At 36.4% G+C, this 72,089-nt stretch overlaps 1 protein-coding gene across 12 annotated transcripts; it reads right to left on the bottom strand.

Annotated features, from left to right (window-relative positions):
* Positions 1-2,416: 2,416 nt before the first annotated feature.
* Positions 2,417-58,902, bottom strand: C3H2orf88 (chromosome 3 C2orf88 homolog). 12 transcript variants are annotated; one of them, XR_004233067.1, is made up of 5 exons: positions 58,513-58,902; positions 54,344-54,410; positions 9,101-11,018; positions 5,605-5,648; positions 2,417-4,791 (listed from the first exon to the last, which is right to left on the bottom strand). XR_004233067.1 is itself a non-coding variant. In XM_031960311.1 (5 exons), the coding sequence occupies exon 5, from the start codon at positions 10,855-10,857 to the stop codon at positions 10,585-10,587; it is 273 nt and encodes a 90-aa protein (XP_031816171.1). In that variant the 5' UTR covers positions 10,858-11,018; positions 50,329-50,391; positions 51,876-51,919; positions 54,344-54,410; positions 58,513-58,902; the 3' UTR covers positions 5,745-10,584. The 12 variants fall into 12 exon arrangements, 11 of the variants coding, with proteins under 11 accessions (XP_031816171.1, XP_031816169.1, XP_031816168.1 ...); XM_031960311.1 differs by lacking the exons at positions 2,417-4,791; positions 5,605-5,648 and adding exons at positions 50,329-50,391; positions 51,876-51,919 and having other exon boundaries at positions 5,745-11,018; XM_031960309.1 differs by lacking the exons at positions 2,417-4,791; positions 5,605-5,648 and adding an exon at positions 50,329-50,391 and having other exon boundaries at positions 5,745-11,018.
* Between the last annotated feature and the right edge of the window lie 13,187 nt (positions 58,903-72,089).

The following is a 72,089-nucleotide window of genomic DNA, read 5'->3' on the forward strand; positions in this document are numbered from 1 at the left end:
GTCTAGTGGATACTTCTAAATGGTATCATGCAGGATTTCAAACCCAGCCCTCTTCCTAATTTTCCCTGTTCTATTGAGGAATATCATCATCAAGATTTCAACCTCAGCATCATCTTTGATTCCTTACTTTTCAACACTTACATCTGATCAGTTGCTGAGTCTTGTGCATTCTTCCTCCTTAGCATCTGTTCTCCTCCCCACCTCCCTGTCTAGATCCCATTCACTTTTTACCTGGACTCTTAAAATAACCTCCTAATTGTTGTCTCCCAAGTCTCTTCTCTTCCCCAGTCCATTTTCCATATAGCTATCAGTCATATTCAGGAGCCAAGATCCCAGCATGTAGTTTTGTGCTCCAGATTGCTCCCTGCAGGAGAAAATGCAAATGTATCTTCCATTTAAAGACCTTAAATCTCTAGATAGATATTTTTGAATTCTAAGTATTTTAAAGGATTTCATTTGTGATTTTCCTTTCATAGAATCACTAAAAATAGGCCACCTAGTCAAATCCACAGAAAGGATTCTATTTTTTAGTTATGCTGTCCTTCACTTGAGGATCACACTCACATATATGGAAATGAAGAATTTAGGCTTAAATCCCAAGTCTCTGCTTATCAGTCATGTGACACTGGAAAAGGGTCCTCATCTCTCGATGAGGGTCTTCTGCAAAAAGAAGGGATTGAACTAGATGACCCCAGAGGCCCTTCACACCCTATATCTATGATTCTGAGATTTCTCAAGGTATCTCCTTCTTTTGTATTGGTCATATTATTAGGAAGCATTTCCTTTCATCAAGTCTAAATCTCTTGTTCTATAACTTCTCTCAATCCCATTGCTCTGTATTTTGTTCTTTGGAGTTAAACACAGGTACTCAAATCCATTTTCTACATAGTGGCCCTTCTTTTAAAGAAAGAAAATTATCATATTCCTCCATAAGTATCCAGATGAAACAGCCCTGTTTTCTTTAATCAGTCCATATGATGAGATCTCAAGGTCCTTTGCCAGCTTGATTAATTTTAAACATTATTATCAGTGAATTCCCTAAAATATAATTTTTCTCTTGATTGAAATTGTTTCTCTTTGCCAAGAATTTCTTTCTTGAGAATTTCTATTTCTCCTCAGCTGATTTCATGGGATTCTGTCATTTCTCTGAACCCTTTGAAATGTGCTGTGGCCCCAAATTCAGAATTCATACTTGGGCCCTGATAACTTTCTTCTGCTAAGATGGAGTAGTTACTTTTCCCCAAAGTACCCATGATTCATACCTCAGCAATCAGTTCCTCTCTGCTGCTGAGAATCAGATTCAGGAAGATGTTCTGCCTTGTTACTACCTCTACTTTTTATATGAGTGTGTACATGCATGCATGCATGTATGTATGTATTTATGATGTATTTAGACAAATCTCCTCAAGTCTCCTGCCGGGTAGCCAGCCTCTAGTGGGAGTGGAAGAGGGATCATGATCATTATGTCCAATATGTCACTCCCCTGATCCTCTGGCCACCTTAAAAGAAGGTGGTCCTATGCATCATTCCCTGTACATCCTCTGCTTTATCTCCATTAGTCTCCTACCTGGTTTCCAGCTTCAGTTAAGAATGGAAGTGGGGGAAAAGGAGGGCGTATTACGATCATGCCCCATGAATCTGCTGCCTGATCTCCAGCCTCTGGAGGGAGGAAGGGAAATGCTATTCCATCATACCAGTCTCTCACCATTGAGACTACAGGAGAGGGTGACATTTCATCTAGTCCTCAGCTTGATCTCCTGCCTGGGAGGGGGTAAAGGAGGAATATCACCATTCTTTCTCAACTGTCTGAGACTCTGAAAGGATTCTTCCAAGAATTGACTTTGAAATCTCTATAAAATATTCACACAAATGATTAACAGATTTCTCCCCCTAGTCATACCTTCCCCATCTCAATCATTCTGAAACCTCTTAGGTCATCATTCAAACGTCATTCTGCATCCTCCACTATTCAATTTATTATTATTCTCCTCAACCTCAACCAAACTCCCAACAAAAAGCTACCCACTTCTTTCACTGTGTCCTCTGGAATGCCTGCTCCATAAATAACAAAGTTGCTTTCATCTTAAATCTTTTCTCTCCGGAGCCCAGGGCTTGGCCAACCTTTTCCAGCAGACACCTGCATTTTCACTTTTTCCTCCAATTGAGATGGGGAGAGTGGAATATTATTTGCTTCCTATAGCCATGCATGCCAAAGTTTTTTGCCTATCATCATTCAGTAATACTTCCTCCTTTGACTTTTACATGATTTACAACTACAGACATACAGGACACTCCCTTTCTCAATGAATTCAATTCCTGGATCACACTCTCTGTCTGCCCTCCAAATCCTGCCCGCATACTAGGGAACTTCAACATTACACATTGATGTGAACAACATATACCTTTTCAAACACACTCACCCTCCACCAGCTTACTCATTTTCCATGACCAGTTCCTTGCCTCCATCTCACCTCAGCTACACACAAAGCTCTTGCTATTTGATCTTACCATTAACTGAAATTTCCTCATCTGATCACAATCTCTGGCCATTCTGTCTTTTCCTTTTGCCTTCTATCACTTGCTCTTATAGTCTCTGATTCCTCAGTTTTCTCCTAGGTCATTATCCCTGCACGATCTATCTTTCTCTCCTTTTGATATAAACTGTGCCCCCTTTAATCTTTGGGGGGATAAGGGTTGGAAAGGAATCTTTGGGGGAAGGGTAGTTTTGGGTCTCAAACCCTCCTACCCTCTGGGAGAAGTCTCACCTTTCTATAGGGGAGACTCCCAGATAAGTAATCTCATTCAATTAGAAATTGAGTTGAAGATTAGTCCCTCCAACTGCTCCCCAGCTCAGGGCCAGGGCAAACCCAATAGAACCAGGGACCTGTCAATCCATCACTGCTAATTCCTCAGTGTAAACCCATCTTAGCATATTTAGCAAAAATATCCTAACAGGATTTTGCCCACTAAGAAAGCTTTCTTCCTAATGTATTAAAACCACTTGGCACAAACTTCAGGTCTTCCACAAAGACCAGGAGGATCTCTCAACCCTCAATTCTCATTCCTCAACACTTTACCTTAGTGAACCAGTTCAATTCTCTCCTGTCCTTGAATCCTTTACTCTCTAATTGTATTTCTGCTTATGCCCAAAACTTCAGCCTTAGATCATTCTCACTATCTGTTGCCTTTGCTCTTAACATGTGTGACCATCCTGACATGATTCACAACAAACTTCTGTTACCTAGTTTCAAATGCAGTATGTCATAAGAGTCCTGGGAAATAAAGTCAGGGAAATCTAAAGTCAGATTTCAACCTGTGACATTAAATGCATGATCTTGGGTAAATCACCTTACCATTTTCTTCCCCTGACAACTCCCTAGAACTTAATCACTGAGACAAAGATGATTTGTCATGCTGACAAAATCCCTGATCCTACATATATCATTCCAATATCATATGTCTATATGATTGTGGTATTTCTCTAATTCCTCATTTATTTCCTCATTCTGTCCAGGCAGTCTCTAGCCTAATAGTAACATTAAGATGCTCCCAGATTGCTTCTCTGGTTCTTCTATTTCCTCATGTAAACATATCTTTTAAATGTATAAAACTCTTCTGTCCAACATCTTTTTACCTTTTTCCTTGTAAATAAGGCATACCTTTGCAGCATCATATTCCAGTCACAGACTGTATTTTACCAAACCTTAGTGACACCTAATGAAATCAACTTGCCTTGTTCTTATACTTTCTGAATTTGTATATAACATTTGAGGCCATTGATATCTATTACTGGCTTTCCCTAGATTTTGTGACTGACTGTGTTAATTTATACACGATATATTTTGAAGTTATCTTAAAAGTCATTGTACATATCAATTCTCCCTTTGCACCTGAAGTTATATTTTTTTGGAATTTCCTTTATTTTATCCTCCTCCCATTACTCCTGTAGAATTCTCTCTTTAATTAAGTAAATGTGACAAAGTTCTATCTACCTATAGTGAGTCTATTTACATATTCTTTATAGAAAGCCAAGCCTTGCAGGTAGGATGAAATGTTTGAAAAACTTCTCATTTATCACATGCTACTTTTGATTTTGATTTTTTGAGGTCACAACCATTTTGATGAAATCAAAAAAGATTTGATACTTTTGATTTTTTTTCTTGGTCACTTTTTTCTAAGAGCAGCATTCAGAAGTACAGTGATTTCAGGGGGAACACTCAGTGACAGGTTCTCAGGATGGATTTCATATCAAATCAATGACCCAGAAAAATGCCTGAGAGCTCAGCTAACACCTGAAAGAAAGCCTTTGTTCTAGACATCATAATCTAAGGAGGTGGCCTAGCTTTGGTTAGCCAGACATAAGGAGAAAGTACAATAGTTGACATGACTGTATTTTCCCCAAATCTAGTTCTCTAAAACAAATTATGGCAAATTTTGTGCTGTCATTGTAATCCAAAATTGGGGTCTGTCTAATACAAGAGTACTTGGAGAGTCTGGAAATTCTGTGGCAAGTGATTTCTCCTGATCTCAGGGTCTGAGGTTGAGGGTCCCTGACCTGGTTTTGAGACCTGGACCCTTTTAGTTGTTCACAGTTTGACATCAAGGCTGACTCTGGCTGGTGTTTCTGGCTGTTCCCAGGAACATGGGCTGATGTCACATGCAGCCTTTGTCCCCATAGAAGGATCAAATCCAGAAGATGAAGTCAGATGAAAACAAGAGAGCTTTTTGTTCAAAAAGTCCTTGGTGTGACTGGCATTGACGGAAGAGAAACTAAAACTGTAAAAGCCATTTCTGAAGGTGAGAAAAGATATAAAAGAATGAATGGTAAGTCCCACTGCCAGACAGAAAGGCTTAATTCAGAGGACTACAATCTTATGATCAGAGGTCAGTTCTGCTGGGGAGCCCAGAGGACAGAGCATGACCTGGAGTCAGGAAAACCTGAATTTAAATCTAGCCTCAGACACTTAACTATAGCTGTATGATCTTGGGCAGGCCACTTACCTTTTATTTACCTCAATTTCCTCATCTGTAAAATGGGGATCATAACACCACCTTCTCTCCTAGGATTTTTGTTAGGATCAAATGAGATAATATATGTTATATAAATGTTAGCTAATTTTCTTCATTTTGTCAGCAGGTACACTATTCCCCCCCTTCATAGTAAATTTCAAATTTCAAGAAAGCATCAGGGATGAGATTCAGAGAATGATGGAAAAAGAAGGGACTGTGGGGATCATCTATTCCAAGGCTTCTTAAACTTTTTCCCATTCTGACCCCTTTTTGCCCAAGGAATTTTTACTTTACACTGAATATATACACATATAAAACAGATATACAAATCAAACATTTACTGATTATTAAATAATAATTTTGTGACCCCAGTTTAAGAAGCTTTGATTTACTCCAGCTCCTTTTATTTTAGTTTGTAGTTGATAGCATTTTTCCTCCAAAGATCTCATATCAGTGCTGAGGAAAATAGGCTCAAATATCACAATAATGAATACATTTATTTGCATGTTTAAATTTTACTTAGAAGTTCTTATAGTGGTCTTTCAGATGATCTTAGAAATTATTTTCAGAACAGCTAAGCTGATTTATACTCACTTTTTTGTGTGTGTGTGTGTAGAGATGGGGTCATTTCTGCATTCCTGAAAAAGATGTGAAGTCCTCTTATGTTAAGAACAAATGCCAAGCACACAACTAAGTTGATTGCTTATTTTAATTGAATAAAAACTTGCAACTAATTAATGGCAACTGAATTTTATTGTACAGTTTCAAAGAAAATGTTTTCACAAAAATATTTGTAAAAATATACTATCATATATATGCTTCAGTCAAGGGGACGTGAAGGAACTCGCCAATGTTTAACAAATCAACAACTAGTTTAACAAATCAAAAAGCAGTCAATGCTTGTGAGCCAAAATTCAGGCCTTAGTAAATGTAGACCCTACTCAGGCACATGATTATAGCCTAGGACAATGTCATTGCTTCTGTTTAATTAAGAGAAAGAAGTTGTATAGGAGGTGATTTTGGGGGGTACTGAATCTCATTTATAAAGTGTCGCTGGCATTTCTAACGACAACAAAAAAAAATTATTGTTTCAAATCTAATCACTGTAAAATGATAGCCAGTATCATGTGATATCATGCTACTTCATTTATTTTTCATGCTACTTTAAAAATGACAATAATTCCATTTTATGACTAATTAGTCTTATAGTATTCCTTTGGGAGAGATATAATATTCTCCCTTTCACTTCTCCTCCCTTCCAAAATTGTGCTTTTGATACTAATAAACCAGGGGCAGTTTGTAAAGAGATGCTAAGGCAGTTGGCAATCAAGGACCTTGTAAGGATCTGAAGGATCTGAAAGGAGGGAAAATAAGCATGTTGAATTTGTGGACACATAGTGGATTGGATAAGTGAGGAATTACCATATTTCCCCGGGCACTGTACTGTTCCTAGGACTGTCAGTCACTTATTTTTATCAGTCTGTTATGCCTCTACCTTCACTTGACGTACACTTCCATGTCTAGATTTTTCTGAGTGAATGAGTTCATTCTAAATCCAATATATATAAAATAGAACTTTTTAAATGACAAAAGCTTGGGAATGGAAGAAAAGAAATGGTATTCTACACTCTAAATGTATTGCCTTCATTTATAGTATAGAAAGTTGCCTTATCTTCTGCAACACTGTGGCCCATCTTCTTCCTCCTTTTCTACATCCTCCTTCCCACTCCTGTCCCACCCCATCCCTTCCAATTTTATCCCAAGGCTGAATTAAGTATCTTCCTTTTTAAATAGCCAGTAACTCATATGGCCTCCTTCTTCTGTAGATCTGTTTCCTTCTCAAAGGATATCTGAACCTAACTTCTTGGATGCTTTGCTGTTGATTTATTTCATGTTTCTGGCTGATCTCATGGGATCTAGGAGTGGAAGGAGCCTTAGAAAGAAGACAATCTAGTCCGAAGTATTTGTTTCACAGATGAAGGAACAACAGTCTAGAGAGATGAAGACTCTTGCCTGAAGTCACATGGGAGTGAGCCAGGATTAACATGAGCCTGGGAGAATCAATGAAGGACAGGGGTCCAACATGAAAATATGAAAGAAACCAGAGTGAAAAGACTTCTGCAGAGATAATTGATCCATCTTATAACTAATTCACATGATCCATGTTATATACCATGGGATATGGCCTAGAGAAGCTTCTATGACAGAGTATCCTTGATAACCCTAAGAGCCAGAGTAGGATCTAAGGTGCATAAATGAGGTTGCACTGTTATTTAGCTCTGTGTGCATATTATGCACACACATGCTGACCAACAGTAGCTGACTGTAGCTTACATAGTAGCATACATCCTGTATGTGTGAGTTCATATATGTGTTGCACATATTTATATAAGCAATAACTCAGCAACAGACAATACAATCTTATTTAGGCACCTCAGATTCTTTTGGCTCTTAGGTTTCCCAAAGCTACTTTGTCAAAAAAAAGTTTCTCTAACTCTTCTCCCATGAAATGTAACATTCAGATAATATTGGAGAGGCAACATGGTCAAATGCAGAGAGCTGAATTTAGTCAAAACACTTAGATACGAATCCTGGCTCTCTTCCTTTCCACCTGTGTGTTCTTGGGAAAATTATTTCATCTCCTCAGGTTTTAATTTCTTCATCTATAAAAATGAAAGGGAGTCTAGAATAAACTCTAAGATCTTGCAGCTTGTGGAATTACTTATGAAGAGCTTTTCTGGATCAGTTTATGCCTACAGTATTGTATTGTGCAAAACACATGGGAAGACTTCTCACGTTGTGCTGAAGTACATATGGTTCAGGGCTAAGGATAGAGATTGGATTTTTTAATAACTTTTGTCTTGGAAAGGCCTCCCTGATAGATGCTCACTTATTTATCATCCCAGTTGCTAATTTTTTTTCTTCACCCACCAAAAACTAGGGAACTGAAACAAGTGTGACAGTTTTGGAACTATGAGATCACATAGATGGACCCAAAGTCCAGATAGATAGATATACTGTAGGGAGAAGTTATATTGTGGAAATGAGGTGAGAAAAGCTATTAAATAACCTTATCTAGTTGTCACAACCCTAACTCTGTCTCTCCCTGTCTCTGTCTCTCTCTGTCTCTCTTTGTGTCTCTGTCTCTCTCTCTCTCTATATATATACACACATACATGTATGTATGCATATGTAGGGCATACATATATATACACGTGTGTATATTTGTATTTTTTAAAATTTTTGCTCATTTCTCCAAATTTTATCAATTCCTTGACATTCTTAAACTTTCAAGGGCACTATGGAAAAATGAAATGGTAATATACAAAAACTAAATGTGTTATGTATTTTAGATATAACATGTTAATTAAAAGCAGCTACTCTGAGGCTTTGGTTCTAACTTTAAGCATGTGTAAACTTTTTAAAAACTTTTTCACCAGGAATTTACCACTCTTGGAAATATTGTTATCAGTTGGAGCTGACACACATTCTATTTAGCATCAGATCCACAAACCTCAATCCCTTCCGTGAACAGGAATCATCTACATTTCCCTTGATTGCAGCTGTAATAGTAGGGAAAATGGAATGTTAAGAATCATACACTCCTAAAAAAAGGACCTAGGTGGAGTATTTTTTATTGATCACGGGTCCAAAATGCAACTGGACTTAATGTGCAAGATAACATCAATAATAAAGGTGACTAAGCACTCATTTTTAAAGAAATCCATTTTGTAGGATTCTCTTGTGTTTCAAAGTAATATTTTTAAGTGAGTAGAGGTATCTTTTTTTTTCTGGCTGCTTTGCCATGTAGGATACACATAATCTTGATTTATATGCTATATCCTCGTCTTTTCCTTCTCTTTAAACTTGGATGAGGGAAATGGAAGTGGCTCATATTTTGGTGCTAGATTGCAACAAAGCATGGCCCTTATCTATTCCTCTATGGTTAGTCCTATAATTAATACCCGATTTTTATTACAGTGCTTTAAACAAATGACCTGGAAAATGTGTGCTTAATAAAGAGACCATCCATGCCCTCCCCCATCCCCATTAAACCGGACGGGGAATAAACTTGCTAAAAAGCTAGTACTTGGAACACTGGAGTTGGCTCATGACCATACAAATAAATGATTCATTTGGAAGTTTTCTTGTTAAGATTTTGGTAGCTGCTTCCTTGGAAAAGTCTTCGAGTGTTTTGCCATAAGATGCTCACTCATCAGCATTTTAGTTTTCCAAAACAGGTCTGTGAAAGTGACAGAAGGAAACAGTTGCAAGGCACCCAAACATATCACATCAGCTTAGGCGAATAGTACTATAGCTTATGTCTATAAGTCCCTCACAATCTATTCTTTTGTATAAATAGGGAAACATGTTCATTTATGCTGATAGTATAATCCAATATACCCAATAAGATAAACTCATACCTTCACTAAAACAAGTGCCCACTTGGCACATGGCCAGGCTAGCTTGGTAGGTAAGATTAGTAAGGAGGAAACAGAACTTAATGGGTTTTTAAGTTTGTTTTTTAAAGATTTAAGCTCTTGAGGCTTACCATCATCTCATTTATTACACTAGCCAACCATAATCCCTTTGGGAACTTTCTTGATTTTTAGACTCGATAGAAGCTTTTAGAACAGCAATTAGGTAAGGTTCTAGAGGGAAGGTGAAAGAAGTCATGCCTGCTCCAGCCCTCTGAAATCAAGCTATGAAAACTCAACGCAAATTCAGCATCAAGCCTGATGTTCTCCACCTGGGGGTGCTATAACCACTTGCTCATTCAGTTTTAGCATTTCCTGTCACCTTAAGATCTGGTGTTTTCCATCATTTTAGGATTTGAAATAAGTGATTTATACATAGGAATTTGATCATGTATGTGGTTTGTGTGTGCATCCTAAGGAACACTCAAAAATTGTTAAGTGCTTTTCTTTAATGCATTTGAGAAGTTTTGTTAAGGGAAATCCTTAAGAGCCTCTTCAAAAATGAACTTTTTCATGATAAAAAGCACATAGATTCTTTTTAGCTGTCTATTTCTGGAGCAAGCAAAGGCTACCCATGAATGGAAAAAGGAACCCAAAATGTGGTGTTATGGGAACATTCCCTTTCATATTGATGATCTTTGCTTGGAGAACAGTTAAGCATTATGAGATAGTGGAGCTAAAAGCATTCTTAAAAAAACAACTGCCATGAACACTGGTGTTTTTCATTCTTTGGTGATCTGCAGGGAATGACAAGATTGTCTCAGGATTGTAGGAGAGCAGCCGGTTAAATGCGTCAGGGCTGCGGGAAGCCATTTGGCCATTTAAACTCCACCCAACTACAATCCAAGGCAAACAAGGCAGAAAACAAACATCCTTGACCTAGTGCTGATCATAACAGATGTTCCATTTTTAAAGTACCCTACTCTCTCATCAAAGCAACCGTGGTACCAACATAAAAAACCATTTTACATGGAGTTGGAGTTCTATATATACTTAATCACCCCAATTTTTGCTTTCTTCTGTTCGTGAACTAGCACCAGTGCACACCGTTTAAACCTAGTTTCACAGTCATCGTTCTTGAGTGAGTCAGGGAGACTCAGGGCACCGTCTCATTCTCAATGTATGGGATGTCCCCATACCTGCTGTCATTGGCTGCCCACTGCTTCACTGCTTCATCCATGATTTCCTGGGACAGACGATGGGCGTACTCCAACACCACCAACCTGGTGGAAGAATCCTTCACAACCTCTGATCTGACAGAAACCATTGAAGACTTTTCGGTTGGAAATCTCTCCTCACTGTCCGGTCTCTTCACGGTTGAGATCGTGTTTGGAAAAGGGAAAGTTTGCTTTGACTTTATGCAGCCCATAGCCTCAGGAATCAGAAAAGGAAGGAGGAAGATGTCCACAGCTACTTTAGCAGCATCTTTGCAATATCTCTGATAGCTAATGTGATTGCTTAACCAGCGTTTTTCCTTCTAGGAGCAGGAATCGATAACTCCTTTCTCCACTCTTCTCATTTATAGTTTATCTGTCAAAAGAACAAGGGTTCAATTTGAGGTTATAGAATGTTTGAGGACTGAACATTGTCTGATGCTCTAACACCTCTGTTACTTTTATGATGAAGAGGTGATACAAGGCAGAAATGATGTTTTACAGGTAGAAGGAAAGTAGAATTATTCACTCTGTAAGAGTTGGAATTAAATTTTTAAAATTATCTGTCAAAATGGTAAAGATATTAAGCCTTGATTATGGGCTAATTATTGTTGTTTTTCCCTTTTTCCATTAAGCAAAACGGCAAGATTTTTAGTTGGTGAGGAGATGTGGATACTATTGGGGGGGAAAGGAAGAATGTTCTTAATATATAGACCCAAAAATCTAACCATTCATCCTTGACTACAACTAGTATTGGACTTGAAAGGGGCCTTAACTGGCCACCTGATCTAATTCAAGCCTAAAGAATTCCTAAATCTTAGGAAGTTTTTCCCTATACTAAGCTTAAATTTGCACTTCTGCTCTTTGCTCCTAATTCTGTACTTTGAGATCTGTCCCTTCTTCCTTCCAAGTCTAATCTCTCTTCCTGGAGAAGGGCCCTTCAAATATTTGAAGATCTGTCATGTCTTCGACTTCCCAACTCCTTCCTCAATTTAAGCTTTCTTTTTAGGTTATATATCCTCTATTGTTTCAGTGAATCCTTATATGGTTAGATCATAAAATCTTCATTTACCTTCTTTATATATCCAGAGCCTGGCCCAGAAGAGGCACTTAATAAAGGATAGTTTGATTGCTACAGCATAAATTCAAAGCTCTTTACCATATGGACCTGGGTGTTCTCTAGCTCATCGATGTCTTTAACAAATGTGCTGCCCAAGAACCAAACACTCTCAGTGTGGTCTGACCAGGGCAGAGTAAGGGAGTTTTCAGTGATGACCCCTTCTCCTCTCTCAGGGTTATCCTTTTCCTTCTCTCCCTTTCAACTCAGATTCTGATCAGTAAATTAATTTCTCTCATTTGACAATGTTCTTAACTTCTCAGTATTCTCCTGAATAGCTAAATCTTGGGCAAAAGATTCAAGGAAAAGAAACTTAAGGATAATCTATTGCCTAGAATGTGAATCATGACTCAAATCCACCTGATAGCTCCAAAAATATATGTCGGGAAAAACTCAGCTGTCTTCCCAGTTCCCATCTATCCCTTCTCTCCCCTCAAACTACAAAGGTAGAAGCTAACTGAGAATCTATGACAATATACAGGTTTGTGTGTGTCTGTCTCATGACTGAGCCCTACCAGGGCCCCACTTTGTGTAATGCTCTAAATTCAGATTTTTCAAGTGAACCACAGGAGTTGCTAAATTCTCCTTATCATTTTATTAAACATTTAAGCTAAACATTTAACCGTATTCAATTATAGTAAATTATTTCCTTTGGGGTTTATTTCCTACATGAGGATTCTGAAAGAAACAGATAATTTTTTCACAGACTTAAAATGAAGTCATTTTTAAAACCCAAAGTGTCACTTATCTTCAAATATTATCAAGGATGTATTAAAAAGCTGTCATCCTGGGCTACTGAAGGAATGTGAAATTTTTAGCTTGAAAAAGGAAAAAGAATACTTGGCATGTATATGAAAGAGTAACAATCCAAAGTGGAGGCTAACTGCATAACCCCAAATTGAAGATGAGTGACATCCCATAACAGGCAATTGTGTGCTTATTTCCAAGATCCCTTCCAGCTCTATGATCAGCAAATCTTACCTCCTTAATAAAAGGTAAATATGAAGGAAAAGTTTCAGTTGGAAAAAAAATGAATGAGCTTCCTCCCATTGGAAGCATTCAGCAGTTAACTAATTATTTACCTGTCAGACTTCTGCACTGGAAGATTGGACACTAAACCTATCTCTAAGGTCCCTTGCAATCAGATGTATGCTGGAGCCAGCTCATACACACTCAAGAGAGCTGAATGTTAAATTTTCAATATAAGAACTTACATTTCAAAATTGGCAAACTCTTGAAATTAGAATATGATTTAATTTGTTGATTGTCTAAATTTAAGAAAGTCCAATGTTAGTCATATCAATAAGTCAAGCTAATCTTAGGAGTCTGTGTCTTTTCTTTTTGGAGAACCAATTATTAAAGATCCACCAGAATACCACTGCTTTCAGTATTGCAAAATTATTTCATGGGATCTATGCCAGAACTTGGAGGAAGAAATCCAAGTTAGAGAACAAAGTATCATTCTGACTCACTTAACATTATCAAATAAAAGAGTAAATAATGTCCTTTCCATATGCTTTGTTAACTAAACAGGTGGCTCTCTTCCACAGGGAATTCAAGATCTTTTCCTGAAAGGAAATGATTGGTAGTTACAAGGAAGCTGATTTCAGCTCAACCTAGGAAAAAACCTTCCAGTCACCAGAGTTATCCAAAAAATGGATCACTGGACCAGTTACATACAGGAGAGAATTAATTATACCAAAGGAGGATTGGTAACAGGATGCTTATAGCCTGGACAAGCAGAGACTTGGGGGGAATTGAGACCTTAGAAGATCACATAACCTCACCCAACCACTTTATATTTTACAGCATGCTTCAGATACTCCAAAGGCTGTCAGTTGGAAAGAAGGATTAGACTTATTTTGTGTAGCTTCTTGAATGTGTGAAGTTCAATAACAGATAAAAAATCATAGTCACTATATCTGGGGGATTAGAGGGAGGCCACTGGAAGAAAGCTGACTAAGTTCTAGGGCAACATTTTGTGATTTTACAAGGCAAAAGTAGACACATGAAAGCTTCCAACTCTAAAGAGATTTCTATGGCTTTTACAAATTGCTTGGCAGTATATTCCTACCAGCAAGAACTATACAAAGCTTTTTTGTTTGTTTCTGTTTTTCTTTAAACTTTGCGGCTTTCATCTAGAGCCATATTAAAAATATGAAGCATTAAAAATGAAGATAAAACTATTACAAATATTTGCATAATACCTTTTCAAGCTACTTGTAATTTGAGGTTAGAAGAAATATGCAATAGGATCACTTTGTTAATCAGGTAAATCTTAAAGGAGTGTAAGAGATATAAGGACATGCAATCCAACAGAAATCTGGAGCCCAGTGTTGTAGATGGTGAAGTAGTTTTATCTGGCTAATTCTAGAGGGCAGGGCCAGGGCCAGTAGATGGAGCTGACAGGGAAGCCTGATACAAAACACAGGCACACAGGTCTTGAGAGCAATAAGGGATACCTGGCTACAATTTCATGGAGCATCTTGAGAATTAAAATAGAATTCTTGCTCTGAGGTATTAAAGTCCAAAATGACCAATGTGATATCATTGTTTAAAAGGCACACATGAAGTTAATGGATGATGCCATCTCAGGAGAAGCAAAGTATAATTACTTTCTGTACTGACTAACTAGTGCTAAGTCTTATCTTTGTTACCAACATGGTACCTAAAAGGAGTCACTAAAAAAAAAAAAGCGGAATTTTCCTTGTAGCCACTGAGAACCAAGATGCCTTACAAATGGTAGACAGACAAGTTTTTTGTTTATCTTTTTAATTTACCAATAATGTGGAAGAACTCAGACTAAAAAGCATGAACACCATCTTAATTATCTCAATTACCACATCCTGAAGACCTTTCTATGATTATGTTGTGCGCACCTTGCATACTACAGCTCATTACTGAGCTCTTTTCAGTTTAAAAGTCCTGTTTTTTTATATAGCTTGAATTTTCTACTTGTCAACTTTTAGGGAAACTATATTAAGGTTTCTTATTTCATATTATTTTATATTTCTATTATCATTCTTCTATCTACTTGTAGATTCAGTAGTCTCTAAAAGGACTACTGTCTGATGGCAAAGCCTAAATGGTCAGAGGTCCCTTCCCCCCATACATGACTGTGCTGGTCAGCAGTCCTTGGGACACTGAGCTCCATATGCTTCACTGAGCATACCTTTGGTATTACATAAATGCCAAGTACCATTGAGAGTATCCTATGAAAATTTTATACACAGACACTATCACAACTTCTTTTTTAATGAGCAAACAAATGTCTGTAGGTCACATTTCCCCTGATGAGTCCTTAGCCAAACCTTACTCCAAAAGGGAATCCACATCCATGGGAATATTGATGGCTTTGAGGCTATGTATACAGGTGGCACCAAATATGCAGATTAAAACCTCAGTAATCAAGCCTCCTTCAGAGTTATCTCCATGATCTGGGATCTGAACCACACAATACAATAAAAAAGAGCCACAGCAAAGCAGTACGGATGCTACATACCCACAGAATGAGCTTCCTTCTTCACCTTCCGTGTCACTCTGATATTACTGTTTACAGACTATCTACACAAACAGAAGGAAATTCAAAGAAACAAAAAGAGGGGTGGGAAGAGTTTCCACATGCCTGGTATTTCTCATGTCAACACAGAAAGCCAATCCTATCACTCTTAGTATACTTGTAAGCACAAGCTATAAATAAATGTTCTAGTTTCAGTTAAGGGCCCTTCCCCTTAACCAGCTGTGAATCTCATGTTTGTCAATGGAAGGGAAAGCTCTGTCTTCACTAGCACCTAAATTCAGGGGTCCCCAAACTTTTTAAATAGGAGGCCAGTTCACTTTCCTTCAGACTGTGAGAAGTTGGAGGGCCAGACTATAGTAAAAACAAAAACTTTGTTTTGTGGGCCTTTAAATAAAGAAATTTCATAGCCCTGGGTGAGGGGGATAAACATCCTCAGCTGCTGCATCTGGCCCGCGGGCTGTAGTTTGAGGACCCCTGCGCCTAGATTGTAGGGGCAGTGCTGGATGCTTCCCCAAATGTTTACTACTCCCCCCACCAAAAAAAAAATCCAGGCCCTAGACTCATCACATTTGTATGCTCTTGTCACATCCCTGCTTTGTAGTAGCTTGGGCAGAGGTCACCCCTGTATATTAACAATAGCAAAAGACCAGATCTGACTAGTAATTGCCTAATAATCCAGTTGAAAACGGTCATTGATATGCCACAGGTTATCAAAGCAGTTCTGAGACAAGGGGGCTACTATAGAACCGAAAAACATTTTGATTGACAAGCTGCTCAAAAATTTTAAGTGAAAGCAGGTAGTTCAAATCTTGCCTTAACCAAAAGTGCCCCTGGCAAGTCACATCACTCTGCCTCCATTCCTCACGTGGAAAATGTAGGTAAGAATAGCATACATCTCCCAGGGTTATTGTGAAGACCAAATGAGACAAGTTAGTACTCTGTAAACCTTTAAAAAGTATTTAAATGCTATTTATTGTTGCTATTTTTATTATAGAGATCAACAGTCTCTAAGCACAGACTCCTTTGGATTTTCATAATTAATGAGAAATTTAAAATTCTTAAAACATAGTTAAGAGTCTAACTTTTAATTTTAAATATCTCAATGAAAACCAGCTGTATTTCATAATCATTAATCCATTGACAAGTCCTCAACAAGAGGCTGGTTTATTATACATGAAGGGGTTTGTTGTTGCTGTTATTTTTTATAGTATTTCATACTGCAGGAGGATTAACCATTAATATACGTCAACAATCCAACAGGTTATTTGGTTGCTTCCTAGCACAGATACAGGTCTCAGTATTTGAGATGTTTCAGTTTCCAGTGGGCATTTTGTATTCATCTTGTTAAAATGGGACAAACTGGTTGATTGCATCATATTTCAATTTCTAATATACTAAATTCTGAGTTCATTTCCCATGGCCTTTTAGTTTACTTGACTTGACAAAAGAGAATAAAACTGGCATGTATGTAATAATTAACAACAAAAAAATAGAAATCCACTTTTTCTTAACTTCATATAACTTTAGGACTATTCTTCAGGCTCTTTGATTCTCCCTTTAAAGAACTAAAAGTTAAAATATCAGTTTACCACTAAAAGTGAACATTTAGATAGCACATTGAATGTAATGAAAAATCATGCTGCATTTGAGTTATGATAAACTGCAAAATGATGTTATTCTACTAACTAGTTCACATGCCTACAAAAGACTCATACTTTGTTTTTCTTGAGATCAAGTGTCCTTTGCACTTGCCAAAATACTAAAAGTGACTCCCTCTCAGCGTGTGAAGTGGAATGGTAAAAGAATTCTTTTTTCCAAAGATTTTTTAAGGTGCTCTATGAAGATATTGAACACTCTTTAACAGTAAGAACATTAAGTACTAAGCCACAAACAAGCATCTTAAGTTGTAAGAGAGGGAGCACAAGGGGAATATAGGCTATAGGGCTAGCAAACTAATCTGCCTTCATCAGGTCCTTAGAGGAAGCAATAAACTCCTTTTGGAGATATGACCCTGCTAAAACTTCCTTAGGCTCACAGCTAGGTTTGAGTGGAAAGCTGGCCTCAGGTCCCAAAAAAGTACCTGGATGTAAACTGGGCCTAAACTATACCATACTCCAACAAGAAAAGGGGATTCTAGACATGTTGTAGAAGTAACTATTTCAAACTTTTTAAATAGGGGGTCAGTTCATTGTCCCTCCGACTGTTGGAGTGCTGGACTATAGTAAAAACAAAAACTTTGTTTTGTGGGTCTTTAAATAAAGAAACTTCACAGCCCTGGGTGAGGGGGATAAATGTCCTCAGTTGCTGCATCTGGCCGGTGGCCATAGTTTGAGGACCCCTGAATAGACTAATGAAAGTTCTTATTCAAATATATTTTGTAGACTGGTACCTATCTCTTAACCTTCATCCTTTACTCCACAGTCTGAAAAATAAAAGCAGGTCTGCAAAGCTAGACTGAACAATAAGTGCATAGCATGGCTAAGGATGTAGGGAGTTGGTCAATAGAATTTCACTGATTTACTGAAAGTTCTATAAAAACATACCGGGTCTTCTACTCAGGTAAGACTTTCAAGAAAATGTAATGGGGGCCTGACTCATGCAGAGACTAACTTCATGGGAGACTATCACATGTGTGGACTCCCTCAAATAAGAAGAAACTCATGCTTTCTGCAGCTAGGAAAAAAAAATTTATTTTCCCCAGCTTTCTGGAAAAAAAATGCACACAGCTAAAAGTGTAGTGTATATGATAATTATCTAAGAATTATAAAGGTACATCACAGCAGAGATTTATCAGCGTTTCCTTCCAAAACAAAGAGGTCTGCAATTGCTCACAGTTGGGATATAGAGATAATTATTTCCTCAAGTGCCCAGGAGAAAGCAGAGGATTTTTTTTGTCCAAATCTACAAATATTCATGGAAATATCTACTAACAATCAACAAAATCTACTAATATTCACAGTAATATCTATGAATGTAATACCTAATAGACAAAGGTGTAGACAGTTAAGTCCAAATACAATTACTATGTCCAACTACATTAATGGTCCAACTTCATTTTTTGAAAAATAAATTTTTATGCTATCTTTTGTTTCCATGTTGCCTAAAATTTTTCCTGTATCCCTTCTTTTCCCAGAGAGACAATCATATAACAAGGAATTCTACTCCATTTTACAAGGGAAGAAAATAAAAGGCTCAGAGAAGGGAATGTTTTGCCCAGTGTATTACAGATAGTACACAGAAGAGCTGGGATTTAAACCAGGGTACATTCATTCCCAAGTGATTTCATAAATGTTTTAGTTCTTATATCACTGTATTTAATCTCTTTCTCCCCTCCTCCAAACTTGCAACCTAAAAACACCTGGCATTTGAGTCCCATGTAAGCTTTACCTGATCTATGAAGGCACTGCCACAACTTACTTTCTCCTAAATTCACTGGGATTTCTAAGTAAGTGGAGCAACAACCAGACATAGCACTCAACTCTAACTCCTTCCTCTCCCAATTTCTTTTAAAGTCGTGAAGCCAGATGTTTTATTTGGGGTGTTTTTAAAAACCACTTACAATGTAGAGATCCCTGATCCAAGCTTCTATTCCCCTCCTAAGCTGGCTCAGAGATTTAATTACTCATTGATGCATATTATCTCCCCTCCACAAACAGTTTTCATTTCCAAAGGATCTGTACACTGCTTTGTTGTGGCCCTGTGTATTGTATTGTGGTTCATATCCCAGATCATGGAGATAACTCTGAAGGAGGTGTGGTTATTGAGGTTTAAATCTGCATATTTGGTGCCACCTGTATATACATTTCTCTAAAAAAAGATGTTGAATTTGGAATCAGAAAATCTAGATTCAAATCCTTTTAAGATATCTGTGTGGCCTTGGAAATGTAACTTAATAAGAACAACAACAATAATAGCATTTATATAACATCTTGTGTTTTTCAAAGCAGTTTACAAATATCCCATGCAACAACCTTGAGAGATAAGGGCTATTATTATCACCATTTTATGTATGAGAAAACGGAAGCAAACAGATTTAATGACTTATTTGCCCAGGATCACACAGCTGGTAAATGTCTAAGGCTAAATTTGAACTCAGGTCTTTGGACTTCAGGGTCCAACACTCTTTACTTCACCACCTAACTGCCTCCAAATGCTCCTCTAGAAAAAGAAGGGGTTGGGCTGAGTGATCTCTATGATTCCCTTCCCAGATTTCAATCATTGATTTAGCTCATCTCCTCTCTTCCTCCTGAATTCAGCAAATAAAAAGTATCTGCTCTTCTCCAAAAGAACTTGGGCTACTGATTTAGAACATTTCCTGGGACTATATGTTCCATATAGTGACATTATGTCTTGCTGATTGATGTTCTCGCTAAATGATGATATGGTGTCTGGTAGATGAATGAGCTGATCTTTGTTCTACATATGAGAAATGCTTTATGAAGGGCTGTGTGTTCAAGGAGCAGACGCATAGAAACAGGGTGGCAGTGTCAGAACATGATCATCATTGTTTAATGGGATACAACTGGGCCATTCTTTTAATCAGTAGCTGAGGCTAATAGTCTAGGCATGAATCAGAACTTGGACCAGAACTGGCACAAACCCTACCCCTACACCATTCATAATGCTGCCTTAAAACTATCCCCAAAACTGTCCCCAAATACTAGCAATCCAGGGAAGTGTGTTCAAAATTTCCTTGTTGTGATACAGAAAAGGTTTACTCAGTTGTCTAGTACACCAAGGTATGGTTTTATAGGCTTGGCAGTTTACCAGTACATTATTAACTCAGTTGACTTTCTTAACATTCCCTCCTAGGGATAGAGAGGTAAGGTACTACTTATTTTTATTCAGGAAACTGAGGGACAAACAGATTCTGGAAAGGTATGGGGTTATCTCTATAATCCTAAAAGCTTTTTTCTTTTGGCTTATTGTTTTCTCCTGACATCTCAGATGAGTAGATAAGTGCTGGTTGCTTAAAAGAAAGGAGGTGAAAGAGACTAACAACCTTAGGAATAAATCCTTTTTTGCTCTATAACTGGCAGGCCCACAGCATGAAATCAGCGTCCCTCATCTCTCCCCACATCGGACTGGTATCATGCTCCACATCCTATAAATGAAGGCAAATATTCTCTCAGATACAGCCATAGACAAATACAATCTTCCTATGTTAGAAAGTAATCTATCTTTCTTCACAACTGATATTTCAGCTATAAAAATCTCTATCAGCTAACTACAACCAAATCCAACAAAAGACAAATCAAACATAGAAGGCAATGGTATGTCCCAATCACTAAAGTTAAAGCAGATATCTTTCTGTTAAAGTAGAGAAACAGAAAATACTATCAACTGCAATGATTTTATGAGGTGGCTTTGACGTGATTTATAAGAAGGGAAGAAGGGTATTTGTCGAAAGGATTGTCAAAATAAAATATATCGTTTATTATAGGGGGAAAAAACCAAGCCTAATTTGTAAGGGGGTTTCTCAACAGTTCTGCAGAACAAGCCTTTAGTGATAAGGGGGCGCAGCAATCGATGAAGCTGAGATTATAGGTCTGGAAAACACCCAAGATGGGGCTCTTTTGTGTGTGTTCTGGATCTCTGTAGCTGTGGTCTAGCAAAGCCTCTAGGCCTCTTCTCAGGATAATATCTTTCAATACATAAAATAAAATGCAAAGGATTGCAAAGGAAACCAATTATACCAAAATACAAACAATAAAATATGTATATTTTAAAATTTTCAGACCTCAGATTTAAGATCTTCTTAATCAAATCTTAAAAAATTCTTCACTGGGTCAGATCAATGATACAAGTAGTTCAGTGCTTCTAGCCCTGAAATGTCAACAGCACACCCATCTAATAAGCAATCTTAGCTGGAAAGTAGTTGGGTACAGTGGACAGGAAGACCTGAGGTTCAAATGTAGACTCAGATACTTACTAGCTGTGTGATGCTGGGCAAGTCAGTTAAGCCTATTTGCCTCAGTTTCCTCATCAATAAAATGAGCTGGAGATAGAAATGTCAAACTACTCTAGTATCTTTGCCAAGAAAATCCCAAATGGGATTATGAAGTCGAACATGACTGAAAAATAACAAAAATTGTTTTATATCCCAATGTAATTTCTTTGATTAAGCTGTAAGCACCAAAAGACCATATGCCTCATTACTTTTAAGAATTTCAAATAATCAATACTTAATGCTTACTGGGTTGTTGGAATTGATTAATAAAAGCTTGTCTATACCAAGTTATAGCTATAATTGCTTGTTTCAAAACCAACAAAGTCCCCAAACAATGGCAAGCAGTAGGCTTAGTTTCTTGTATAAAACATATTTAATCTTGGATTCCTTGTCCTATCACTTGTCACATTTTAAGCAATCCCAACATTGGGTTAAACCTATTCTCCCCTCTAACTATGCTGCTGAATTCCACTGGAGGAAATCATACTGCCATGTTGCTTGGATTTACAACAGATGAAAAAGTTATTTGAACTCAACTAGGCTCCTCCCCATATATGGCAGTCCTTTCATTCTTCCCTATTAATTATCATACTTACTCCAGTGACACTTTTAAACTTTCTCTTCTCCCCTCACAAGCCTCTTATACCACTCTCATTCCCTAGCCTATCTCATTATTAGGCTTTGCCTTCTAAATCAAGACTACCAGGAGCACCCTTTTCTGTCCTACTTCAATCCCAATGCCCCACAATTCTCTACTACTGTAGTTTCTGGGGGAAGAAGTAGCCTGGTTAGGCCAAATCCCCTTTTCATGCCCATGATCCCCATCCCATCCAGGGTCATGACCACTTGATCTCATGCACACAGCTTCCTCATTCCCCTTAAAAACCTACATTTGACCCCTGGCATCCTTTCAGGCTATCATACAACATCTCTTTCCCCCTTTCACAACCAAAGTCCTAGAAGAAGTCTGCTGCTTCCATTTCCTAGCACTCATTATCACTTCTCAGCCCTTTGAAGTCTGGTGTGGACCCCAATCTTCTGTTTAGGGACAGGGATCTTAACTGATAAAGCTTCCATAACCATTTCTCTGACTTCATACTGTGTAACCAGCAACTTTGTTGAAAACACCAACAGCTATTCTCCAGGTACTTGTGTTCATTCTTACCCCTTTCCTTTCCTGCCATACTCCCATAACCAATCTGTTGCTAAGTGTTGGCAATTCTGCCTCCACAGTATCTCTGGCAATCTTTCCCTTCTTTCTCCTCATATAGCCACCATCTTTTTTTTTTTTCTTACAGTGTTTTGCAAACTTAATTCTTTTTTATAAAGCTTTTTATTTTCAAAACATATGCATGGATAATTTGACAACACTGACCCTAGCATAGCCTTGTGTTTCAGATTTTCTCCTTCTTCCCACCTCCTTCCTTAGATGGCAAGCAATCCAATATATGTTAAACATGTTAAAAATATGTTAAATCCAATATGTATAAACATATTTATACAATCCTCTTGCTGCACAAAAAAAAATCAGATCAAAAAAAGAAAGTAAATGAGTAAGAAAACAACATTCAAGCAAACAATAACAAAAAGAGTGAGAATGTTTTGTTGTGATCCACACTCAGTTCCCACAGTCCTCTCTCTGGGTATAGATGGCTCTCTTCATCACAAGATCACTGGAACTGGCATCAATCATTTTATTGCTGTCAAGAGTCACATTCATCAGAACTGATCATCTTATAAATATTGATGCTTCCATGTACAATAATCTCCTAGTTCTGCTCCTTTCACTTAGCATCAGTTCATGTAAGTCTCTCTAGGCCTCTCTAAAATCATCCTCCTGATTGTTTCTTATACAACAATAATATTCCATAACATTCATATGCCATAAATTATTTAGCCATTCTCCAATTGATGGGCATCCATTCAGTTTCCAGTTTCTTGCCACTACAAAGAGGGCTGCCACAAACATTTTTCCACATGTAGGTCCCTTTCCCTCCTTTAAGATCTCTTTGGGATATAAGTCTAGTAGAAACACTGCTGGGTCAAAGGATGAACAGGTTGATAATTTTTTGATCATAGTTCCAAATTTCTCTCCAGAATGGCTGGATCCATTCACAGTTCCACCAACAATGTATCAGTGTCCCAATTTTCTCACATCCCCTCCAACATTCATCATTATCTTTTCCTGTCAGTCTAGCCAATCTGAAAGGTATGTAGTGGTATCTCAGACTTGTCTTAATTTGCATTTCTCTGATTAATAGTGATTTAGAACACCTCGCGTGATTAGAAATGGTTTTAATTTCTTCATCTGAAAATTGTCTGTTCATATCCTTTGACCATTTATCAATTGGAGAATACAGCCACCATCTTTGTTGAGTCCTTCAGTATCTCTCACTTGGATTATTACAGTAACCTCTTTATCAGTTTCCCTTTCCTTTTCCAATCTATGCTGCACATGCATCTACCAAAATATACTTCCTAGTAACAGATCTGAACACATCCATCTCCTGCTCAAAAAATTTCATGAACTCTCTAGTGCCTCTATGATAAAAGACTAATGCCTCAGCCTGGTTCCAACTTACCTTTCCAACCTTATTGTACATCATTCTCCCCTTCCTCTTCTGCCTTCTATGAGAAACTTTTTCTGATTGATTCACTAGTCTTATGTTTTCTCTACTTTCAAATTACCTTGCATTTGCTTATCTTTGTACATGTTATATCTCTCCAGGAGATATCTCTTCAAAGGGAGAGATGAGGAGCAATGATGACTAACATGTTTGTGTTTTTGTATTCTTAGCCCTTAGAACAATCCCTTGTACACAGTAGTTAATATTTATTAATGTAAATTGATTTGGTGCATTTTACTTAACATACTGGCAATATGTTTCTTTTTCTTTTTTCCTTTTCCTTTTTTTTTTTTTTTTTTTTTTTTTTTTTTACTGAAACTACTATCTTTTAAAATAAAATTTTACTTAAGGATTTCCAAATGTCATAAGTTCAGAAAATTCCTTTTATCATGGGTAGACTGGTAGTATTGATAGAAGCCAGAAAGAAAAAAGGACTCTCAAGTCCTCATCTGTAAGACAGAAAATGATGATTTAGAGAATCTTTACAATCCTTTCTAATCCAAACTATATGATCCAATGAACTATGTTTTTCATTTTCATTTTCTTCTTCTTTTTCTTCATCATCATCATCATCATCATGATCGTCATCTTCAAATAGTTGTCACTTATAGAGGTATTTTAAATTACAAAGTGTTTTGGGTACCTTTTTTCACTGGTTCCTCCCAACAAGCCTATGAGATATTATATACATTATTATCTCAATTTACAGCTGGAAAAATCATGTCTTGGAGAAGATTTAGGTGATAAGGTTCAATTTCCAGAGAACTCTCCCCTTTGGGACTGACTACCAAAATGGATACCCCATTTGTGGGATGGAGTGCTGTGGAATGAATATTAACTACTTTGAGATGTCTATAACATAGTTCAAAAGTCTCAGAGTGGGAGTTTGGATCCAAGATCTTCTAAAACAATGTGGCACAGTAGGAAAAATATTGGACCCTCAGACTATAAATAACTAAAACTACCACAGTTGAGTGAATGAGTATACAAAACAGGTGAGACAAATACAGAAGCCAATACCTAGACATTTACAATCACTTCACACCTCAGGGACCAGATAAATTATATTATTAGGTACAGAAAAAACTTACTGTTGTGATAATAGAACTATGATCAGTAATCTTTTTTTTCTTAGTCATGGAGAATGGAAAAGTTGTCAAAACCCTGGAAAAAGGCAAATCCTCCCTATTCAGCTCACCTCCCTATTTTCAAAAAAGAGTAAAAAAGAATGGATCCTCAGGAAATCACTCTTCCAAAATTCTGATTATTAAACAAATGATTTATGAGCAATTTGAAAAGAAAGATGTGATCAGTAGCAACCACTATGGGTATACCAAGAACAAACTATATTCCTTTTCTTTTTTAAAGCATGTGACTGAGTTGGTAGAACAGGAGAAATTTGTAGACATAAATTACCTTGATTTTAGCAAGAATTTTACCACATTTTGTGGTATCGCTGAAAATAAGGAGGAGGTAGATTAGACTTGGTAGTAGGTGGTGAGGTGAATAGAGTTCTAGGCGCAACTCAGGAAGATTATTCTATTTTAATTCAAAGTTGGTCTTAGACATTTATTAGCTGTGTTACCTGGGCAAGTCACTTCATTCTGTTTGCCTCAGGTTCCTCATCTGTAAAAAGGAGCTGCAGAAGGAAATGGTAAACCACTTATAGCCAAGAAAACCCAAAATAGGGGTCAAGATTCAGACATAAACATCTATTCAAAGAGTGGCTTAATGGATTTCTGTCAGTCTAGAAGAGAGGCCTAGTTAATAAGTCTTATATATTGTTCAACATTTTCATAGATGTTGTTAAAGATAAAGAAATGATCAGATTTGCAGACTGCAAGAATTAGTGCCGATAGTTAATAGGGTGAATGGAAGAATTAAGACTTCAGAAGTTGGCAAATTGGAGACAATCAGTCAAAACTAACAAGACAAAATTTAAGTGAGATAGATAAATATTTTAAGTAAATTTTTTTTTTTTTTTTTTTTTTTTTTACAATAGAGAAAAGAACAGACAATTTAAGAAAATGTTTGAGGGCTGTCCTTGAATAAAAGCTCTCAAGAGACAACAGTGAGATATAACTGCTAAAAAAGCTATGACCATATGTAGAGTAGTAAATTTAGTTCTAGGCAGCCACTTTTAAAGAGAGCCACTGACAAACTCACCCAGGGATATCATGTTGAAGAGATTGTGTAATAACTGTTAATTATTTGAAAGAGTCTAATATGGAAGAGGTCTTGAATTTATTTTGTGTTTCTCCAACTGGATCACTGCACAGGATAGGAAGACTTCAGCTTATTATATTTTTTTAAACAAGTAATGTAATTTTACTAGTAAATTAAATTCAAAAGGAAAGAGATAGGCTGCCAAAAAGAAGTGAGCTGCCCAGCATGAGAGTGGTCCAAACAAAAACTGAATGGCTGGTCCCCGGTCTGCAATGTTATAGAAAAGGATTTCTGAATCATACCCCAATTTGGATAAGAATTTTCTTGTCAGGGAAGATCAGGAAAATGAAACATTTTTTTAAAAATTGTATTTCATAGTTTTCTCCTAAATCTTAGGTCTTGGTCTTATTTATCTTCCATTTTCTCTTGATGGAAGCTTGTTGTAGAGCATCTTAAAGATGATCCAAAAGAAAGCCAAAGGAAACAGTGATGGTTATACTTCATTATTTTAAGACCCCTTTTTTTTTCACGCCTGGCAACTACTAAATCAAAACATGCACTGTGGCAAGCATCCTATCCATCAGTCTAACAAATGGCATATCAAAAGGAGCCAAACTTCCAGTGTAGGTGGGGTGCACGGGATGCTGGCACTTCGGACAGGACCACCCCCAAAGGCTGAGGAATCGGCCTCAGTTTCCCCCGCACTCGCAGCGTCCTGGATTGCTCAATGTCTGACCACCGAGCCCCCGGAACAAGCGGCTAACGGCCTCGGACCGCGTCCCACCCACGCCGCAACAGCGGCTCTGCCATGCAAATACAACGTCTAGGTATCTAAAGCTTTGCCGATCCAAGCTGCCCCCTGGCAGGATCGGTTACCGGTGGAGGGGCAGAGGGCAGAGTCTAACCCGGGGGCTCGGAGCCGCCCGGGCCCGTGCACGCGGCCCCCGCCCCACCTGCCTGGCTCTCGGCCCCGACAGATCCGCCCCGCCAAGCCGCCGCAGGCGGACGGACCGCAGCCACGGACCCCCAGACACCCGCGCGCGCGCTCCAGATGTGCACTTACTCGCCCTCGGCCGTGGCAGCTGCTGCGGGGCGTGCGGGGGCCCCTGTCCGCGGCGGGCTGCGTTCATGGCGCCCCGGCCAACCTCCCGGCCCCCGCCGGGCCAAGGTCCGTGGGCGTCGCGGGTGGAGAAAGGGGAGGGGGCCGCGGGCGGGGAAAGGGGGAGGGGGCCGCGGGCCGGGCAGGTGAGCACGGGAGCGCCGCCCCGGGCTCAGGCCGCCGGCTGCGTCTGGAGGACGGGGCGTCCTTCTGCCGGCACGGGCGCCGCCTCCAGCCGGCCGGCTCTCTCCTCCGCTTCTCGCCCGGCGGCGCAGGCTGCGGCGGCCCGGCCGCGCAGGTGGCTCCTGCTCCGTGCGCTCCAAGAGCGCCCGGGCCGGCCGGACTGTAGCGCCCCCTCGGCCAGGGACCTGCCTGGGGAGTCCGCCGCTCTCCAGGGGCGCCGCTGCCCCCGCCCCCCTCGCGGCCCGGGCCACGTCCCTCGGCTGCCTTGGAAGCTGGCCCCAGAATAGCAGAACGTCTCCGTCCCAGCCGCGGGCATCCCACACCCTCCTCCCTCCCCAGGCCCGGGCAACAAGTGTGAGCCAGCTCTCCTCCTCACCGACCCCCATCCCTTTGGAAGAGACCGTTCTGGTGACATAACCGTAATGAATAAAGCGAGAATCTCAGGAGCCCCGAGTTCGGATCCTAACTCACCCTCTCAGCCCATCTTCTCATCTGCATAGGAGGGCTAAGAATAGCCCCTGCTTCGCCGGGTAGCTGTGAGGATCAGAACACGTGGAACCCTTTATAAACACCACAGTACTATCCATAAGGGGCTAGTGATTGTATCCTTGCCAAGCCTGTCCTGGTTAAACCCGGCTGCATGCAGAGGGTGACCTCCCCAGGCTGGCCGGGCAGAAGGCTAACCTGGGGGATATGGAGGGTTTGCTGCTATTCATTCAACACATATTTATTACATACATTTCGTGCAAGGGTCTGATCGAAGACATGGTGCGGGGCGACGCCGGCATTGATTTGGAGCCGAGGGCATGGGACAAATTTTTTCAGGCTAGACTAGGACAAGTTCCGCTACCCTAGCCTCCTCCACACCCCCGTCTCTTCCCGGCACAACAAAAGACCAGAAATCTTAAACCAACTGTATCACCAAATTGTACCCCGCTTGCTCTATAACTGGAATAGTAGTTTGGAATGAGACAAAAAATGGGACAGAAATTCATGAACAGAGAAGAGTATTTTGGTTCCATTTTGCAGGTTGGGGTCCAGGTGAGGACCTCAAGTCATCCATGATGCTAAAAACCACAATCAAGACCAGACAAATATAAAGTCAACCAGTCAAGCCCAGAGGAAATCTGGAATCCCAGTTCCAGAATCGGTCTGGATGATCTGTAATAAGCCAGGGAAGGTTTTAGAACTACTGGGACAGAATCACTCCTTAGGATTTCTCCTAGGGAAGAAACATGGAATTGCATCAGAAAGATCCAACGTGAAGCTAAGCAAGTATATTAATCCCTTAGCTTCAAGTTTTGTCCTAGGTAAAATTGAGATATGGATTAGCTATCCAGTGCAGTAGATAGTGTCAGGTCCGGACTCAGGCATTCGCGTATGGCCTGAAGCACTTCCTAGCTGGGTGACCTTGGACAAATAAGAAAACCCCAAATAGGATCAGGAAGAGTCAACTCAACTAAACAAAAACACAAACTAAGATAAGCACCTTCCTTACTCTGCAAACATTTAAGTGATATTTATACCATCTATTCCCTAATTTTCCCCACCTACCTTACACGGTTTCTTTCTCTCTCCTGCCCTCCCCTTCCACTTGTCCTTTGCTCATGTGCCAGAGTTCTCCGGCACTAAGGAAAGAAGCCACACCTCTTCCACATCAAACTGTCCTGTGTAAGTCAAACAGCTAGCATTTATTAGTCACCCACTTTGACTGGCACTGAGCCAGCTGCTAGAGATACAAAAACAAAAAGGAACTAGCTTCTATTCCCAAGGAGTCCGTCCAGTAGGAACACCAACTAGTTTAGATCCTGACCTTATCTTTCTTTTTCTCCTCCTTTCTGCATGGCACCAATCCTTTATATCTAATAGCTATAGGAATGCATTATTTTTTTAAGTGGTACTCCCCAGTGAGTGTAACAGAGGTCAATAGACAAATCATTTGGCTCAAACTTTTGTACTACTACAGTGATGCAACTAGGAGGGGCTCTGTGGCTAGGGAATTGACCATATTATTTATTTCAGCTCTCACTGAAAGTAAACAAGGCATATGTGCTTTCATTTGCAGGGTTTAAACTTTAAAAAAATTAATTTATTTTGCCCTCTTCTTGTTAAAAATATTGAAATATTTTCCATTTGAAATATTTGACATTTTCATTCTCATCTTGAACCAGAAGACTCTTCTGTTCTTTTCAAACCAGAGTACCACACTTACTCTGAGGTAGCGTACATGTCCCTTCTAAGTTCCAGCTTAGCATGGTCGATGGAGCAGAGAATGGATGATTGTGATTGAGAAGACTTAGTTTCCCATCCCATTTCAAGTATTTTACAACTGTGTGACACAGCCTTTCTATATTTGTTTCCTCATCTGTAAAATGAATATACTATAGTATGCAAGACTTTCTTCATGAGGGCTGTTCTGAGAAAATCAATGTAATATTAACAAGGATGAATGGCTAAAGTCCCAAGAATGTTCTTTATAATGTTCATTCTTAATGCTCTCTAATGATTACTAGCCCGAGAATCATACAATTGTAGAACTTTAGAGCGGGAAGGAATTTTAGCAATTTGTTCCTTATTTGTTATGTATCCCAAACTTCTATAGCCACCATACTTCTTATGACTGCCTTCTGAATGAGGCTCATTTTTAAATCTTTTGTGTGTTCCACACACAATCTTCATGTAAACATCACTCCTGGTAGGGTAATTTTAAAAATTTTTAAAAATTTTTTTAAAAATTTAAAAAAATTAAAAAAAAATTAAAAAAAATTTTAAAAAATTTAAAAAAATCTATTTATATGATTGGTACAAATATACAAATGCTGATGAATGAACTCTATAAATCTGTCCATTTAACTGCATTTCCACTCTAGCTCTATGTCTCCCTAAGTAAAAATTGGGGTGGCTCCCTTCCAAGAGGGAAATTAATGAGAGGTAATATGGTGATAGCTATAGTTCCCCTAACAGGTTACATATGTTGTACTTGTCAGAGGAATGTTAGTAAACATTTAGCAGTCCTTTCTCTAAAACTAAACAAGCCAAAAATATAAGTAATCACAAACACTTTTCAAATGTAATCTGACATTTTCTCCATCACTTCCTTAGATCTAGACAATCAAAAAATAATAAATCAATCCTTAATTTGTCCAGTTTTCCAATTTTAAGGTGTATAAATGTTCACATTGAAAATTTAACAACAAAGCTGGTTCAAGCTGGCTTCAGTCCACTATGGACTTATTCTTAATATCTTTCAAACTGATCTCTAGAAAAAGTTAAAAAAAATAATATAATCATTCTGCTAAAACTCTATGGAATTCCTTCTGGTGAAGCCTTATTGTTTTAAATTTTGGAAAATAACAGTCTCCAAAAATTCAAAACTACAAATGACCTGAAGAAAGGATTTAGATAGATTGTAACATTATTAATGATTGACTTATATGCCTGAAATGACTAAAATATATCACACCCAGGAGATGTACGATCACAAAAGGTAGTAAGCCAATAATGTAGAGAGCACTAGGGATAACAGATGGACATTCTGAACAATGAATGACTACCTGTACAATGGCAAAAAAAAATCTGGAGAAAAGTCTCTAGGATATTGGGTTAGACAGTCTATAAGAATTTTTGGAAAGGATCACCAAGAATAAAAGGTCTAAGATAGATAGATCTTCTCCACTGTGATGAGATCGGAACTCACTGAAGTATTGAAATACCTGAAGCAACTGGTTGATTCAACAGATAGAACACTGAGTCTGGAGTCAGAAAGTTCAAATCTGGCTTCAGACACTAGCTGGGACACTTTTGTTTGTCCTAATCCTCTGGAGAAGGAAATGGTAAATAACTAACTCCAGTATTTCTCTCAAGAAAATCCCATGGACAATATGGTCCAAAGAATTAAGACATGACGGTACAACAAAAATTAAAATTGCAGTGTAGCATGTATGTAATAATTTAATCATATAATTAATCATAAACACATAATTAATTATATTATACAAATATATTATTAATTAATTTTATATTATATATTTAATTATATAAATAGTTTTTTAATGAATAAGTGCATAAAAAGAGTTGATGATTTTGGGAGATTTGGGACAACATACATGGTGAAATAAGAGTATGACTCTCTTAGGAGAGACATTTATTGCAAACTATATCATCTGAAGCTAGACAAGTAATAAAATTATGTGAAATGTTTACTTGGGCTGTCTCAAAGCCATATAATGTCTCATATTAAAAACATGTAATTTAGAGAGGTAAAAGACTTTAGAGGGAAATATAATATAACCATTCCATTTTACAAATGGAGAAACTGAGGCCAGATGAGTCAAGTGCCCCAGATCATGCAGCTATTGAGGAGATAAAGCAGAACTGGAACTTAGGTCCTCTAATCTCAGAAGCAATATTCTTTTCACCATGTCTATTTCCTGTCAATATTAAGATCTTTTGCATCACTCAAAAGCAAGCTAACAGGCAAACAAGAAAGAGAAGAGATGGCTTGAGTCCATATTAAAATATAATGCCCCATAACCTGTCCCTTGAAAATATACTTTAAAGGGTCAGGGTAAAGCATTTGCATGAGACAAATCACTGTTTCATTGACCTTACCTGTCTTCTTTCAAAGTTAGTACTCATATTCAGTGCCAACTTTCCCAGATTTATTCCCTGCTTTTTAAACACTCTTCTTCGACCTTAGCATTGTGAGTGCTTGCTTTATGAAGTATGGGTCCATCTGCTATGAAATCCTATTTATTTGCACAATTAATTTCCCAGATTCATTCATCTTACAGCCAGAGAACCTCCTGGTATTTGTGGACTAATGCAAATTATTTATGGAAATCTACCTTTAGGAATTCCTCATATAAGATCCAAATCAACAAATATCCTTTCGATATACTATACTAGAAATTGGGTATAAAAAGACAAAACATAAAACATCCCTGTGTTCTCAGGGAGCTTATATTCTATTGGGGGAATCTGACATGTGTACAAGTAAATTACAAGGAGATAATATCAGAGAAGGTTTCTTGGAGATGGAGCACAACTGTTCCTTGAAGGGAACACAAAAAGGTTATTGAATAGTCTAACTAAGTGATGATGAGGGCCTGAACTATAGCAGCAAATATATATGAGAGCAAGAAATGGGATACAAAAGATATGGAAGTAGAATTAACAATTCTTGGCAAATCATAATAATTGTTTATGAGGAGTTGGGAGTGAAGAAGAGGTGAGAATAAGGGATAACTCTGAGGTTACAAATCTGAGTGGTGAGGAAAATGGTGGTGGAAGAGAGAATGGTTTGGGAGAGAAAATAATGAATTTTTGGGGAAGTCAGAAGGCACCTACTTTTGTTTATACCTGTGATCCAGGATGCTGAACCTGTTTGACTGATATATAGTAAAACATTGTGAAGTGTTAAATCTGAATATTACCTTTTCCCCCTACTTCCAAGTGGTACTAGGGATCCATTTTGAATAATCCAGCCATTGTGTAGGACTCAGGCAAGGTCATGTTCCACACTGAGCACTGTCAGAAGGATTGCCAAGGGGAAGGAAAAAAAATCATGCTACAATCAGGTTTGGCCTCCTGCCAGATCCCATTTCAGAGTTCCCCCACCAGAACTGAGGTGTAAGAATGTTTTTTTTTAGCATTGTCAAGGCAGAAAAGCTTCTGTACAATGAGATGCCATTATGAGATTAGCCCAATCTTCATATCAGCAATACCAGTCAGGAATCTATTTACTGATTTCGTTTGGGATTAAGGTTCTGCATTGAGGTGATTTTTTTCTTAAAAAAGGGCAGCTAGGGGCACAGGGGATAGAACACTGGCTCTGAAGTCAGGATGACTTGAGTTCAAATCTGGCCTCAGACACTTAACACTTCCTAGCTGTATTACCCTGGACAAGTCACTTAACCCCAATTGTCTCAGAAAAAAAAAGAAAAAGAAGAAAGAAAGAAAGAAAGAAAGAAAGAAGAAAAAAAAAAGAACCAGTAGAATGGTTTATCTGGTCCTGCATCATTCAGAAGAGTGCTAGGCAGGTTTGTTATGAGAAGCAAGGAGTTCTGTCTCTTCTATGTTCAAAGAGCCTAAATGTCATTCACATTTGGAATCCTCAATACTTGACCAAGGTGGGTTAATTGTAATTAACAGTAATATTTATGAAATTATACCCCGAGGGGTATCAATATGATCCAGGCATGGAAGGCTATTTTCTAGACCTGACCTGTATGCTTTTGATAGAGTTATGCTTTTGGTTTGGGCATCACCCTCAGAATTCAGCATTTCAAAGATTTCGTAGACCACAGCACAGTAGTCTATTTCAATAGAATCCTATAATGACAAAATATGTGATAAAACTTTGAAATTTTAATTGGAGTCAATCAGATGAATATTTCAAATATTCTCATTATATGCACATATTAGAAAGTCAGTCTTTTTCTTCTCAAAATGTACCTTTATCACAGGTAGATTAGATTTCTTATATAAGAATTTATTAGCAAGTCTGCCCAAAATGCTTATCTTTAAGACTACTGGAAAATATTGCAATTTCCCTTCAATTACTAATTGTTCCAGCTTGTAAATTATTCATATTAAAGGAAAAAGTTGTATTCTGTCAGATTTTGCTGACAAATTCAAATACCACCTTCAAAACAGGATGAACAAATCTTCATGATTCATACATTCTTAAGAGTTGGAAGGCACTTTAAAAATGACCAAAAATGACTTCAAAAATTAATCTTCTGTAATATCACAAAATGGGCATTCAGAGTTTGAAGCCTAAAAGGATTAGGAACAGAAAAGATTGGGTTCTTCCCCCCTTCTTGTTCTTAAATCTATTTGTGAGACAATTTTCTTGTAGTCTGGATTACTCAACTCAACTTGGGATAAATGATTAAAAATATGGGAAATTCTACTCTTATCTATAAACTCCTCCTCCATCTTTCATTTTTCTTATCTTGGTTATTCATTAATCTCATGATTTTACTGAGGCTGAGGGAGTTAAATGATTTGCTAGAGTCACCAAGTTAGTATGTGTTTGAGGCAATATTTAAACTCCCGACTTCCAAGGCATTGTTGTCCTTATAGTCTTAGAGCTATTTCTGTGAAAAATCTGTTCTTGTATTAAACTAATTTATGTAGACTCTTTGAAGGGATCTTGAGCCATTATTTCTCCAACTGCTTACTTTCAGGCAGGGTAATGTGTATTTTCTTGGTGAAGACCTATAAACTCAGTTTAGCCCATTCTAAGATTTTATTACCAATAATAATGGATCAAGAAGATTTCTTATGCCCAAACTCATTTTTTTCTTATTGTAATTCAACTTTAAAAAAAAATAATCAGATTTCTAGTAAACATTTTTGTTACTATTGATGTTTGGTCATGTCTGACTCTTTGTGATCCCACTTAGGGTTTTCTTGGTAAAGATATTGGAATGGTTGGCCATTTCCTTCTCCAGCTCATTTTTATAGATAAGGAACCTGAGATAGATTGATAACTGAGAGTTAAGTGACTTGTCCAGAAGCACACAGCTAGTAAATATCTGAAATTGAATTTGAACTCAGATCTTTCTGATTCCAGCCCTGTTACTCAATCCACCTGCCCTTTTATAAACATGGAGAATAATTAATTGTCACAGAAAAATGTGCCTTATAAAAATGTATTATATTGAAAATAAAATCAAAGCGTTCATTAGAGTTCTGTTTCTTATAAACAACTCTCAATCCCTTTAACTTTGTCTATAAGAAAAGATGCCTCCTTTTTACTTACCTTTGTCTCGTTACTCAAATTTTTCCTTATCATTTTTAGTTTTAGCAGCATATTCGCTAATGCAAAATCTAGGAGGGGGGAGAATGACTTTCTGGATGCATGTTGTACTCAAAGAGAATATAGCACTACATAGTCTTTTTTTTATTACTGCCTATGTGATACTTCAGATGTTCCTCTTCTTCTGATTCATTTTCCATTGTTTCATTATTCTCCAGTAGATAAAACAATTTTATGAAAGTTCGTCTTATCACAAAACCCCTAAATTTCCATTTGCCTTCCCCAACTTGGATCACAATAAATATATGTTTTTAAAGTTATGTGACTAGTCATTTGGAGGAATAAATGATATCCACATCAGTTGAAGGAATTACAGATTTTAATTTAAAAAGGTAAAGACTAGCAATAGCTCCCTTCCCATAGTTTTTTTTAAAACAATTATAAAGTGAAATAGTAGTAATATTATGTTGTGTGTACCATCCCCCATTTTAGAAATGAGAAAGCTGAGGCTTTGAGGAGTTAGTTATGAGACTTGTCAGTGATTGAGCTGAGTTCAAAACACCTTTTTCTGATGTTCTTCCAATCATCCTGATATGTTAAATTACTTGGAAAATCGTTGTGAGGAAGAATTGTTTAATGTGACTACCAAAGGCAAACTCAAGCTAATTTGTGGAAATAATAGGAAAACACATTTGGACTCAATACACAGAAGAATTTAGTAATAATCAGAGCTAAGAACAGCTGGCCAATGATTCATCAAATAACAATGAGGCATGTTATAAAGGGGATTCCTGCACTGAATATGAGCTCTGATTAGAGAGATTCTGAGATCCTTGGCATCTCCACAAAAGTACTGGTTTAAAAATATAAGTACCCTTAAGATTTACCTTTAAGTGTTGAGTAATGGTCTCCATCACAATATTTGACTCATTCATTTCTCAATTTCTCATTTTGATGCCTTTGCCATATGTCAAAGCATGACAAAAACCACCTTTTTCTATGAAGTATGAATGTTATATTTTTTGAAATGAAGCATGTCAGGTGCATAGTATGATAGAATGTTCTTTCTCTGAACCTTGTTAAGATTACATTTTCTTTACCTGAACTTAGAACTACCCCTAGACACATATGAATGTTCTGTGTATTAAGTTAAAGATTCCTCTCCAATATAATGTATGCTTTCCTTATACTTCCCATAAATCATTTGAACTTCATTTAGTAGCTCAAATACAAAACTATTTTCAGGCTTATGACATTTTCATTTGGTAGAAGGGCTGTCCAACTTTGGGAGTTGCTCTTTTATAAAAATGCAAAGACTGCAATGATCTCTTCTCAGGATCATGTCCCTACTCATCATTTGAGACAGTGGGTCCTTTTTCCCAATCTGATCTTCTCTCAGAACTCAATTTCTATGATATTGTTCAGTTATAAATTCATCTTCTGCCTCTCTGACTATACTTTGTTAGGCTCTCTTTTTCTTCCTGAGAAAATGTAAACCTCAAGATTTAGTCTTGGGCCATTCTTTCTCTTAATAATTTTATTTGCTTTCATGATTTCAATTATTAGCTCTATATAAATGACTTACAAATATAAATCTCTAGATTGAATTTTCAACTTCCTGCTGAATCAATCAACAAATAAAAATTAAGTACTTCTTATATATCTGGCACTATGTAAAGAAGAGGCTACAAAGACAAAAATTGAAATAATTTTCAAGGAGCTTACACATATTGGAAGAAACAGCATGTGCACATATAAAGATACAAATAAATAAAAAGTTAAGAGGAAGTAGTTGGGAAAACAGGGCAAGTTTCATCTAAAAGACAGTACTTGAATTGCATCTTGAGGAAAGAGGAACATTCAAAGAGAAAGAGCATTTCAAGAATGGGAAATAGTAAGTGTGGAAGCATGGAGATGGGAAATAGAGAACCATGTGTGAAGAGATGACCAGTTTGACCAAATCATAGCAGGGAATACAGGAAGAGGGATAAAATATGATGAGACAAATTGTAGGGGGTTTTAAAAGTCAGAGAAGTTTCTATTTTGGCCTAGAGGCAGACAATCAGGATTCACAAGAGACTCTCAAAGAGAGTATGACATGGTCAGATTTGTGATTAAGGAAAACAAAATTGGCAGTTAAGTATAGGCTGAAACCAATGGAAGATGGAGGGCTGGGGGCATTGTCCTCTTGCTCTGACCTGTGTGGGCCTAGACCCAGGCAAAAGTCTAATTCTATAGGAGACAAGAGAAAATAGATAAAAGAATTCTGTATTCAGAACCAGCTAGTCTAGATTCAGATCCCACCTTTGTGACCTGTGTGACTGCAAGCCACATCATCTCTCATTACAATGAGTGGGTTAACCTAGAATTGAGTTTACTAGATGACCTCTAAGGTCCCTTCCAGATCCAGCTCACATAGAGCCTGCCTACCTTTTGTTTTAATTTTGTCTCATTTTGTCTTAATGATGCTCTCCAGACGGCTTTGACAAGCCCTTTTGCTCTAGGTTTATATAGGCATCTAAAGGCCAGATAGGAGGGCTCCACGTCACAATGCCCAGTGTCTCCCCCAAAACTTGTCCTCAGCCACACTACATTTGTGGTTGCTTCTCTCCCCCATCAGTTCTTCTAGTCGCTTAATGGATTGATCTCAACAAAGAGAAGAAATGCAGACAAGTAAGCTAATTAACACTAAAGTACAATAATGGCTAGTATACTTAATGTGTTACCCCTAAAAGAGATATACAGTTCATTCAAAGGAATGTGTTTCTAGAATTTAATAGTAATCATGGGGTGTGCAATGTCTGACTGGCTTCAGGGGGTGGGTTGGGGTATCTGCTAAGCCTCTCCTGGAGCTCTTTGCTTGGTTCCCATTTGCCTCTGCCCATTAGTCTGGGCAGGATTGTGTCTACATTATCCAATCCAATCTCCATCTCAGGTTCAGGTCCACTTCCTACTGGCTCCCTACCTCTTTTCCCTGTGGCATCTCATTTAAGGTCACTTACAAGAGGAAAGACTTAAATAAGAGTGGTAAAAATAAATCAAAGCAGAAGGTTTAGTGTGTACTTTCTGTTCCTCCTAACAATTCCCAAGGAAGAAGGTAGGACAAGAACCTGGAAGATAATTTTTCCATCATTCCTAGGTAAGTCTCCCCCAAATCTGTGATGAAAAGTAGCTTCCATTGTAGGAATTTGAAGCATCCTGTTGGTCATGGCAAGGCATCAGACCTTGAATAATAGAGGGAGAAGGGTGTGTGGTTTTGTTCCAGGTAAAAATGAATTTGAACTTTTGCCTCCAGGCCTCCTATTCTAGCCTCCAGGTTTGGGCATTTAATTTGGTTCCTGTACCTTTAATGTTGGGCAAGTCTGAAGGGTTTTTCTCCATGACTCCAAGGTGCCTGGATATCACATATTTCTCAAGGCAGCCAGAGATGGGAAAGGTACAGACAAACCTTAATCCAAACTCATTCCTCAACTTTAGAAACCAGTCCTTCATTTAAATCCTGACAATGGCCTCTAGATCCCCTTACTTCCCATCACCCCTAGATTTGTGGGAGAGGCAGGAAGGTCATTACTCCTAATAGCTCACATGTCTGGGGTCTTTAGCAGTGTACAAAGCCATTCTGATACAATTTCCCAATTGATCTTTCTACAGGTTCTATGAGATAGACATATTCGGTATTATCCTAATTTTCCAGATTGGGGTGTGATGGGGAAGGGAGGAAAGATCAGAAAACTGAACTAAAAAACCCAAAGTCACAAACTTCAGTTGCAAATTTGAGTCTCTCAACTTTAAGATCAGCTTCCTTTATTAGCTGATCTAGGATAGAAATTTCAGCCTGTGAGTCAAGTCTATTTGGAGTCTGCAATGGAGCATGTCCATTTAAGGACACTCCTAGCTAAGTTAAGAAAGTATGATTACCAAGCTGGCTACGGGGTAATGAGTTTTTTGATCCACAACAATTCTTGAAGAGTACCTCTTAAATTGTACAAGGGCCATAAGTGCACTCAGTGGATTCAGCAGCTGAATCAGCCAAAGGATGGATCCTTGAGGTATTTAAAGTGGGAGATTTGGGACAAGGACAGGGAAAGTGTCTTCTCTAAGCCTCCTAAATATTAGAAGTCAAAAGATTAGTAGAGAGGACAAGATAGAACATTGGATAGCACTCAGAAACATATGTACAATGATGATTGTGGGATAAGACCACACGTATATTAACAAGAGATGAAACTGAAAAAAAATGGCAGTGAAAGCAGTGATAGAGTAGTGTGAATTCAATTCAGTGGAATATTTATCAAGCACCTATTATACCAAGGCTAGAGGCTGAGTACTGGAGAAATGAAAAGATGCACACTGATCCAATATACAGGGAAACTTGAAGGAGGAAAAGGCACTTCCAACTGGGAAAACTGGGAGCCTTGAGGGAAAGAGTCACACTGAAGGAAAATAAGGATTCTGAGGAAGGAATGAATACAGCATTTATTAGGCACTCACCACATGCACAGGGCTGGGGATCTAAATAGAAAAATAAGACAGTCTCTACTCTCAAGAATCTCACATTCTAATAGAGGAAACAACACACATGGAAGGTTCCAGCTGCAAGTCAGATGGAAAAGTCCCACGATCCTTAACACATAGGGGTAAAGCCGATGTTAATGCTTCTTTAATGCCATTTCCACTGTTAAAATTATATCAAGTTTACACTGTTGAACCAATTGAGAGAAGCTAAGACTTTGATGTCTAGAACTTGATTTTCCAAGTCTTCACTAGTTGGGGTTGCAAGAGCATTGCCAGGCTTTATATCCCCTGGGGTTGCTTCCCAGTATGATGTCTGATAGCATTGGCTGAAAGCATTATTATTCTCAAGGCTCTTGGGTTCAGGGCCCCAGGACTGATCCTTTTAGAGTCAAAGAAGGGATGGGAATCTAGATGGTGGTTTGCCAAGTTCCTGGCACCTGCTGCCTCTTGGCTCTCAGGGTGCCTTGAGCCTTCCAGTGAGATAGCTTGTCTGCCCCATGTGTGGTTAATGGGAATGGCTGACCTCTCTTCCACCCGAGTTGCTTCTTGGATCTTGGCTCTAAGGATTGAATTGTGGAAGTAGAACTAGCAAAGGAGGGACTGCCACTTTGAGGGTTCTTGTGCCTCTGACTCTGAGTGGCAGATGATCAGTGGTTGTTATGAGTGATGAGGAAAAGAGGTCCTGCTCTCCATAATGATTTCTTCTTTCAAAGGGAGGTGGTATATTTCAAACTTGTATGAATGCATGGAGACAGAAGAATGTCAAGGTTAGGAAATTACTAGTAAATCATTCCTTTTGGCCAGAATAAAAAAGCATGTGAAGGGGAGTAACGTGAAATAAAACTGGGAAACAGTGTAGGAAGGGCTTTAGATACCAGTCCCAGAGGCTTCTCGAAACAATAAGGAAATTTTTGGAGCAGAAAATGAAATTAGACCTGTCCCTCAGGAAGGTTATTTTATTACCTTTGTGTAGGATAAGTTTAGAGAAAAGAGAGATTGGAATTATGGAGAACAAGTAGGAAGTTAATCCAGGAGAAGCAATGAGGCTTTCATTAAGGTGGTAGCTGTGTGAGTGGAGAGGAAACATCATGAAGGTAGAAACTTTAAGATTTAACAATAAATTGGATATGTATGTGTAAAATGTGTGAGTAGAATTGAGTATAATAATGATAGCATTTATCTAGCACTTTAAGGTTTGCACTTTACAAAATCTCTTATCCAAGAAACAGTATTGAGAAGTAGGTGCTATTATTATCTCCAATCTAAAGAAGCTGAAACTGGTAGATTAAGTTTCTCAGGGACACACACAGCTAATTAAGTGTTTAAGGTAGAATTTGAACTCAGGTCCTCCTAACTCCAAGCTTTGTGCTCCCTATTCATAGTTTTACCTAACTGATTTTGAGGTGTAAGCCTTAGTGACTATAAAAACAGTAAATATAGGTTAAATAATAATATGTAATAATAGGTTAAAGGTTACAGAGGCTTAAACTATGATGGTGGTCCTTTGAGTGGAATAATGTTGTAGAAGCAGAATTTTCAAGTCTTAATAATTAATTAGTTATGTGGGAGATAATGGAGAGAAGAGTCAAGTATGACTCCAAGATTCCAAATTGAATGACTGAGATGACTTGGGTTTCGTTTCTTCAACAGATACAGTAGAGGTTGGAGGAGGAAGGGTTATTTTGAGGAGGAAGGAGAAGATAAGTCCTATTACATACATGTTTCATTTGAGATGCTTATGGGAGATCCAAGTGAAGATACCCAGAAGACACTCGGTGATGTAAGAGAGAGGTTATAGCATTGGGAAATGATCTACATAAAGAAGGATGAAATAAAGAAGAGTATAGAAAGAGAAGAGAAAGTCCCAGGACAGAGTTTTAGGGGACACCCATATCTAGAATTCAGAAAATGACTATGGATCCATCAGAAGGAATAATAAGTTAGGTAGGAAGAGAACCAAGTTCAGTGTCATGAAAGTGAAATCTATTTGCTGTGTCACCTTTCTAGAAAAAAGTGCTTACTGGTGAGTTTAAGCTATCATACTATATGTTATCACAGAAAGGAGGAGAGGGTATTCTTTTTGAAGGGCAGTGTGGAGACTGTAGATTTCAGAAGAGAGGTAGAGGTAATAGGGAGCCACTGATTGGTCTTCATCTGATAAATAAAAATAATGTTTGAAAAAGATGCATCTAGCTATTATGTGAATAATAAATGGGAATGGAGGAGCCTAAAAGTAGAAAGACTGAGTAGTTGCATTAATAACCCAAATGCAAGATAAGAATGGCTTAGATAAAGTTAGTGAGTCTGAAAATTAAGAAGGATTGGTATAAAATATGTTTTACAGATCGTTATTCTCTTTCATAGCCTTTTTAATAGCCTATCTAAACTATTCTCTTTTTTAAGCTTTTCCTGTGTTTTCTTGGTGGTTTTCTTGTTGGCTACTCTCTCTGTCTTTTTCAGTGATTTATAACTCTTGAGATTTATAATGGCACCACCAATACATTTAGTGTGATGATTTCAAGTAAATGGAAAATTGATTTTGGTACAAAAATGATAGACAAAGTACCTATTAATTATGTATATGTAGTTCATGAAAAAGAGAGGGACAGTCAGTTTCCATTGAATATATTCCTACAAATTGTCCCATCCCCCTCCATCTCTTGCTAGTCACTTCCTCTGTTTATGATACCATTGCATTCCTACTCTCCCCCACATTCTTTCCCCAATCAATATAGCTGGCAAAAAGGACAAGAGAAAGCAGGTCAGCTATGAGGAAAGAAACTCCTGAAGCATGCTTTTAACTTTATTAGGCCTATGGTATTTACCCACTGAACCGCACTATTCCCATCTCTATGCTCCAGTTTCCCAGGCAGTCTCTCTAACATCAATCCATTAATTAATTTCCACCTTTGCCCCTTCACCTTATCTTTACCCTGCCCCCTTTCTAGTCCTTGTTTTAGTTTAACAACTCAAAGGCAATCTTCATACCATATGACCACATGTGTGTTAAGTATCAGATTATCAAAGTGAGGATGAGGTTGAAAAGGGGCATTGGGGCCAATTATATAGATCCCTGAACATAATTTAACAAATATTTATCAACTACTTACTATGTGCAAGACACTATCCTGGGTGCTGCTGATACAAAAACAAAAAAATGATGGAGTACAACAATATGGAGGCAGCTAGGTGGTACAACAAAGTGGTGGACATAGAGTCAAAAAGACTTGAATTCAAATGTAACCTCAGAGTTTTAGCTATGTAACTTTGAGCAAGTCACTTAATCCTGTTTGCCTCAGTTTCCTGTTCTATAAAATAATCTAGAGAAGGAAATGGCAAAACACTCCAGTACCTTTACCGAGGAAACCCCAAATAGGGTTGTCACAAAGAGTTGGACATGACTGAAATGACAGAATGATACCATAACCACCACTATATGTAAAAAGATATGTAAATATAGGATAAGAATATATTTTTAAAAAATTCATTCTATTTCAGTAGATAATAGACTTAACTTTGGATCATGTCTGTATTTCTGGTTCATACCTCCAATTCCAACTTCAATAAATAAATGGTTTGCCTTTTTAAAAATCCTTTAGTCTTGCATTCCAGAAATATTTTTTTAATAACAGAACACCAAGTTCTGATTTATAATTAATTTAAAGGTATTTACCAGGGAAGATTAAGTGAATAATTAACCAAAGTGATCATAGTAACATCTCATTAATTCACAGTTCAAAATTCCAGTAACATCAACCAGCCAAAACAGAGACCTGGATTCAAAAGCAAGTGAAAAAAGCCTCCAAAATATGTCACAAAGGCCCCAGTACTAAAGCTAGCTAGTCCCTTAGACTCTAACTCATATCTTTAATGATTACTAAAGAATAATTCTTAGTTTTAGCTTTTAGCCTCATAGCCCTGTTCTGTAGCTAGGAATTTTAGCAACAAATCTAGTGATCTCACAGTTGGCTCCCCATGGCACCCTGGTCTACTTTAATTAGATGTGGTTGTGCTGATACAATGATGTGTGTATGTGTATATGTGTGTGTGTGTGTGTGTGTGTGTGTGTGAAGGTAGGACTCAGGAGAGGGGTCTGATGGTGAAAATAACACTGTTGGGGCATGTATCCATGTGGGGAAGAAGTACTTCAGTGTGAGCTAAATCTTGAAGAAAGCTTTGCTATCGTATACTTAATGAACTGAGGTCTTAAGTCCCACAGACAAAATAGACTCCCAAATCTAAGCACAAATCAACAAGTTATCAGCTTTAGTGAATGATGCTCATATGAATTCATAAACCAAATGGATGGAGTTCCAATCTTCTTGGATCTTGGACCAATTTCCTTCTAGAAGCATCAGCTACTGATTCAATGAGAGAGTAAATGACTGCTAACGTCCTTTTCGGTTTTAAAAGTCTATGATTCACAATAACCTGTCCAACAATAAGATATGGGAAGAGGGGAAAGTAAAGAGAATAAGCATTTATATAATAGCTGCTATTTGGCAACTAGATGGCAGAATGGATAGCGAGAAGATTTGAGTTCAGATTCGATCTCAGACATTTACTAGCTATGTGACACTGAACCATCATTTAATCACTTTTGCCTTAGTTTCCTCATGTGGAAAATGAGCTGAAGAAGGAAATAGCAAATTATTCCAGTATCTTTGATCAGAAAACCCCAAATGGAGTCAGACATGGCTTAAATCACTGAGTAATAACAATAACCATGTGGCTGATATTACACTAAGCATTTTTTTGTAACCAGTTATTTCATTTGATTCTCATAACAACCCTACCAGTACATAGTATCCCTATTTTACAGTTGAAAAAACTGAGGTAAATGGATTTTTCCAAAGGCCAAATCAAAATTCATGTTTTCCCAAGTTCAGATTACCCACTGTTTCACTGATCTGGAGAAAGTACTTACTAATGAAGTTAAGATGTCATTCATTATGTCACAAAATTTTAGAACTTCAGACCAGAAAGGAATGTTAGTAGTATATTTAGTCAAACTCAGACCTGCAAAAAGTTTCCTTTTTTCTATAACATACCTGAAAAATGGTTATCCAGTCTGTAATTAAAGATTGCCTGTGAAGGTGACACCCCCTCCACTGCTGCCCTTAAGCTTAGAGATTCAGAGCATATATAAAAAGAGAGCAGGAAAGAGCAGAAGAGCTAGACAGGGAAGGAGTGGGGGAGCAGGGGGAGGAAAAGAGGGGAGGAGAGGAAGCTTGCTATTTTGTAAAGCTGGGCTACAGAGGAAATTACCTAGATTGTAATTTATTGTAGCTTATTTCCTTTCCTTTTCAAGTACAAAAGTGGTTCTATGATCCCAATATGAGGAAGAGACAAATGACAACAACAAAATACTGGAATAGAAATTGGGAAGAGGCAAATAACAAAATACTGGAATAGAAATTTCTAAGAAAGTTCTGTCATTAATGGTACACATCCCTATGTCTCACCAACATCTATCAGGGGTCCTCAAACTACGGCCTGCAGGCCAGATGTAGCAACTAAGTATGTTTATCCCCCTCACCCAGGGTATGAAGTTTCTTTATTTAAAGATCCATAAAACAAAGTTTTTGTTTTTACTATAGTCTGGCCCTCCAACAGTCTGAGGGACAGTGAACTGGTCCCCTATTTAAAAAGTTTGAGGACCCCTGACTACATTCTCACAGTAACTCCTGTATATCAATGATTCCAAAGCATCAAGAAAACATAACAATATGTTCTATATCCTTTCCTAAGGAGCAGATCTGATTATAGCCCACAGACAAAATAGACTCCCAAATCTAAGCACAAATCAACAAGTTATCAGCTTTAGTGAATGATGCTCACATGAATTCATAAACCAAATGGATGGAGTTCCAATCTTCTTGCATCTTGGACCAATTTCCTTCTAGAAGCATCAGCTACTGATTCAATGAGAGAGTTAGAGTAAATGACTGCTAACGTCCTTTTCAGTTTTAAAAGCTTGCTATTTTGTAAAGCTGGGCTACAGAGGAAATTACCTAGATTGTAATTTATTGTAGCTTATTTCCTTTCCTTTTCAAGTACAAAAATGGTTCTATGATCCCAATATGAGGAAGAGACAAATGACAACAACAAAATACTGGAATAGAAATTGGGAAGAGGCAAATAACAACAAAATACTGGAATAGAAATTTCTAAGAAAGTTCTGTCATTTTTCCAAAAGCCAAATCAAAATTCATGTTTTCCCAAGTACAGATTACCCACTGTTTCACTGATCTGGAGAAAGTACTTACTAATGAAGTTAAGATGTCAAAACAAATATTTGTTTCTCAAATGGAAGGGTTAGCATTCAGAGCCCTTTATAATCAGATCTTCTCCTACCTTTCCAATATTCTCATACCTTACTTACATCCCCATATAGTCTTTGGCCCAATGATGGGTATCCTTGCTTTTCTTGCACAAGACCCTCCAAATCTCAGCTCTGGGCATTTTCTCTGGCTATTCCCCTTGCCTAGAATGCTCTATTTCCTCATCTCTTGTGTCTTCTTTCATATCTCAACAAAGATCCCCTATTTGATGAGAAGCTTTTCCCAATCCCCCTTAGTTCTAATGGCTTCCTTCTGTTGATCATCTTCAATTTATTCTGTAATTGCTTTTTTATACATAGTTGTTTGCATTTAACTGTGAATTCCTTGAGAACAGAGACTTCCTTTCTTTGTATATCCAGTGCTTAGCACAGTGTGTACATTGTAGGACTTAATGTTTATGAACTGACTGACCAACTTTTCAAGAAGATTTGAAAGTTTATAGCATATTTTAGAGTTATTTTCATTTTCAAAAAAGTTACAGCACTTGGGAAGTCAATCCTCAGTTGTCTGGAAAATTTAGTCAGCCAAAATGACATTTCCCCAAAATTCCAAATATTTGAGATCTTACTTTCTCTCTCTATTAAGGACACAGTTTGTATTTGTAGGGTGAACAATAATAAAATCTCAGAGCTAAGAGAAACCTCATGCCAAAAAGAATACCCTCTGAATATACCCAGTAAGTAATTTTCCAATCATTCCTTAAATAACTATTATGCTGAGTTAGTTTATTCCATTTCTGCATAATTGATAATATAAATGTTTTTCAAAACTTAATTCTAAATATTCCTATTTGAAGCTTCAGTCTCTCATTCTTTGTTCTGTTCGATTTGATCAAACAGAAAAAAATGCATTTGTTTCTCAAATGGAAGCCTTTTAAATACTCAAGGACCACCCTTATGTCCCCCTTTTGCTTCTCTTCTTCAGGTTAAACATCCCCAGTTCTTCCAATACATCTTTATATAATATAGACTTTAAAAGCCTTTTCAATATTCAAGCTGCCTTCTTCCAGCTAATCAATGTCCTTCCTAAATTGGGACATAAGGAATTGAAAACAAGATTCAGATGTGGTCTGGATTGTTGCGCCTCCTTAGTTTCCATCTTAAGCAACGTTCTTCCATTTTATCAAGAATAAGATCCAGAATATAATTCCCCTTTTTTTGCTTCCTACAACTCCTGAAGAATTAAATTATCATTAAGGAAAGTCAAGAAGTTATTAGCTGCTCTGTTTTTTGGCAGCAAGAACTTCAGCAGATGGCAAGTAATTGAAGTTTCTTCCAAATCTCTCACATAAGATCAGTTGTCCTGATGACATCTTGGCAAGTGATTTAGCAGAATTTTCTAGCTTATGCCTGGATATATAAAGGCTACGGGGCCTTTACCTGAGTAGTAGTAAATATAGTAATGAGAATAAAAATCAATCTTATTCAAATGTTGTTTCTGGAACTTTTTAGTGTTGCTTTATGGTGTTGGTTGGCAAAGAAGGACATTTTCAAAAAAATCTTTTTCTTTACAAATTTCCCTTCTGTACATATTCTAAAATGAGAACATTTCCTCCTAAGAATCCCCATTTTCAACTTACAAAATAGATTAACAACTGATATTTACATAGCATTTTAAGATTTGCAAAGTGTTTTATAAGCTTATCTCATTTGCACCTCCCAGCACCTTGTGAAGTTCTACCCATAAATAAGCTACTTCCAAGATCTGACTCTTAAATTCCCCTCTTACTACGATCCTTTACCCTTCCATTTTCCCTTCTGTATTAGACCTATTCTTTTTTCCTTGACCTCTCCTTTAACACTCCCTTCTCCATGGCTCCCTCTCCCTGGTTACTCTTTCCCTTTTTTGCCTTCCATGGCTTTGCTCTTTCTTTTTCTTCCTACATGATTGTTTGCTTCTTGGTATTCTGCTTTTGATCTTTATCCATTGCCTGCCCCAGTAGCCCAGGTGCCTTCCAGAACTTTTCACAATTTTTCTTTCTACACTTTATTCCTTAGTGATTTCATCAGTTCCAGTGGATTTAAGCATTCACTGTATACAGACAGATGTATAGCGAAAACTCATTTGAACTCTACTCATTCATTATTAACTTCTTCCCTCCTGCATATCTCAAATTTGATATTGGTATCTCAAATTTTACATGTGAAAATAGAACTCATTTTCTTTCCCTTGAAACCTGCCCCTCCAACAAAATTCCTATTTTTTTTTATTTCTGTTGGGGTGCCACCATTCTCCTGGCTACCAGAAAATCATTTTAAATTAAATTATTCCATTAATGTCTCCTTATGCCATTCAATCAATTGCCAACTCTTGTGGACTATATATCTATAACACAGCTCAATCCATTCCTTTTTATCTATGCCTGTAGTCATTACTTTAATTCAGTCCCTTATTACTTCTTGATTGTACTGTTGTAATAGCCTCTTATTTGACCTATATGCTTCTTTCCTCTCCAAACCACCTTTTACACAATTATTTAAGTGAAATAGTTGTGAATTAGGAAGAATTGTGGGCAGATGGGCATTGAGAAAAGCCTCTGAGTTTGGTAGACTTTGGGGTTGAGCAATGCGAACAAAAGCGCTTTTAGATTCTAAAACACTGGATTTGATCAGATCCAGAAATGGCTTGGATGTTACAGCAAATACAAATTTTTTCACAGATTATTCTACCTCAATCTGGTGCACTTCCCTTAACAAGGCATGGCATGTAGTCCAGAAAAATCAACTCTTTTGTCCTTGAGTTCCTAGCTTTACATATATCTACATATATCATTTAATTTCATGTAAGCACCTGTTTCCTCTCTGATTCCCAATCTTAAATCTTGTTTATCAAGAAAATATAATCCAAGACAATGGAGCATTTTATCTAATGGGAATGAATTCTTAAGGAAACTTTTCACAAAACTTTGGCCAAGGAAGAGTTTTATCTACCTGCAAGGTATTCAGGAGCCAAAAGTACAGTAAGAGTGGAAAAATATGGAAACAGAAAAACAAAAATGGCAGAATAGAAGGAAAGAGTACAATCTGGCTCTCTCCTAGAATTACTTCAATAAGGTTCAAGCAAATACACCAGAGTCTGAATAGTATTTGGGAAATCCAAAGTTAAACACAGTGACTAATTTTTTCAGCTCAAGTCTGTATGGGAAGATAGCCCAGAGGGAAAAAAGGAGAAAAGGGAAAGAATTACAAGCTAGAATGACAAGAAGAAAGGCAGCTTCTTTTCTTCTTGATAAGTTGGAAATCCCAAATATCTGTTGTATTTCAGAAGTTTCATCAACCCATGGGGGCAGGGTTGGAGAGCGTGACAACAAAATAAGAAAATGCCAGCTATGGTTCTGAACAATGAGGACTCTGTGCATCCTGAGACTTCTATGGCAGCTATGAAGACTTAGTGGGAATTATGAAAAACAGAGATTTGAGCTCTGACAATCTCGTTGATTAAGTTAGCACCCTGGAGGAAATGAGTGGTCTTATGAATCTAAGAAATAGTTGTGTGATAAAGTAGGGTTGCAGGCTAATCCTCTTTGGAATTGTGATGATAATTTGCCTGATATAGAACAAGACTTCTGAAACTTTTGTAACTTGTGACCCCTCTTTACCTGAGAAATTTTTACAAGATCCTGGGTATATAGATATATAAAATAGGTATTCAAATCAAATACTTACTGATAATAAATCATAATTTTGTGACCCCCATATTCAGTTATGAGATCCCATACAGGGTTACAAAAAATGGAGTTGTCATCAAAAGAAAGTGAAGTATTTTTGAAGACAAGTCAAATCAAAAAGCAATAATTAATCATCTTCTTTGTCCCAGGCACTGTGCTAAGCACTGGGGATACAAAGATGAACAACAACAAAAAAAAAATTGTCTTCGTTTTCAAGGAACTCAGTGAAATGGTGGATACAACACTCAAACAATTATGCACAAGATATACATATATATATATATATATATATATATATATATATATATATACACACACAAGATAAATAGGAGATAACCAATAGAGGCAAAGCACTAGCAATAGATTTATTATTATATTGTTTATTATAAGGTATTATTATAAGGTAAGATTTTTTTTTCTGGCAGGAAGGAAGCCAAAGAAGCAGATGAAGGGTGAGACAATTCCAGGTATTTTAGACAACCAGAAAAAAAATGCACAGATACAGAAGATGGAGTATTATGGATGAGAAAAATTAAAGAGGCCATGGTCATTTGACTGGAGCACACAGGAAAGAGTAAAAGTGTAAGAAAATTGGAAAGGCAGGAAAGAACCAGGTTATTAAAGCTTTTAAAAGCCAAACAGAGGATTTTATATTTGATCTTAGAGGCAATAAGGAAGCACTGGAATTTATTGAATTGGGGGATAGAGTAGGGTGGTGATATAATCAGACCTGCCTTTTAGAAGATCAGTTTGACAGTTGAATCTCTAGAGGATGGGCTGGAGTAGGGAGAGACTGAAAACAGATAAAAAATAGCATCAGCATACTTCCTGGAAATGCTTTGGCACAGATAGCTTCAACCATTAAAATGATCAAAAGTAGACAAAATAGACTGAAGATATTTTTAATAAAATTGGAAACAAATGTTGAAATATCAAATTAAATATTGATTAATTTTTAATTAATAAAAGTTTCTCCCTTCTATCTTTTTTCCCATTAGAAAGACAACAACAATAGCAATAACAACAAATCTGAATGGTGGGAAAGAGTCAGACTATACTTTTTCCTCCTATTTCACCATTTTTATTTGTCTGTTTCCATATTTTTCCATTCTTATTTTACTGCTGGCTCCTGAATACTTTGTAGGTGGATAAAACCCTTCCTTGACCAAAGCTTTGTGATAAATGTTAATATTGCTTTTTTTTCCCTCCAGTGCTAGTTTGAGGTCCAAGTTATATAAGGTATTCCAAAAGTCTTCATGCATTTTTAATAGTTTAAAATTGCATTTAGAATTTTGGGATACTCCATACATCAATTAAGGATCAATTGTAAGAAATAACCTTTATTTATAAATCCAGATTATATGAAATAAGAATGAAAACTGAGAAGTTATTTAAATCTGACGAGGAAAAAAATGGAAGAACCTGAAGTCACAAGATAAATTCCAAAAGTTCTACTTAAGAATGAAAGAGAAGATTAAACTAGTGCTGATGTCTCAAATGATTTTGAAAAAAAGATAGACATACTTTTGACTAGAATTTCTTTTTTAAATTAAATATTAATTGATTGATTAATTTTTAATTAACAAAAACTTCTCCCTCCTAGATTCTTTCCCATTAGAAAGACAATAGCAGTAGCAACAAATCTGAAACTCAACAAATATGGATAATCAACCAAAAGAAATTCTCAGTCATGTCCAAAAAAAAAAAAAAGTTTTTTTTTTTTTTTTTTTTTTATCAATTCTGACTCCAATACCTCTCTGCTTTGATTGGAATGATAGAGGGGAAGAGAGAAAGAGATAGATAGATGATAAGATAGATAGAGACAGACAGAAGAGAGAGGGAGGGAAAGAGAGAGGGAGAGAAAGAGACAGATAGATATAGAAAGAGAGGAGAAATGGAGGAAGAGAGAGAGAGAGAATGGGAGAGAGAAATAGACAGACAGAGAAAGAGAAGGAGAAAAAGAGACAGAGAAAGAAAGGTGAGAGGGAGAGGGAGAGAGAGACAGAGAGAGACAGAAAAAGAGAGAGACAGACAGAGACAGAGACAGACAGACAGGCAGAAAGAAAGAGACAAATAGAGGGGAAAAAAGGAGAGACAGAGACAGAGACAGAGACAGAGAGACAGAGAGAGAGATCTTTTTTAGTTTGATGGCATGCATCTAACAAAGAAACCACATAAATGAAAACAGGTGATACATAATAGATGGTATATGTTTTAAATATCATGAACAAATATAGTCTTCCACAATATTTGACAGAGTGCAAAATATATCATTACCTGCACAGAAAAGTATGTTCTCTGCTTCTTGCCACAATAAGGACCTTAGAGGGTGAAACATAGGGCTATCTCAGTACCTAGTCATTATGCACAGTAGCAAATCTTGTATCATTGCCCATTGCCCAATTTAAAGAAATGAAAAAGAAGTAGAGTGGAATATAGAAAAATATCTATACATATAACTATATAACAGAAATTCTTGATAATTTTAATTAATACAACAATAATCTTATTTGATCTTTATGCCTATCCTGTTGGAAAGGCTTCATTTTGAAAATGAAGAAAATGAGCAACAGGATAGTTAAGATAGAGTCAGTAAATGTCTGAGGCAGGCTGCCAAAGACCCAGGGGCCAGACATTCAGACATCTACTATGCCCCCTAGCTGTCTCTGTCCCCAACTAAAAGCAAAAGCTGCAAGTTCAAGGTGATAGAAGGAGCTGAAGAATGAGATAAACAATTCAATATCAATCTATGCTCTAATAAATATATAGAGCAAAAAACAAAAACAAAAATATTAGAGAATTCCCTAAGAAAGAAAAGTGGGAACTTTCTGAGTGGTTAAAGAAGTTCTCAAGAGTAAAAATAGATGTTGGATTAAACATGAAACAAAAAGCTTGTGTAGTTTGAATGTAATAAAAACAGTATAATTACATAAGGTAAGTTACTGAAATTTTGTTTTTTCCTGCAAAACTAGAAAGCAACAGGGCTAGAAGAAATCTTTAATCATTGGCTCAAATGCTTCCTAGTAGTACATAGATTATTAGCAAACCTGCTTTGTCTCATGTGAGCCTCATTCATCTTTCTAAACAGAAGGTAACACATATTTGTTACCAAAATATGGTAAATTGGTGACACTTCTGAATATAGACCCATTATATTTTTATATGCTTTATACAAACATTCATAGTTTGTAGTATTTATAAAACCTATAAACACAGGAAAACAGTATATTGGCTGAAAAATAAAAAAAAATTGATCAGAAAGAGGTATATATAAAGTAATTATAACTGATTCAATCATTTTTAATTAGTCACTATAAAACATCATAATATTTACACTACCTTTTTTAATATCCCAAAGCTTTTGCCTAATTTCCTCACTGATGGCTTAGTCATATGCTGCAAATATATAAAATACTGGAGATACAAGCATAGTGGGAATGCTAGAGTGATTGTGTCCCTAGGGAAATCTGCTCACTATTTAAAACACACCACAACATAACAGTGTCAGTATAAAACAGAAATCTGCAAAATATGACCTTAGGTCACATGTGGACTACTACCTATTTTATATGCCCACAAGGTATGAATAATTATTACACACAAAAATAAAATTTTATTGAATTTTAAAATGTAAAAACCACTCTCATCTGTTAATTGTACAAAAATAGGTAGTGGCTAACACCTGGCTGTTGGACCATGGTTAGCTAATTCATGAAATATAAAACATGGCATCTACCAGGGAGAGTTTAAATCTGCTAAAGGTTTGCCTAGACTGTGCCTATGTCTCCCCTTAACACCTTATCATCTCTCCTGTGCCTATGTCTCCCCTTAACACCTTATCATCTCTCCTGAGTAGAACTAAGTATGACTTGCAAGATAAAGAAAGAGTCTTACCAAAATATTACATTAACCACTTCATATACATATTGCATCTAATTAAAATTCTACTGAAAAGCATATTAAACAATTTGCCACCTCATTTCGCAAGAACTTTTCCAATGTTGTGTCTCTAAAATGACATTTGGGCTTATAAATCTTAATGTGTACCAAAGAATAATTTGCTTTTGAATTTGGAGAGCAAGTTGAACCAAGAGATAAAGGTAATATTTATAAATAATTTGTTCTTCTCTAGACAAGCTTCCACAGCTGAGGCTGTGGGTATTAAAAGGCTACCTGAAGTCATAACTTAATGGAAGAACACATTAAAGCAATTAACATCTATGATATACTAGTTGAAAGGTATAATTTGATATGGCAAAGTGGCTGACAATTGGGACCTGGCCAGACTTGTTAAGAAACACAAGGTTTAACACTATAAGGCAGCTACAGAAAAATGACCAAATCCTCCTCATCAATGAAGAGGATAACATCTCAAAGCCCATGATGAACCAATGGAAAATTAGATATTTTATGTCACAAAGCAATAGCAAGACTTAGGTGTAGGCCACTGAATTTATTGAATGTAACTAAAAGTGATTTATTTATCTTTGAACAAAACCTACATAATGGTTAAGACCCAACGATGGAATCTAGAGGCATTTTAAAAGTGACATCCACGAGAAATTAACCAATAATATGGCAACAAAGAAACATTGAACAAATTATGAGAGTGATACAAAATTAGATCATTGCGGTCAGATGTATACAGAAAGGTAATAAAGGAGCTCTTACTGATACAAATCATACAGTGATATAGAAGAAACTATGCAATATATCATTGCTGGTAATAAAAATTCAGCACCTACCAGACACCTAGGAAGACATGATCAGGCATCTACAATCATACACCAGAAGCTCTTCATCCTCTAAAAACTAGCAGATGAAAAATTCTTGTAAGATAAATGCAGATTTGATAAAAGCCTTAAGAATTCAGTAAATAAATTATACAGGTGACAGAAGATCATTACAAATGAAATGATTTCTACCAAGATAATAACAACAACAATATTGATAATTATCAATTACATAGAGTTTATTAGGTGCCGTACATTATGCTAAGCATTGTACAATTATTTTCTTATTTGACCCTCACAATAAGCCTGGGATATAGGTGCTATGATCTATATATGTGCTATTTCACAGCTGGGAAAATGGAAGCAAACTGGGTTGTGACTTGCCCAGGGTAGCACAGCTATTAAATGTCTGAGTTCACATTTGAACTCAGATCCTGGACTTCAAGTCAGCTGCTCTATTCACTGTGACCCAGTTGCAAATGTAACACTGGTCCATAAAAATGTACTTTATTTTCATGGTTTAGTGGATAGAGTGACGGACTTGGAGTCAGGAGGACTTTAATTCAAATCTTGCCTCAGATACTTACTAGCATCTGTGTAGCCCTGAGCAAATGACTTAATTTCTGTTTGCCTCAGTTTCCTCATTTGTAAAATGTGCATAATAATAATAATACCTATCCCTCAGAGTTGTTGAGAATGAAATGAGATGATGTTTGCAAAGCACTTTGCAAATCTTAAGTGTTATATAAATGTCTGCTATTGTTAATTAAGGACTATAGTTTTAAACATATATTGTTATGCCAGCTACTCATAATCTTAACGTTAACATGAAATGAAATTTTAACATATAGAGATCTTGTGGAAGAAATTTAAACCGTATTGGGAAGAGAATGAGAGGAATGTCATCCACAGGACTAAATATACAATACAATAGCAGTATAATGCTCATCTCTCAAAATGTTGGATGGGGATTTTGAAACTCATTAAAAATATGAAAAGCACAAGATAGAAAGAATTGTGAGAAGATAATGTCGCATTAGGACGTGGAGGAGCCTATCCCCACACCCTACAAACATCTCAACAGTAAATGTAATAATTAAGAAAGTCAAAGAGAAAACAGCTAAAAAATCCTTTATCCAGTCCCAGATCACATACTGTCAGAATTTTTACAGATGCCTGAGTAAAGACTGAAAAGAAAAGCTTGTAAACATTGGAGAAGAGCATAAGATAGCAACAGAAGACAATTTAAGAAGCTGGGCTGTAATAGACTGATACAAGGCTGAGAAGCCCATCCAGAGAAAGAAGCTCCATAATGAATCCAAGTAGAGTCTCTGAGAAAATAATGACTTAGTTATAAGGAGAAAGGTACATGGAAAGAATAAATGGGAAGATAGAAAATATAGTATTAAATGAAATGAAGAGAAGAAGGGCAAGGAGAATTAAAATATTAGGACAGTTGACCATTATGTTAGACTATGCCTGAGCACTAAATTCCCTAAAAAATTTAATGGGCCAAATAGAAAGCAATAATCCTGTGACAACAAGAAGCTTTGGGATAATCAACATCTGACTTAATGAGAAAACAAAAATTGTTGATTCTATTTGATATCATTGCTGACATTTTAAATGCCTAAATCATATTGTTTTTGTCTTTGAATTAAGTTCAAAAGTTTATGAGTTTAGTTGTCTTCTCTGAGTTAAAGTTATTTCCCTTAAAAAATGGGAAAGATCACTAATCAATGCCTTGAATGCCTTGTTTAATAGTCTTTTATCTTGGTAGAATAAAAAGTAACTGTGTGATTTATAGGAAGAATATAGACACAGGGAAAACTTGTCCATTGTCAAATTATGTTCTAGTCCCAAGGAAATTCCTATGTTAGCTGTTCTAAGGTGTATAATTATAATCATTAAAAAGTGTGTAAGCAAATTAATCATCTTTATATTAAAATGTTTGAGCTGCCCTGAGCCAAAAACTTGTTTCAGTAAAAGGGCATTGACCATTTACAATATGACTATCCTGTTTGCACCATGTATGAATAAAAAGAACCATCAGTAGCTGAATCTTGTACCTCGGTCTCAGACCATATCAAGTGGATTGTAGATCACAACCTTTGTTTCTTTTAATGAAGGTTGATTTCTTTGCTTTGAGAGGCTTCCTAGATTCTTTCTTATACCTATGAGTCACTTTAATTAAAAAAAAACTGTTATCTCTAGACCACTAGTAGTACTTGCAAATTAGATTTATTATTTATTATTCTTGCAGGGGAACTCAATCAAGCAAGATGGAAGAAGGGGTTGTTACTACTCCTGTTTCCAGCTAATCATATTATTCCCCACACCTGCTTCTGATTTTGCAACTAATTGCATTTTCTTCCCCATCTTTGATGATGCTTTCTATTTTTTTGCATGCTTCCCCTTCTGTCTATAAGAATGATCTGTCAGCCCTCATTCAAAGTTTTAGCTTTTTCAGAAGACCCTGAGACCCTGCTTACCAGCAAATTCATGCTTTGCTAATAAATTGACTACTCAGAACTAGTGCCTCAGTTTAATTTCTATCACAACATTACTCATTAGATGACTTAGATATGAAAATAATAGTTAGCATTTATATGACACTTACTACATAGTACACTTTACAAATATTCTCATCTCACAATAATCCTGAGAGGTAGGTGCTGATATTATTCCCATTTTACAGTTGAGAAAACTGAGGCAAATAGAAGTTAAGACCCTTGCCCAGGGTGCCCAGTTATAAAGTATAAAGTATCTGAATTTGGATTTGAATTCAGGTCCTCCTGACTCCAGGCTAGCATTCTAGGTTACATAAATTAGAGGAATAAGAAAGAAAACAATTTTGATTACATGGGATTTTAAAAACTCAAACAAAACCAACACAATTAAAATTACAAGACAAACAATTAATTGGGGAACATGTAGTTTTAAGAATGTTTTACTCATATTAAAAGAGAATGAGAGAACTTCCATAAAATTAAAATCAATTCCTTTTTTAAGTGCACCAACTATAGTTTAAAAGTGTTGAACTTTACAAAGTATAAAGGATAGGTTCATCATAACGAAAACATATGGGAAATATCAAAACATGCATATTTTGCTGACCATCACATACTTTGTGTCAGAACTAGGCAAACTCCAGAATTTTGACTCTGTATTCAAGATGATATAATCACACATGTTTTGATCCTGTCTGTTATTTACATATGAAAATGCAAAGGATCTGTGATTTTTTCACTGTGGGAAACTGTTAATGTGACAATTTCTTTCACTAAACTCCTATGACTTGGGAGTTACCCCTAAGGAGCAGCCAGAGGCATAAGGAGCTTGTGACTTATTTAGGGTCACATGTATTGCCTAGGAAATATTAGAGGTATAATTTGAACCCATCTTCCAAGTCTACCATTCTATCCACTATGCTACATTGACCCTACATATATAAATGGATATGTGCACATATTTATATTTACATATACATGCTAATATTTAACATGATATAACCATAGAAAAATTATGCTTTATTTTTTCAGGGAAAAAAATGGGATTGATGCCAACTGGTATCAGAAAGTACTGTCCATCACATTCACCAAAGTTCTTAAGTGCCATTTTTTCTTGTTGGATACTAACTCCACAATTAACCACAATAGAGCTTTTCTGTTTCAGTTTTTTACTCTGGCATGTTGCCTGCATTCTTTCCTCCAGAAACTTTTGTTTTACTGCTGTCAGCACTGGTGTCTCTGTGTGTGTGTGTGTGTGTGTGTGTGCAGGCATTGCAGGCATAGGTCAAGGCATTGGAACTATAAAGGAAAAGAAGGGAGGAGGAGAATATAGGTCAGGAATAGAGATGGATGGAGACACAACATATACTTTTAAGTTAGAGCTAAAAGGTATTGTTGTATTATTCTACTAGTGTGATATACTACACTGGGTCTTGAAGTATTAGAACATTGGTGATTTTTTTTTGAGAGTGTGCTTTCCAGCTTGAAAAAGAGGGATATACATATTAGATTTTTAAAACATTAAACCACTGTATTTTATGTAATTAGAAATATTTAGTTATGGTACACTCATAGCTAGGAGCAAAAAGTAAAAAAAAAAATTCTCCTACTTTATTGTGTCAATGAAAGGTAAAGAATTTAATATCTAACAGTTCTTAAAAGATATTTTACCTTATAAAATGGGACCCAAATAATCCAAAGAAGATATCCTGTATGGGTTGTTCAACTGAAGATGAAAGCCTACTGTGAGACATTTGCAGCAGTTGGCTCTCTGCCACCTTTTGCCTAGAAACAGTTGCTAGGCAGGATCAGATTTGCTCACAAATGCATTTTCACTCAATGATAGGTGTTATGATAATGTTTTTTCCACCATTCAGCCAATTTTTCTTTTCTAGTCTAGTTTAAAGAAAAGAGATGTCTTTGTCAGCATCAAAGGATATTTACTCAGAGCTCTCATGAACACTGCATTGTGTTCAGCTATTTCCCTACCAGAGAGGTGATGATTCTTGATTCTTACAAGCTCATGACTATTTTGGTAAAGTTTTAACCCAATAAATCTTTTCTCATGCTGAGTATGTATTGCTTAGAGGTCAGAACAGTGGCTATAAGACTCATTTTCTATTCCTAGTTGCTGACACATAAAGGTCCATTGTTGTATGTCATTTTTAAGTGTCTTTTGTGTTAATATATGATAAACATTATAATATAGAATAAATCTTTAGAGTATTTGAAAAGAGCTAAAGGATGCCTTCATTCCTTATTTGAAGACTTCTTATTTTTTTCTTCTAGTATCCACCTCAAAGTTGATGTTATAAACCATTAGTCATTTCTTCATCATACAATGGACAGGAAGGAATCCTATATTACTCTAACTTTGGGAAAATTAAATTATGAATATTTGTATCCATGCTCCTTGATTTGGTAAACTATAAGAACTAAAAGATGGGATAAAGAAATGTATGGCTCTGTTCTACATTGAGAATTTTAAACGGTTTACTGAGTATCCTCTGTGTGTATAATCACCTCAAGTTTCAAAAACAAACTTTTCTCTTGGAGACAGTCTTCTCAGATTCCCTCTTTTTGTCAATTCAACAAATCTAATCCAACAAATATTTATTAAATGCCTATTCTGTTTAAGACATTGCACTGTAGAAACAAATAACAACAAAATTTTTGTTTTCAAACAGTCTACATCTCATTTTGGGCCAAAACATGTAAACAAATAATTTGATACAAGATCATTTGAGGACAGGTAATGCAGTAATAGAGTGCCAAAGCTGGCATTAGGGAAACCTGAGTTCAGATATGGTCTCAGATACTTAATAGCTGTGACAATTCCTGGACAAGTCACTTAATCCTGTTTGTCTCCATTTTTTAAGCTGTAAAAATGATCTGGAAAAGGAAATGCCAAACCACTCTAGTATCTTTACTAAGAAAACTCCAAATGAGGTCTTGAAGAGTTGGAGATGACTGAAAGTGATGATAAAAGAACAACAATCATGATAGTTTAAATTGTCTCTATGAAAAATGCACATACTTTTTATCAGTTATTTTTTTTTGCTTCAAAATTAGGTAATTTAATTACAAATCATGGAATCACATGACTTTCCTAGACATATATCCAAAGCATTTTATTTTTGTTAAAGCATATTCTATGAAATTTCTATTTCTGCCTCTGAAAGAAAAGTCTTTTTATTTTAAAAATATGTTTTTCCCACAACAACATATTAAAACAAAATTTAAATATATTTTTTAAAGTTTTGAGCTTTAAATTCTATCTCTTCTTCTTTCCCCTCCCCAGCCTTGAGATGGTAAGCAATCAGATATATGTTATACATGTTTAGTCATGTGAAACATCCCTATATAGTCATTTTGTTTAAGAAGACTCAAAAGAAAAAGTGGAAAAATTGCATGCTTCACAGTCTGTATTTTCCTGGAAGTGGATAGTATGTTTCTTCATGAGTTCTTTGGGATTGTCTTAGATCATTGTATTCCTGAGAATAGCTAAATCATTCATAGCTCTTTATCGAACAATATCGTTGCCAATGTGTATAATATTCTCCTGGTTCTGTTCACTTCACTTTGCATCATTTCTAGGTTTTTCTTTAGTCATTCTGCTTGTCATTTCTTATAACACAATAATATTCAATTACAATTATATACCACAGCTTGTTTAGGCATTCCCCAATTGATGGGCCTTCCTTTGATTTCCAAATCTTAGCCACCACAAAAAGAACTATCAATGTTTTTGTACAAATAGATTATTTCCCCCTTTTTTGGATATCTTTGGGATATAGACCTAGCAGTGGTATTGCTGAATCTAATAGTATGCACAGCTCCAAATTGCTGTCTAGAATGGTTGCACCAGTTCACAAATTCACCAACATTGCATTAGTTTTCCAGTTTTCCCACATCCTCTCTAACATTCATCATTTTCTTTTTTTTTTTTTCTTTTTGGTCATACTACTCAATCTGATAGATGTGAGATGGTACTTTAGAGATGTTTTAGTTAGCATTTCTCTAATCAATAGTGTACATCAGTTAAGTGACTTGCCCAGGGTCACAGAGCTATCAAGTGTTAAGTGTCTGAGGCCAAATTTGAATTTAGGTCCTCCTGACTTTAGGGTCATGCTCTATCCACTGAATCATTTAGCTGTCGCACATCAGTTATTCTTGACACTATTCTCCCAGTTCCTCAGTTTGTAATCTTAGTTATTCTTGACTCCTCTTTTTTCTTCATTTTCTTATCCAATCAGAGGATAAATCTTGTTAATTCTGTCTCTGTTGTCTCTATAACACCCCCCTCTCCAACATAACTATTACCTTAATTCAGAATATTTCTCTGTTCTTTCTGCTTCTACGCTCTCCAATTTTTAACTCTTCCTCCACCCAATTTCTAAAGCCATCTTTCTGAAGAACATTTCTGGCTATGCTCTTCTCTTACTCATAAACCTTCTGTAACTCCCCATTGCTTCTAGGATAAAATACAAAAGCACCAGTCTGATGGTTTAAAGCGCTCAATAACTTGCCTCCCAAGTCTTTTCAATCTTATTCCACATTACTTCCCTTCGAGACTAACTGAACTACTAATTTTCCCCGCAGTTCCCCAACACTATTCCTCATCTGTACACATTTGCACAAAATTTTCTGCTTCCTGTAATTCACAACTTCATCATTTTCTTGACTTCTGAGAATCCTTATCATCTTTCAGTACTCATCCCTCTTAGATGTTATGTTCCCTATAATCTCAATCTGCTATTGTTTAGGGGTTTCTATGTCTTATCAAGCTACCTTATGGTCTCTTTTTTTTCTTCATGTTTCATCCTCCCACACATTCAAGCTCCAAATATGTAAAAGCTCTATGAGATGAGGAACTGTTTCAATTTCGTCTGTCTCTAGTAGTTAGCACATTGCCTTAGTACATAGTAAATGTTTTAATAAGCTGACTAAATTTTAATAAGTTTAATAAATTGAAATGAACATTCTCAAATTAATTTGTGGGACTCTATTTATCTACTAGCTGAAAACAGCTTTTAGATAGCATTCTGTGAAATAGAGTTTTCTCTCTACAAAGTTGTAGGCCCTTGGAAGTGTCTACCCAGGAAGACACCCTTGGCTTTGAGATCCTGGGCAATCAGAGATTATTCCCAAAATTGACCAGTAATTCAGAGGGAAGAAATATAATAAAGGTATAGGTTGAGGGAAGTATTAAAAGAGGGCTGAGAAATACAAACTATGTCTAATTGATTGTAGAACCAAAGGCTAGTTCTAAATTCAGGGTCTTCAGCAGGTATATTTATAAGCCAATTTATGTAGTTGGTTGGCTACCCTATCTTATTGTGTGCTATCAGTATCATACCTTTGGAATCTGATGAATGATCACTGACTCACTTCTCTCTACTCCTTTCCTATTAACTCAGACTTCTTTCTAACACTGCTGTTTTGTTTTTCACTGTCAGATGTTGTATCCAACTGAGTGGTACTATAATTAGAATATTTTATAATTGCTTAATAATTACTATGCATACATATTACTTTGCACTGTCACCTTCACTAGAAATCCATTTTTCATTGGACAAACAGGGTATAAGTGGTTATTTTAGAAGAAAATCATTTAAGATATATCTTCTATCTAGAGAAGATATTAAGGGTTGAGATGATTCTGCCTTCTAGGACTTGTACAAAGATTTTTAGGAACTCATTGTCTTCTGGCCAGAAATACATTTGAATGAGGCAATTTATTTATAAGCCCACCCTACAACTAGATATTCCTCAAAATGTAGAAAGGAAAAATATCCATGTTACTGTTCAAATTTTACTATATTAGAAATATTCCAGCAGTTATATGTGAGAAGTAAAAAATATATTTATAAAGTAATACAGCAGTGTATTCAATGTATCATATAATGTATGTGCTGGGTGCCTCTCAAATGTATAAAATAGATTTTAAAAATAAGTTCAGTGGAATTGGGCATGGTATTACTAGTATAATAGTATGTTTGTTCAGGTTTCACTTTGTAAATTACTCAAGTTCATATATAATGATTTGTAGCTTCATTCATGAGTACTATTTCTTCATGCAATTCTCAAGATACTAATAAACTTTGGAGTGCTTTGGGTTTACATGCAAATTTTGGTTTTATGATATCTAACATCCATAAATAAAATCTCAAGCCTTACTGCTTCCATCCAACCATCTGCTTTCAAATCAGTACCATTATAGAAGCTTCCATAGTTAAAACACTTCTTTAACAAGAATTAGTATCCAATATCACACTATTCTGTAAATTCATCACTTTGTGTTTAGTGCCTTGGAAACATAGGATGTTAGAGCCAGAAGGTACAACAGATATCACTGACTTCAACCCCCTCATTTTACAGGAAGTCAGTCAGTAGGAGGGAATAATAGCTGACAGAGAGGCATTATTTATTATAATCCTCATAACAATCCTGTGATGTAGATACCTCAATTATTGTCAACATTTTAAACAGAAAGAAAATTCAGCTAAGTGGAATTAACAAATGTCAGGATTCAAATCCAGGTCTTGATTCCAAGTCAAACCATATCATCTCTTTTTTGTGTAATTATCATTATTTAGATTGCCCACTTCTTAAGTAAATGTGAAGTCTTCCTCCTACTTTTTCCTCTTCTCTCCCTTCCCTGAGTACATAGGTGGGTAGGCTACCCAGTCTCTTTCCTTTTCCATGCTTAGGGGCCAGGGTGGTGCAGCAGGAAGCATTTTGGAGAGAATCTGAAGTAGAATCCCAGTTTGCTACTATTTTCAAGGATTTTGTCATGTCACTGGTCCTCAGTTTCCTTATTTATAAAATGAGTAGGCTGGACACAGTGATGTCAAACTCTAGTAGAAATGGAGGGCACTAACCTGTACAAAAAGATCCTTGAGAATTGTGTCTTCATTAATTTTAAAATCTAATATTATCCGTATTTTATTGTATTTTTATTTATTGTGCTAAATATTCCCCAATGATATTTTGATCTGGTTTAGACCCCACTCTGTAAGGTTGTAGACCTAGCCTTGTTTGATGTCTCTAGAGTAGAGGACCTTGTTAGTGTCTTCTGAGTTCTGAGCATCCTTAGTTCAGGCACTGATTTATAGCTGGATTGCAAGGATTGGTTTCAGACAGTTCATTCCAAATGGTTTTTCATTCAAAAACTTTCATAGCAGCTTTTTAAAAAATAGCATATATATATTTGAATGACAAATAAAACAACATTAAATATCATGGGGAGATAATTGCTTACTATAGATTAAGAGGAATTCTTCCTTAAAAGCTTGAGTTGTACTTTTTTTAGTACTTATTTAAAATACAGAGGCAAAATGTTTTCTTGTTAAACAAAAATTTATCATGGAATTTCCTCAGCTGCAGAAATAAGGCTTCATGAAAGGATTATTCCATTTCCGGGGAAAATGGACAATATCCAATTAGGTATTTTGAATGATTTGTTCATTTAACTATAATATTTCTTAAGATTTATTTAATGTCATAGAGATATCTTGTTCCCATACTTTTAAACTATATAATAATAATTCACTTTTCTCATAGTTGAAACAAAAATATGATTCAGGCTGAATAAGCAAATTATTGATTATGTCTTTTTTGTTGGTATCGATTCATTTCAGTTAGTCTAAATCTTCATGATCCCATTTGGGGTTTTCTTGGCAAAGGTATTAAAATGATTTGCCATTTTCTTCTCCAACTCACTTTATAGATGAGGAAATTGAGGGGTTAAGTGACTTGCCTAGGATCACATAGCTGCTAAATGACTTGAGGTCAGATTTGAACTCATGAAGAGGAGTCTTCTTGACTCCATGCCTGGCACTCCATTCAATCACCTATCTGCCCATTGGCTGAATCTTAACTGACAACCAACAAGTTACAGATGTAGATAACATCAGAAACAATTCTCTGTATACATATCAGACTATTGGCTAGGTAGAACAATGGTTATAAATCAACTCCCAAACTGGATAATTAGTCAACCAATCAATCATTTATTAGTTGTTTATTATATGTATCATTTATATGTAAACATATTTATTATATAATTATTATATATATACATGACAATATATTATATATTATATAACAATTATATATACATACATGTATATATATATGTATATATATATATATATATAAAAATTATCAAGGAATCACTATATGCCAGGCACTGTATTGGGCACTGGGGATACAAAGATAAAAATTAAATAGTCCCTGATTGAAAGGACTTTACATTCTATCAGGAGGCAGGAGAAAGATGGGAGAAGATAAATGTGAGAAAACACAGACTATGACTATAGTAGATTCAATCTGAACTTTTCAAATAATCTAAGATTGATTTAATGGAAAATGGAAAAAGTTAAAGATAATGAAGTTGGTCTTCACCATTTCCTATAAAAGTTTAATTGAAAAAGGAATAAAAGAGGCTGGAAAGAACTTTTAAAACATTCTTATTACAATAAATAGTTCATTGGATGGAGAATGGGGAAGGAAAATATTTGGAAATGAAGATGATGTTAAAATTTAAAGATGTCAACAAAAACTAAAGAAAAAAGAAAAATCTTCAAAAAGCTTGATGTAAGCCTCAAGCCATGTCATGTTAGGGACATTTACAGATAGTTATTTGGAGAATAAAAATATAGCACAGAAAGAGAAGAAATATATTAAGGTAACCAAATGGATCTATAAAGTGGAACTATCAAATTTGGACTCTTTACATTTCAGTTCCTTAAGTGCTATATGTGAAGTCAAAATGACACTCAAGAAGACAAAATGAATATTGATTAAAGTAATGCAAATAAAAACAACTCTAAAGTATCACCTCATTCCTCTCAGATTATCTAAAATGACAGGAAAAATAATATGGGAAAATTGGGAGACTAATGCATTGTTGGAAGAGTTATGAACTAATGTAGCCATTCTGGAGAGCAATTTGGAACTATGCCCAAAGGGCAACCAAATTATGCATACTCCCAAAGAGATCATAAAAGAGGGGATAAGACCCCATATTCAAAAATATTTATAGAAGCTCTTTTTGTGGTATCAAGAAATTAAAAATTGAGTGGATACCTATTAATTGAGAAATGACTGAATAAGTAATGGTATATGAATGTAATAGAATATTAATGTTCCAAAAGAAATGATCAGCAGGCTTATTTCAGAAAAATCTAGGGAGACTTACATGAACTAATGCTGAATGAAGTGAGCAGAATCAGGAAAACATTGAACATGAACATGCAAGATTATCAAACTATGGTAGGTGGCTCTTCTCAGCAGTACAGTGATCCAACATAATTCCAATAGACTCAGGGGAGAGGAAAATACCAAAAAAAAAAAAAATTGAAAATAATAATACTAAGAAAAGTAATTAAGAAGACAAATATATCATCATGTCATGTGATTTTTTTCCGATTTTATAAATATGAGAATGATCTCTGCATATATTGATAGTATTCTTGGTAAAACAAGAAAAGGAACAGATTTTTGCATATTGTTTTCTTACAACAGACTGCATTTTTGAACCCTTTCAATTAACTTCTGAAAGGTAGAAAGAATCTAATTTATTGAATGTTGATTTTTTTCAAAAGATGTTAACCAACTAGACAAAAATCCTCCCCAAGAATTGAATGACCTGAAAATTAGAATGGGTCAGACAGAAACAACTCCATAAGGAACACTGGAACAAAATAGAAGATTGGAAAAAAATAACACACACACACACACACACACACACACACACACTGCACATATGAAACAATTTGCTGTAAAATAGGCCAATGAGAGATAAACTAAAGAATTATCTATTTGGAGACTTCCAGTGCCAAAATGACAGAGTGAGGAAGGAATCCTTTCGAGCCCTTCCAAATTTCCCTCCAAACAACTAGAAAACCACTTCAGAATTGAAGTAGAAGCAGAAAATTTATCAGCATGGCAGGAAAAGTCTGTCTCAATGGGGTGGGAGGGTAATGAGGTGTAAGAGCTGGGGCAGCTAGGTGGTGCAGTGGATAGAATACCAGCCCTGAAGTCAGGAGGAGCTGAATTCAAATCTGGTCTCAGACACTTAATGCTTCCTGGCTGTGTGACCCTGGGCAAGTCACTTAACCCCAATTGCCTCAGAGGGAAAAAAAAAATGAGGTGTAAGAGCTACAGCAGCAGCCAGCTTCAAAGTAGTGCACCTGAAACAAGGATCCAAGCCTGACATCATCCATGAGTAAAGTCCTGCCCTGCAGCAAACCAGCAGCCCCCTAGGCAAATGAACAGGCTCTATGGCTCAGCAAGGCCCCACCCCAACACAAGCTACCAGCTCAGCCTTGACCCCATTATTAATCAGTAGTGAAGCTCCATCTTGGAGCTGACCAACAGTGAGAAACCTCCCATTCAAGGACCTATCAACAGAGAAATCCTGTTTCTATAGCAACCCAGTAGCAGGGCCCTACCCCTGGGGCAGATCAGCAACAGATCCCACCAGAAAGATTTTGTCACCAAAGCAATCAAGCGGCAAGGCCCCTACCCCTGGAACAGTTCAGCAGCTAAACCCACACTCAGGGGAGGCCAACAGGGAGACCCTCCTCCCTTAAGTACAAGCCAGAAAAAAAGTCCAGAGAAAGCAAGAAGCTAAATCCTGAACCCCAGTGAAAGCCAGCAGTAAGACCCAGAACTTCAATAATAAAAGCTTGGCACAGTGTAAGACCAGAGCCCAGCTCTCACATAAAAACCCCAATCATGAAAAGGCTGAAAAAAAAAAGAGAACTTTACTATAGAAAGTTTCTATGGTTACAGGGAAGATTAAGGCATCAACTTAGAAGAGGACAATGATGTCAAAATGGCTACATCTGAAGCCTCAAAGAAAAATGTAATTTGATTTCAGAACTAAAAAAGAATTCCTAGAAGAGCTTTAAAAGGATTTTAAAAGTAAATCTGATAAATAGAAGAAAGATTGGGGAAAGAAATGAGAGTAATGGAAGAGAATCATGAGGAAAAAAAAGAGTCAATAGCATGGGAAAAGATATACAAAAATTTACCAAAGAAAAAACTCCATAAAAAATGAAATTGGCCAAAGGGAAAAAGAAGTACAAAAGTTCACTGAAGAAAAAAATTCCTTAAAAATCAGAATTGAATAAGTGGAAAGTAATAACCACATGAGGCATCATGATATGATAAAACAAAATAAAAAAACTATTTAAAAATCGAAGTAAATATGAAATATCTCATTGAAAAAACAACTGACTTAGAAAATGGATCTAATAGAGATAATAAAAGAATTATCAAACTACTTGAAGTCCATGATCAAAAAAATAAAATAAAGAAAAATCCTGGACAAATTCTTTCAAGAAATTATCAAAGAAAGCTGTCCTGATATATTAGAACCATAGAGCAAAATAAAAATGGAAAGAACCTACCAATCATTGCTTGAAAGAGATGAAATCTCTTAGAAACATCATACCAAATTCCAAAAATCATAGATCAAGCAGAAAGTATTATAAATAGCCAAAAAGAAATAATTCAAAAATTGTGGTGACACAGTAAGGATTATCCAAAATGTGGTAGCTTCCACATTAAAGAATTATAATATGATGAACTAGAAGGCAAAGGAGTTAGGATTACCACCAAGAATCGTTGTATCAAGCAAAACTGAATATAATTTTTTCAGGGAGAAAATGGATATTTAACATCATAGACGACTTTCAAGTATTTCTAATTAAAAAAAAAAAACTAAAGTGAATAAAAAATTTGACTTCCAAGTACAAGATTCAAGGGAAACATAAAAAGGTTAAAAAAAAAAAAAAGAAAGAAATTAGAAAGATAAAACACAAGAAATTCAATAAGGTTAAATTATTTATGTTGCTATATGGCAAGATAATATAACTCTTTAACAACTTTATTACTATAAGAGCAATCAGGAGGACTGGGTCAAAGAACAAATCATAGAAACCATTGATAATTTCATTAAAGAAAATGACAACACAAAGACAACAAACCAAAAGTTGTATGATGCGGTCAAAGTAGTATTATTTTCTATCTCTTAATTGCTTACATCAATGAAATAGAGAAAAATCAGATCAATGAATTGGGCATGCAACTTAAAAAAAAAACTAGCAAGAAATAAATATCTCTAACTAAACCCCAAATTTGAAGTCCTGAAAATCAAAAGAAAGATTAATAAAATTGAAAGTAAGAAAATCATTAGGCTAATAAATAAAACTGAAAGCTAGTTTTATGGAAAAAAAAAAACAAAATAAATCATTGGTTAATTTGATTAAAAAAGCAAAGAAGAAAACCAAATTACTAGTATCAGAAATAAAAGGGGTGAATTCACCACCAATTAAGAGGAAATTAAGACAATTGTTAGGAGATATTTTGCTTAATTGTATGCCAATAAATTTGAAAATCTAAATGAAATGGATGGATATCTGCTGAAATAAAGTTATCCGGATTAACAAAAGAAATAAAAGACATAAATAATCCAATCTTAGAAAAAGAAATTAAACAATTCCCCAATAAACTTCCTAAGGGAAAAAAAAATCCCCAGGCAGATGAATTCCTATGAAAATTCTACAAAACCTTTAGAGAACAATGAATTCCAATGCTATTTAAACTATTTGGAATAGAACCAGAAGTATGTTATACACACAACAGCAATGTTGTTCGATAGAGAATTGTGAATGATTTAGCACTTTTCAGCAATACAATAGTCCAAGACAATCACAATCACAAAGAACTAATGACATGTACTATTTACTTCCAGAGAAAGAACTGATATTAATATAGAATAATATATGTTAATATAAAAACATGCTAATTTTGACTTTAATTTTAAAAATTTGTACAAATGACTAATATGGAAATAGTTTACATAATTGCACATATATAACCTATATCTTTCTGATTGCTTACCATTTCTGGGAAGGCATAGAAAAGAGGAGGGATAGAATTTGGAATTCAAAACTTTAAATAAATTAAAAAAAAAGAATTATCTCTTTGAAAATCACAATAAAAAAAAATGGACTGGGCAATCAATATTATTGCATGCCTGATTTGTTGTTTGAAGATGTCAGTTCTACCTGAATATTTCAAGTCATAAGACTGATAATGTTTTGTTCAATATGTCTATTTGTTTCAGATAAATATAAGCTCACAAAAAAATAAGACTCAGTGGTGTTTTGGGGCTTGTTTTAATTATTACAATGTCAGATACAAATAGTAGCAGATGTAGGACCTCTGTTTGGAAGGGTTATTTGGGTTAGTCATTTTTTAGTCATGTCTGATTCTTCATGATCCTTGACAAAGATACTGGGGTGTTTTGCCATTTCCCTCTCAGCTCATTTTTACAGATGAGGAACTGAGGCAAACAGAGTGTGATTTGCCCAGGGTCCCATAGCTAATAAATGTGTGAAGTTAGATTTGAACTCCAAAGAAGAACCTTCTTGACTCCAGGTTCCACATTCTACCCACTACACCATCTTGCTGCCCTATATGGGCGATAAGGAATTCTTTTCCATGAGATCTCTGCTAGATATACTTCTTGACAATGGCAAATACCTTTGAACATCTATGAGAATAATTGCCTTGAAATTGAACTTCAGCAAGGAGCCAAGAGGGATTATCTGATAACATAATACAAAGAGAAGAACAGTGATTTATCACAAAGTGATGTGTTGAGTATAAACACTAACCCTGATATAATTTCAATGTTTGCATTGGCAAATACAAGTCTTCTATTTGCTTTCCATCAGAAAGGTTACCCCCAAACCAGTCATTTAGTTTACTTTCTTTTAAGATTAAAAAGGACGCCAAATATAAATCAATGGATCTTAGTTATGGCGTGAATGGAATCACAAGTATTGAAAGTATAGATTATGGATAAGAACACTATTTTCTCCACATATCCCAGTGAAGTGAAACGATAACAACAAACAGATTATAGATTTTATGTTTTTTAGGGCATTCTAAGGGAAGTATTACTGAAATAATGACTTATCATATGCAATGTTCAGGCTAGCTTTTTGGAGGACCAGCCTTGATCTTAGTGGAGGACTGCAGGAGGCAGAAGAGCCACCAGGAATATGGTCAAAAATGGAATGTCTGTGGCTGAGAGATTCTCAATTCCCAGTTAATCCCCTCTCAGATCTTAAAATACCTCAGTACGATTACATCACTACAACAACTGAGCATGTGCAACTGCCCATTACATCACCATCACCTTAAGTATATGTTTAGAGAAACATTATCTCACACTGAGTAGGTGCTTAACTCTAATCATCCTGCTGTCCTTGAATCTAATACACCTTTTCAGAGTTTTGGTCCTTCCACAATCATAAAGCTTAAATGACAATATCTAAGATTCAAAATCTTTGAAAGTGGATTTAATATCAGCTATCTCAGAATGATCTTGAAGAAGATGGAGTGAAATCTCTCAAGACAGTTGTGAAAATCGAGTAAGACTTCATCTACCCCAGAGTTGGAGTAGGCCTGAAGGCAGTCCTTGGACCTCAAGGGACTCAAGGACATACCTACGTCCCCCTTTTGCTATTCTCCCATGATATCATTTTCCCCCTACCTCAATCAAATATGAGCAGCTATGTACCTATTTATAGGCCAAAATTCAATTTCCTGAATAGTTCCCGCATTTAGAATGTAAGCCCTTAGGATGAGGGTCAGTGGTGGGAGGGGTATCTGCATTAGGGACTATTTAAAGTGTCATACCTGTCCAAAAGGTGCCTCCTCCTTAAGGAGGGACACCTGGTTCTCAGGAAAACACATAATAAACTTTTGTTTTGCTCCTAGAGATATCTCCAGTTTTTTTTTAATTAAATGGTGATCACTCACCATTCTGAACCACACAATCTGAATGATTTATAAAGAGGGAAATGCTACCAAAGAAAAGAAAAGGTACAAGAGAATAAGATAGAAGAAAAAACATTCAACAGTTATAACCCTGAATGTGATCAGATGAAGGATGTAAATTACCGACATGCAGAATTGATTAGAAAATAGAACGTGATGATCAATTCCAATGGATGTGGTGCTTTTCAACAGAGAGGTGATTCAGGCCAACTCCAATGGTCTTTTTTGAAGAGAGCCATCTGCACCTAGAGAGAGGATTGTGGGGAATGAATGTGGATCACAACATAGTATTTTCACCTTTTTTATTGTTGTTTGCTTGCATCTTGTTTTCTTTCTCATTTTTTCCCTTTTTGATCTGTTTTTTTCTTGTGCAGTATGAT

The sequence above is a fragment of the Sarcophilus harrisii genome, chromosome 3 (genome assembly GCF_902635505.1).
Source record: "Sarcophilus harrisii chromosome 3, mSarHar1.11, whole genome shotgun sequence".
Taxonomy (NCBI): domain Eukaryota; kingdom Metazoa; phylum Chordata; class Mammalia; order Dasyuromorphia; family Dasyuridae; genus Sarcophilus; species Sarcophilus harrisii.

Excerpts from the sequence above, each read along its gene's own strand:
- C3H2orf88 (XM_031960307.1), bottom strand. The coding sequence starts at position 27,690 with ATGGGGGTCGGTGAGGAGGAGAGCTGGCTCACACTTGTTGCCCGGGCC.